This window comes from Bubalus bubalis, chromosome 4 (genome assembly GCF_019923935.1).
Source record: "Bubalus bubalis isolate 160015118507 breed Murrah chromosome 4, NDDB_SH_1, whole genome shotgun sequence".
Lineage (NCBI taxonomy): Eukaryota > Metazoa > Chordata > Mammalia > Artiodactyla > Bovidae > Bubalus > Bubalus bubalis.
In genome coordinates this window covers 18,941,876-19,013,964 of record NC_059160.1, presented here as the reverse complement: position 1 = coordinate 19,013,964, position 72,089 = coordinate 18,941,876, and the positions used below count along the sequence as shown (strand labels likewise).

General features: G+C 39.5%; 1 protein-coding gene across 10 annotated transcripts; it reads right to left on the bottom strand.

Annotated features, from left to right (window-relative positions):
- Positions 1-25,122: 25,122 nt before the first annotated feature.
- Positions 25,123-53,336, bottom strand: KLRG1 (killer cell lectin like receptor G1). Of its 10 annotated transcripts, none has more exons than XM_045165286.1 (7): positions 52,449-53,336; positions 49,685-49,840; positions 49,355-49,459; positions 47,193-47,353; positions 40,098-40,199; positions 36,154-36,254; positions 25,123-25,383 (listed from the first exon to the last, which is right to left on the bottom strand). In XM_045165286.1, exons 3-7 carry the CDS (start codon positions 49,383-49,385, stop codon positions 25,224-25,226), a joined length of 555 nt encoding a protein of 184 aa, XP_045021221.1. In that variant the 5' UTR covers positions 49,386-49,459; positions 49,685-49,840; positions 52,449-53,336; the 3' UTR covers positions 25,123-25,223. The 10 variants fall into 10 exon arrangements, with proteins under 10 accessions (XP_045021221.1, XP_025138967.3, XP_025138963.3 ...); XM_045165285.1 differs by lacking the exons at positions 25,123-25,383; positions 49,685-49,840 and adding exons at positions 34,568-34,674; positions 35,661-35,821 and having other exon boundaries at positions 52,449-52,648; XM_025283182.3 differs by lacking the exon at positions 49,685-49,840 and having other exon boundaries at positions 52,449-52,652.
- Positions 53,337-72,089: the final 18,753 nt, after the last annotated feature.

Here is a 72,089-nt window from a genome sequence, read left to right as displayed (position 1 = left end):
TGCTTTGTAATGGCTGAGTAATCATTTTACAAAAGATATATAAGCCTGCATTTCTGCTAATAAATTACCTTTGTTCCACTAGAGACTTGGGTCCCCGTGTCATTCTTTCTTTCTCTCTCTCCCTCTGGTTACTTCTCTGGAGTGCAGAAGCCTGCTGAGCTCACTTTCCTGCCCGGGCTTTCAAGACTTCGAGAGGACGCCCTGTTCCTCCTAGGTACAAGCCCTGTCCTAGGGCTTTATTGGTTCTCTGCATAAACCAGGGAATACTAGCCTCTTTCTCTCTTTTGCTTTCTTATCGTTGACTCCGGACCACCCGGTTCCGGTCCATTAAAGGACCGCAACAAGTGGCGCCCGAACAGAGATCTGGTATATGTGGCATTTTGGACGGAGTGACTCGGGACCTATTGAGGTCAGGACCTATTGAGGCCGGTAAGTACTAAGACACAGGTCAAACGGCTGGAAAACCCCATTGTTTCTCTAGTTTACTTCACCGTTTGTTTAAAGTTCAGGGACGGCTCGGTTTCACATCAGCAAATAGAGGCTTATCTCCAAATGGTGGAAACTATCTTAACTGTAATAATTGTAGTCTTCTTATTCTTGCTGTTTGCTTTTTATATCTGTAACTATATAATGATTTTTATATCTAAATGGCTTAGGCATTTAAGCTAAAAATGATTATTCATGCTCCTGCAGTTTCCACTGCCTCCTCTAGCTATTACTCAGGACCCCTAGATCAGAGACCCTCTATAAGGAGAATATATTGCCTCAACAATTTAAGGCCTATGCCCCTTCCCAGCAGGAAGAGGTTACAGAATGATTTCTCCACCCCTTTCCCTGACAACCATATTCTCCTAAAAGCAGGAGGAAATCAAAGACTCAAAACTTATGCAGACAGTCCAGGGCCCTATAAAGAGGAAACAAACATTCTCACTTATGCTTTCCTTAAGCCCTGTACAACAATGAATCTTGCTGGAAAACTGACCTTTCTTTTGGTCCAGAACTAATGATTTACACAGCACAATGTCTTACTCATGGAAATGCTTTTCTTAGGCTCTATGTTAATGATTATAATTATAACAAATCTTGCCTAAGAACTTGTATCTCAACACTTGTACCCCTGATTACACAACAACAAAATATCTTGCCCAGAGACATTATCTGGAACCTGTTCTCCCTGGCTAATCTTGTACCAAAGTGACCACTGGATGAATGTCTTGAGAAAAGGCCTAACAGAACTCTTACATCATTGAGGTATTCTTTTTACCTAGTCTCAACAATTAATTGAAAAATATATAAAGTTCCACTTAAACTAATGAGACAAATACTCTTTCTACCCCCTTTTTGATATCTATGACAGAAGCTTTCTCTGTTCTTTGAGGCAATAGAAGCTCAATACTATGCCCTCCTTAATGCACGAATAATTGAAAGAAGTTACCCTTGAAATCTGGGATCAAATTACTCCTCAAGAGAACCTAAAGGTACTTACACTAAGATATTACAAGGACCTAATGAAACATATGCTGATTTTCTAGCTAGACTAGAAACTGCTATTTCCCATACTGTGATTGGAAAAGAAGCCAATATACAACTAGGAAAACTGCTTGCATTTGAGAATGCAAATCAAGAATGTCAAAGGGCTATCACTCCAATATGTGAGACCGGGAATGTTATTGATTATTTGAAGGCTTGCCACAATCTTGGGTCTAGGACATAGAAAATGCAAATGTTAGCTGAAACAATGGCTGCTGCTTTTAAAAAGAGAAATGAAGGCTATTTTACATGTGGGGATAAGACCCATATAAGAGATTGCCCTAAGAAACATACAGAAAAAAATAAAAATAATAAAAGGTTTTCAAAACTTTGCCCTAACTGCCACAAAGAGGTGCATTGGGCTAAAGACTGCCAATCTAAATATGATGTTGAAAGAAAACTTATTTCGGGAAACTTCAAACAGGGGACTCCCCAGGTCCCCTTCAACAAAAATCAGGGACAAACTCCATCTTTTCCCTCAAATCCTCAAGATCCAGCTGTACTGGCATCAATATATCAGCCCTAAATGATTTTCTCCTTTTCCCTCAAACAATTCCTTCTAAAATACCTACTGGACTTTTTGGACCCCTACCTCCACAAACTTTCGGCCTTTTACTTGGCCGATCTAGTTTGACTTCTAAAGGAATTACTGTTCACCCTGGAGTAATTTATTCAGATTTTAAAGGAAAAATTCAAATTATGATGTCATCTCAGATTCTATGGCACTTCAAAAAGGGGGACAAAATTGCTCAATTACTTCTTTGACCTTATACTGCTATTAACTCCTCTCATGATATACAGACAGATGGATCAAGTAATACAGATCAAAAACAATCCTTATGAATATCATTGGTATCTGAATATACCCGACCAAATATAAATATCAAAATTAATGATAAAAGATTTTCTGGTCTCCTCGATACTGGATCTGACCTCCCTATTATTTCAAAACACTTATGGCCCAAGTCTTGGCCTATACAGAAAATTTCTTGCCAAATTACAGGAGTTTCTCAAACCAAAATACAAGAAGTTTATCAAAGTATTCAAATTTATCCTTATGAGGGACCATAAGGCCAGCCTGCTACATTACAACCTTATGTGATAGATACACCCCTTAATCTAATAAAAAAGGATTTACTTATACAATGACTAACTCAGATATACATTCCACATTTTTCCTAGGGGCCACTGCTCATTTAACAAACAAAACAATTATTAAAATAACTTGAAAGAATGAGGAGCCTATTTGGACAGAGCAATGGCCCCTTACAAAAGAAAAATTACAGGCTGCTAAGGAATTTGAATGAGTGAGTGAGTGAAGTCATTCAGTCGTATCTGACTCTTTGTGATCCCATGGACTGTAGCCCACCAGGCTCCTCCGTCCATGGGATTCTCCAGGCAAGAATACTGGAGGGGGTTGCCTTTTCCTTCTCCAGGGGATCTTCCCAACCCAAGGATTGAACCCAGGTCTCCCGCATTGCAGGCAGATGGTTTAACCTCTGAGCCACCAGGGAAGCACAATTAGAATTACAACATATTGAGAAATCTTGCTCTCCTTGGAACTCTCCTATTTTTGTTATAAAAAAGAAATCTAACAAATGGTGTCTCTTAACAGACCTTAGAAAAGTTAATGCATCTGTGAAACCAATGGGTACATTACAACCGGAGATCCCATCGCCTACCACTATTCCTCAAGATCGATGCATTATTATTATTGATTTACAAGATTGCTTTTTTAATATACATCTACACCCTTTAGACTGAGAAAAATTCGCTTTCTCCTTCCCTTTTCCTAATCACATCAGGCCTCATAAATATATATCAATAGACTGTACTGCCTCAAAAAATGATAAATTCTCCCACCATGTGTCAGTACTACGTAACTAAAGCCCTTGAGCCTATGAAAAAACAATTTCCTGACTTTCTTGTTATTCATTATATAGATGATATATTATTTTCGGCTCCATCTGTTTTAAAAACTCAACACATGTTTGATATAGCTCAACAATGCTTAAACAACTTTGGATTAATCATTGCCCCTGAAAAAATCTAAACCTCTATACCTTACCATTATTTAGGGTTTATTATTAATAGACAACACATTATTCCTCAACTAACACAGATTCATACTGATAAATTATCAACCTTGAATGATTTTCAAAAACCTTTAGGTGATATAAATTAGATTAGGCCCTCTTTGGGCATTGCTAATTATCAACTAATTAATCTATTTAATACTTTGAAAGGAGATCCTAATCTAAATAGCCCTCAATCACTTTCTCAAGAGGTACGAGAGAAACTCTATTTAGAGCAAAACAAACTACAAAAACTTCTTCTTACCCGCATTAGACTAGATTTACCTTTAAAATTATTTGTATTCCCCTCTCTTCATTCTCCCATGAGACTTCTTGCCCAATAAGAACACCCAATAAAATGGATCTATACCCATTTTAGAGAAATAAATTCACTTACACCTTACCTTGATTTAATTGCTCTAATCATTATCAATAGACGAAAACTAAAACTCTAATTGGCTCCAATCCAATTTATTTATTTATTTATTACATAAAATTGTAATACCTATTAATAAATCTCAATTTGAGAATACATTACAAACTTCTACCTATTTCCAAATAGCCTTTCTAGAATATTTCGGGAAATTTTCATTTCATTATCCCTCTAACACGCTATGAAATTTCTTCAAAAATACTTCAAAATAAATTTATTATTTCCCACATTATCACCCCACAGCCTATACCTCAAGCTAAAGTTTTCTACATAGATGAGACTGAAAACGCTAAAGCCTTATTCTGGTCTCTCAAAGAATATAAAGTCTTTTACACTAAATTCCATTCTGCTCAACAAAACAAATTATCTGCCCTTATTCAAGTTATTTGTCTACATTCCTACCCCATTAATATAGTCTCTGATTCCTTATATTCAGTTTTTTTATTAAAAAATATAGAAACCTCCACCATAAACTCCAATCAACCTATTATTCAACAACTTTTTTTCGAACTGCAATCCATTATTAAAAGCCACACTTCTCCCATTTATATTACACATATTCGAGCACATTCCTGTCTTCCTGGTCCTATGACTCATGGTAATGAATAGGCTGATAAATTTGTTTCCTTTGCTACTCCAGAAAAACAGCATGCTCTGTTACACAGCAATGCTGGCTCTCTACACCAGCTATAAAAAATTCCATACCACCGCTAAAAAAAAAAAAAATATATATATATATGTATAGTAATAATGGCTCTACTTGTAGACCCCTACATCTTCAACCCATTACCCAAGGTATTAATCCTCAGAGATTACAACCTAATAAACTATGACAAATAGATGTAACTCATTGCCCTAAACTTTCTCCTTCTTCTCTCCTACATGTCCGTATCGACATAAATTCTTCTTTTATTTGAGCCACACCTCTTCGCAGTGAAGCTACACAACACGTTATAACTCACCTATTAGCTTGTTTTGCTATAATAAAAACTTCTAGTTCTATAAAAACAGACAATGACCCTTCCTATACTTCAAGTTATTTCAAACAATTTTTACAATCATTTTCTATTAAACATATTACAGGTATTCCTTTTAATCCACAAGCACAAGATACAATCAAACAAGTGCATCACACAGTGAAACTACAAATTAAAAAATTAATTTAAAAAGGGGGGAATACACAGGAACACTACTATCTTCCTTATCTAAAACAGACTTTACTAGATTAAAAAATAAGCTATTCTCTAAACCTATAACTATTGTTAATACAGCTTTATTTGTTTAAAATTTTTTAGACTTACTGCAGGGAGAAAAACATCTCGAGAAACTGAAGGTCACTTCTCTTCCACTGCCCATTTGGTACCAAGATGGGTTAACTAATCAATGGAAATCTGGGAAACTAATTTTACAGGGAGAGGGGTATGCTTGTATTTCTCCAGATGGATCCAATGAACTCACATGGCTTCCTCTTCGGAAGATTTGACCTAAGGGGGCCCACAGCATTCAAACTAGAGATGAAACAGCAAAATCCCCAGGAGGAAGAAATTCCAATACCAACCATGGCGGCTCTAAAGATCTCCAGAAAGCACCGCTCTTGAAGGCATCAACCTTATGATCTCCCTTCTTGGGGACAGATAAAAACCCTTACTAATCAAGCTGAAAATCTGGTTTCTCAACAGGCAACGCCTCAGAATCCAGAAAATATTTTTGTTGCTATGCTTGCTTTGCTTGCTTTTCTTTCCCCTGCTCAAGCTGAATTAATGAATCATACTTATTGGGCTTATATACCAACCCCCCTTTATTACAGGTTGTAGAATGGACAGAAAAGGGACTGATCATATCAACCAATGATTCCATACATATGCCTTCTCCCTGGAGCATGAAAGGGCCCTCACACTCTGAGGAGAAAGAGAGACTAATTAATATCTCTCTAGGTTATGAAATCCTTCCTTTATGCATGGGCCCAGCAGAATTATGCATAAATGTTAGCTGACAAACTTGGGCTTTTGTCCTGCCTCCAAAAAAGGACTTTCGGACATTGCTTGGATTATTTACTGCTCTTTCTTTTTATGAGAACCATGTCAACACTACTGAAACTCTAGGAAAAGGACAAAAAACATTATGCAAAGGGTTTACTTATAAAAACTTTAAGTATATTCCTGTTCATTGGTACAAGTGTCAAGCCAAATCAGGAAAATTAATGTTTGTGGCCAATTACAACATTGTCAATCGGGGACCCCATGGTATGTGGTTATCTGACTGTTCAGATGATATTAATAGCACTATATGTGATTATGCTGCTCAAGTATCATGGAAGATTACCAATATTATGATGGAATATTACCATGACAAAGGACTTCTTGGCTGGCTTGACGGTGGAATGGCACCCCCTCACCCTTGAATCATCCTCAATAAATGGATTGAACTTAAACAATAAGACATTTGGAAGCTTGCCATGAGCACCAAAAAAACTTGTAACTTAGACTGAGTATTTTACAGAGACTAGTCGCAGTTCTAGTCATTATTCCTTTCATTGGAATCAGTCATATTTCATACAAGCTGTGTTCCCCTTCCTTTTGTTATAGCTATAGGAAACTTACAATTCAATAAGATTTTATGTTCTGTAACTTCTATAAATTGCAAATTATATACCTGTCTTAACTCTTCTATTTCCTTAAGAAATGAATCCCTTTTTGTCAGGAGCCGCATTAGGCATTACTGACAAAGTGGAGGCACAGCCCCAACACCCTCTCCTTGTCCCACAGGCACGGACCCAGGAAGAAGGAGTTAGGCCTTGTGATTCTGACTTTTTTTTCCTCTCCTTGGCTGGGTTGACTGAAAAGAATATTAAGGTGCTTATTGTTCTTGAGAGGAGCATGAGAAGACACAAAGCCTTCTGCAGCTGTGCTCAGAGAATAATTCATAAAGTTAATCATTGACATTCGTTCAAGGACCTTTACAGAAGAGTGTTCCAGGATGAGCATATAGGCCGCAGCTTGAGGCCATGGGAGGGATTGCTATCTGAAACCTATTTGTGAGGGAAATATTTATGGCAAAGGAGTTTGCTGAATTTGGGTGGGGCTTAGGAATAATTTAAATAGTTAGAAGCTAAAGATTTAAGGACTATTGTAATGTTAGCATATTTTACTATAGCTTATAGAGATCAGGAATTTTGGAGATATTAGTAGTTAGAAGCCTTTTTAGAGAAACTGAGCTCAGGATACTAGGGGCAAACAGGATTTAGAAAGATAAGAAATAAATTGAGGAATGTGGTATGCAGCCCAGACATTAGCATGAGTTACAATGTATTCACAAGGACACATGAGAAGAAGTAGATAAGAGAATCACTGAGGCAGGAACTCCTTTTGAGGGGCAACAATGATTTATGGAGACAACAAATCTGGGTCATGGGGAACTGAAACTGTCCAACCTCTGACCTAATGCTTTTGTAAAAGTATAACAGAGAATCTTAACCTTGAAATAAAGATGCAGTCCAAGAAAACTAAATGAGAGGCTGCATCGTGACTCACCGACACCACCCACCCCTTCAGGCTGATTCCCTGGCTGCTGGAGCTGGACTCTGGCACCTTTTGATTTCTTCGATCTCAACGTAATTTATGGTTACCAGTAAATCTCCAACAGCCCTGGAAAGAAGGCCCCATGGCCGGGCTCGCTTCCCAGTTACTTACTAAAATACTCTGATGATCTAAACGATTCATTGGATGGCTGATTCTTGGCATTTGGGAATTAATAACTATTTGCACAACTGCTGCCATCACTGGTGTTGCTTTACAAACTTCAATTCAAACACATAATTTTATACAAAATTGGACTAAAGATGCTCATACTATGTGTGCCACTCAGGCTCAGATAGATGAGGAATTTCAAGATGAAATACAGGAACTAAAAACAGCCATCAAATGGGTTGGAGATCAATTAACAGATTTACAAAAACAAATGATACTAAAATGTGATTGGAGGTCTACTCAATTTTGTGTTACTCCTGTTTAATTCAATCATCGTGCCTACAACAGGGAATGGATCAAATTTCATTTACAAAACATACATGATAATGCCTCTCTGAATGTACAATTACTACAAAAAGAAATCTTTGAAACCTTTTCTAAAAGTCTGCCCTCTTCCACTAATTTGGAAACTAGCTGAACAACTGGCTAATCAATTATCTGGGCTAGACCCTCGAGGATGGTTACAAGGCATTATACACAGTATTGGATCTGAAATTATAACACTAATAATTGTCCTAATGGTTATATGCATATTATACCAATGCCTTTCAACTAAAATTGTTCAAACAAAACAAACTCATTTGGTCAGGACCTTTCTCACCAAAGTATCTACAGTCACCCGCAATTATGAAAAAATAAAAAAGAGGGAATTGTCAGAGGACAATAAAGCCCATATATCCATTAATAGTCTGCCTTGTGAATTGTTTAGGATTAATAGAACACTATATGAATCAAAAATTGGAGAAGGCAATGGCACCCCACTCCAGCACTCTTGCCTGGCAAATCCCATGGACGGAGGAGCCTGGTAGGCTGCAGTCCATGGGGTCGCTAAGAGTCGGACACGACTGAGCGACTTCACTTTCATTTTTCACTTTCATGCATTGGAGAAGGAAATGGCAACCCACTCCAGTGTTCTTGCCTGGAGAATCCCAGGGACGGGGGAGCCTGGTGGGCTGCTGTCTATGGGGTCACACAGAGTTGAACACGACTGAAGCGACTTAGCATCAGCAGCAGCAGCCGCATGAATAAAAAATACTAGAAAGTACCCAGTCTGGATCGTTGGTTTTCTCCAGAGGAAACAGGGACATAAAGAGGTTAAGGGACTTGCTTAAGGAACATAGCTCATTGTAACAGAGCCAAGGCAGGACACACAGCTGATTAGGAATGTGTGTTCGCATGGCTGTGTTCCTTTTAACCTGGTCTGTGGCTTTATAACTAACTTTACAATACTCAGCTTTGCTATGCAAAAGTATACAAGGGACAAAATTTGGAAAAATTTTACTATTCCACTGCTGCACTGAGTATTTTGAACTCTTCTTGGTTATGTAAACAATAATGTAATTAACTTATTAGGTATTATGATTTTTAACACAAAGTGGGGGTTTTATATAATATTTAAATATTTTTGTTTGATTTGGTAATTATTTTCTTTCCAGGACATAGACTAAAGGTATTCACCAACTTGAAGCTCAAACATCCCAAATTCTGTCCTTAACTTATAAGTTTCTATCTTCCAGGCAAAATAAAAACAACCATGGCGGGAGCCACTATTTTTATTGCATTGGACATTATGCTATCATTCAATAAGCAAAAAAATAAACAGTAAGATAAAATATAATTATTCCTATAGCAGGTGGATGAAGTGTACCTCAAAAGAGAATAATTCTGAGAAGTCTGGATGTTTTTTCATATAGGAGATGTATCATATGGAATGAAGAGCATTTTAGCGAGTGTATGAGAGATAGAACAAAAGAAAAAAGACCCTTTAAGCAAATGGAATACTATCAAAGAGAAACAATTTTTAAGTTAAATGATGGTTGGAAGGCATCACTGACTCAATCAGACATGACTTTGAGCAAACTCCGGGAAATGGTGAAGGATAGGGAAGTTTGGCATGCTGCAGTCCAAGGGGCCGTAAAGAGTCGGAGGCAACTTAGCAACTAAACAACACTGTAAATGAAGTATGGTCACTCTATTTCCTCTTTGTTGTTGTTGTTTAATCACTAACTTGTATCCAACTTGTTTGCAACCCAGGGATCTAACCCAAGTCTCCTGCATTGGCAGGCAGATTCTTTACCACTGAGTCACCAGGGAAGCCCTACTCTACCTGCTAGAAAAACATCATGCAGACTGACAGATCCGGGAGTAGAGAACTGAGACGTTAGAAAATTCTGAGGAATGAACGTTAAAAAGAAAGTCAGAGGCCAAGTTAAGAAGTCAGTGGCCATGGCAAACAAAAACCCAGAAAATGAAACTCTGTAAATGCAGGGGGAAAAAATCCATGAAGGAAGGATAAACAATTTTTGTACAGTCTCCTCATTTATCAGTTCTTCAACAGTTATTTCTGAAAATAAGTCCACTTAAGAAAGGAACACTTTGTTACAAGCCTTAACTCTGAATCTGTTTGTATTCCTGTTCTAAGAAAATGCAGACCAAAGAACCTCTGCTACTAGTTGTAAGATTTTTATTTCCTGCCACTTCAACTCCAAGCAAATGCTATGATTCTTGTGTCCTGATTTTCCTTTGCCCCATCAAAAAGTATATATATATGTACATACCGGATAGGGAATGTTCCCTTTCATCCCTTTCTAGTTCAGAAGTTTATACTGTTCCATTTCTTGCCTTTTTTCACAAATTAAAAACAGGTAACTCAAAACATTAAGTTTGCTTTTATGGATCTATAGAAAGAAAAACATTGCAAGAATCTCTCTACTAATAACTTTGGCACTGTTCAGCTCTTGCCATTCATAATTGAAATGACTCTTCTTACAGCTGGAGATATCTTGCCTAAAGGTTCCTGCTTCTGTATAATGTGAAAGTTCTCCTGTTTTTGGAAGCCCTCTCCAACTGCCCTCACTCCCAAAATATACACCATTCTCTGGTGGCTCAACTGGTAAAGAATCCACCTGCGGGAGACCTGAGTTCGATCTGTGGGTTGTTAAGATCCCCTGGAGAAGGGAATGGTACCCACTCCAGTATTCTGGCCCGGAGAATTCCATGGACTGGATAGTCCATGGGGTCACAAGTGACTGAGCAACTTTCACTTTCCTTCCAGTCTCTCTTACACTAGGTTAGGCTTTCTCCAGGATTTTGTCATTTCTACTTTTTAAAAAAGGTTTTGTCTGCATGGGATTGCGGTGGGTGGGGGCTGCTTTTCATTATGGTAGCTTCTCTCATTGCAGGCCACAGGCTGTAGGCACATGGCTTCAGTAGTACAGTACTCGGGCTCAGGAGTTGTGGCCCACAGGCTTAGTTGCCCCTTAGCATGTGGAATCTTCCCAAACCAGGGATCTCAGAACCCATATCCCCTGCACTGGCAGGTGGATTCCGGTCCACTATGCCACCAGAGAAGTCCAGTCATTTCTACTTTTGACAAAGATTCTATCCATTCAGAAAATGAGTGGCTGAACATGGTTTCCAGTGCAACTGTTTTAACATTTTAATTTTAGCAGGAAAACTAGATATTTAGCTGCATTATTCATTTATGTCACATTGTATGGAAATAACTTTCTCAAAGCAGCATCTTCTTCCCACAGTAATAGTCAAAGTGGCCCTTGCCACTGAGGAAGATACTACGGTAATGGGAGAGATCCACTCAAAGCCAATCACTAAGACTGTGTGAAGCTACTTCCCTGAAGCCTGGATCTAGGACTTGATGATAATAAAGTGAGTAACTTCCACTCAACCACATTTGCTTTGGATGTAAAAAACATGACTTCATTATTTCCAACCATTTCTCTAATTATCTGTCATTTCAAAACAGGGCTAGGCTAATTTATAAAACTCTGGTCTACCTATATCGATTCAACAATTGTAGATATGCATGTATTCCTGGCACTTCTAAAAAATAAAGGAGATGACTAATTATGGAATTCTCCAGGCCAGAATACTGGAGTGGGTAGCCTTTCTCTTCTCCAGGGGATCTTCCCAACCCAGGGATTGAAACCACATCTCCCCCATTGCAGGCAGAGTCTTTATCAGCTGAGCCACAAGGGAAGCCCAGGAATACAGGATAGGGTAGCCCATCCCTTCTCCAGTGGATCTTCCTGACCCAGGAATCAAACTCAGGTCTTCTGCATTGCAGGCGGATTCTTGACCAACTGAGCTATCAGGGAAGCCAATTATAATCAAGTTTTCTAATGTTTACCAAGCACGAATGCCATATTGAAGAGCAGACCTGAAGCAATCCTACAAGCAAGTGGAATAAACCACTTTTAGAATTATAAAGTTGTCAGATAGTATTTTAGAGAGGGAAGCTCAATGACAATTTCAAGTCTATAGTCAGATTTTTTTTTTTCAATTTTATTTATTTGGCTGCCCCAGGTCTTAGTTGTAGCATACAAGATCTAGTTCCCTGATCAGGATCGAACCTGGGGCCCCTGCACTGGGAGCTCGGAGTCTTAACACTGAACCAACAGGGGAGTCCCTATAATCAGATTTCTAATGATTGTACAGACTTGTGGGAGGCATGACCATGTTGGGGGAAGTTGAATCACTGAAATGCCTTTTATTTTTCCATCTTGGGCTTTGATTATATTGTTAATTTCTATAATTCTTTTGAAAGTGAAAGTTGTTCAGTCGTGTCTGACTCTTTGAGACCCCATGGAGTATAGAGTCCATGGGATTCTCCAGGCCAGAATACTGGAATGGGTAGCCTTTCCCTTCTCCAAGGGATCTTCCCAACTCAGGGATCAAACCCAGGTCTTCCATATTGCAGGTGGATTCTTTGCCAGCTGAGCCACCTACTGCTGCTGCTGCTGCTGATAAGTCACGACAATTGTGTCTGACTCTGTGCGACCCCATAGACAGCCGCCCACCAGGCTCCGCTGTCCCTGGGATTCTCCAGGCAAGAATACTGGAGTGGGTTGCCATTTCCTTATCCAATGCATGGAAGTGAAAAGAGAAAGTGAAGTCGTTCAGTTGTGTCCAACTCTGCACGACCCCATAGACTGTAGCCTACCAGGCTCCTCCGTCTGGAGTGGGTTGCCATTGCCTTCTCAACCAAGCCACCTGGGAAGCCCCTATCTCTTTTGAGAGGACTCAAAAGTATGATATTGGGTCATACTCATCAGTTACCAGCTTGTGCATGAGTGCTCAGTTGCTCAGTTGGATTCTTTACCACTGAGCCACCTGGGAAGCCCAGTTACCATTTTAGAATAACCAGTTCACTTGCTTGCTTTTTGTTCATCACATGGCTGTCCTCTGCAGCTCCTTGGGTGTAACTGAAGTAGGAGTGAGTAACAGTCTCTGATAACATCACTGACTGGAAGGCAGGGGTCCTGTGTCTGTCCAGTGACACTGGACTTGGTCTCTCTCCTGACTGCCTCTCTCTGAGCCTTCAAGCCCTTATTCTTGGAGGTCACAATGCCCTACCCTGTGATCCACAGAGAAGCCTTCACACTCAAGGCCATGGTGTTAAACTACCTTACCAAGTATATTTGGGTAAGGACATTCCCAAATTAAGCATGAATTTAAAATTGCTTTTTGCCCATAACATCCTCTTCCAGATCACTGAAGTAACCCATGATTCCAATTACATATATTACCATGCCACTAATAATCAGGTCCTAGGTTAAGGGACATAAGTAGCATTTTTTTCCAAAATTAAATTAAAATTTGGCTGTGAAACTATAACTTACACACTCTAGATCTTCTTTCATTTCTCAAGCTTACAAAAAATATTTTATTATAACCTAGGCTGAGTGTACAAAAATGACATGAATCAGTACTGTTCAATCCAATTATTTGGATTTTCTAAGTCTTCCTCTAAATTCCTATGACTTACTTTGTACCTTTCTTCTAACACACATTGCATTTAACCATATATAATGTAATTCTTCTTTCTGGCATCGTTTATGTCCTGCAACCAAAACATATTGAGGACAGGAGGCACTTATATCATAAAAGTGCTTATATGCATAAAGTTTACCATAAATGAAAAAATATTTTTAACTGAATGAGCAGATGAGTGTGTGGATTTAAAAAAAAAAAAAGAAGGAAGGAAAAAAATTGAAAGAGGGAGCTCCAAATGGACTATTGCTACAAATTTAGCTGGGAGAATTCTCATGAGTCTAAGCCAGTACCTAAATTTCCTCAGGACAACATGCTATTTTCACTTTCCTTGTCCCTCCATTACTGGTACAAAAAAAATTAATAAACAAATACATATTTATATTAAACATATTTACAAATACATATGTTCTATATGAAGTTGATACAAATTTTTAAGGTAAATATGCTGTTGTTCAGTTGCTAAGTTGTGTCTGACTCTTTGCAATCCATGGACTGCAGCATACCAGGCTTCCCTATCCTTCACTATCTCCTGGAGAGATAGTGAAGTCATGTCCACTGAGTCAGTGATTGCCTGGGTCCAGCCCCAGCAGGATCCAGGGGAACTCTCCGGATGAACAGCGTCGGCAAGAGAGATGACACGGGTCTAATAATGGACTGGGACCTGGTGGTCTGGGGTCAAAAATAAAAATAAAAACTAAAGAGAAAGAATAAGAGAGAGAGAAAGAGGCTGAAATTCCTTGGTTTACACAGAAAGCCAGTAAAGCCCCTGACACGGGACTTGCTCTGTTCACAGAGGCCTCAGGCACCCTCTCGGTGGGGTGAAGATGCAGAGTGCCTTTCCGATCGGGTCTTAGAAGCCCAGGGAAAAAGTGAACTCAGAGGGCCTCTGTGCTCCAGGGATTCAGCCTGAAAAAAAGGGAGAAAGAAAGAGAAAGAAAGACACGGAGACCAGAGCTCTGGTGAAGTGGAATCCACAGCTTTATTTTCAAAAGGAACTTTTATACTCTGAGTTACACATTTCTCAAAGTGAAAGATACAGTGTCAGTTCAACATTCCATCAATTTTACCTTTATCGAAACCAGGACATTTTCTGTACACCTTTTCATAAACAAAGGTCTTATGTTATGTCTGGCCCTGTGGCCTGTTAATATTTCATGACTCTTTTCTGATAAAGGTTGATCACCCAGAAAATTTGTTTTCCCTTAAAGTGTTTTGTTTTTTCTTTATTTCTCCCAGCCTCAGACAGTACTAAATAAAGTTACATTCTCACGGAGCAAAGGTGCAGTGGGTCACAACAAAGAAAGAACTTATTAGCTCAAAGGTCTGATGTGGTTAATACCAAGGCTACTACTTGTTCTTCTTACATTCCAACTACATTAACTAATGCAGTCCCAGGTGCACAATGGATAAGGGATACAGGAACTTGGCAACAAGCATTGGCCAAATAATGAAGCCCTTTGCCAATACTATTCTAATAATTTTTCATCCCTTAAAAGACTCTATGCTCATTAGGACTTTTAGAATGTTTAGGCTTCCCGTGCCTTTCATGGTTGGGAAGTTGTGAATAATCATGTGCGTTAGTTGTAAGAGTATGGATAAACCTGTCAAGTAAGCTAGAATGCTAATAAGAGGGATTTGAATTGAAATACTCCTTTCATGCCCAGGAGACTTATTAATTAGAGCCCTAAATTGATTTTCTTCAGAGAAAGGTGGTTGGGGATAGCCCCCTGCTAATGTCAGAAGAGTTGGTGAAAAACATAATATAGTAAACAGTAGACAGACAGATTTTGGTTTCAGGGTAGATGCTCGAGCAGGTCCAGGGAGTCCCTCGAGTCCTGACCAGCCTTGCCTGTCAGATCTCTTCCGCATGACCTTGTCATGGGTGGGATCTCCTGTGGTGGCTCCGGCAGGTGACGTCATCCAACCATCTCATCCTCTGTCGCCCCCTTCTCCTCCTGCCTTCAGTCAGCTCTATGTTCACATATATCCCCTCCTCTTGAGCCTCCATCCCATCCCACCCACAATCCCACTTCTCTAGGTCAAAATAGAGCACCAAGCTGTGCTCCCTGTGCTATGCAGCAGCTTCCCACTTTGTCTTTTAGTCGCTCAGTCATGTTTGACTCTTTGTGATCTCACAGACTGCAGCCCACCAGGCTTCCATGTCCTTCAACACCTCCCAGAGTTTGCTCAAAATCATGCCCATTGAGTCACGGATGCCATCCAACCATCTCATCCTCTGTCATCCCCTTCTCCTCCTGCCTTCAATCTTTCCCAGCATCAGGGTCTTTTCAAATGAGTTGGCTCTTCGCATCAGGTGACCAAAGTATTGGAGCTTCAGCTTCAGCATCAGTCCTTCCAGTAAAATATTCAGGATTGATTTCCTTTAGGATTGACTGGTCGGATCTCCTTGCAGTCCAAGGGACTCTCAAGAGTCTTCTCCAGCACTACAGTTCAAAAGCATCAATTCTTCTACACTCAGCCTTCTTTACAGTCCAACTGTCACATCTGTACATGACTACTGGGAAAAACATAGCTTTGACTATACGGACCTTTGTATGCAAAGCTTTATAATTCATTTTATACATGTTAGTCTATTGATGTCAATGCTACTCTCTCAATTCCATCTGTCTCTTTTTAACACCTCAGATTCACTCCAGGTTTTCTCACTTGCCCATCTCATGTGTCATCTTGTTACCTTAACGGCCTCTCTCTGGTGTCACTTTGTCCCCTGGGGGGCTACAGGTAGCTATGCAGCTGGAAGCCTCTCCTGACTTCACAGCTGTCCCCATGGAGAAAGACCAATATTCCTCCTGCCTCTGAGCAGACAAGAGGCAATCAGTGTCCTGCTTGGTTACTGCCAAATCACTAGGTGAGTGAGAGTTCTCTGAACAGACTCCTCCACTCAAAGATGGTAAAAATGAGAAGGTTCCTCAAATTAGGTTTGCCTATTTGGGCCCCACAAGTCAAAGACTTCAGTGGATGCTGTACATGTCCCTGCACTTGCAAGCTCCTTAAAATCAGGGGCCAGCTTTTTCTCCTTGGAAAAGACCCTGATGCTGGGAAAGATAGAAGGCAGGAGGAGAAGGGGATGACAGAGGACTAGATGGTTGGGTGGCATCACTGATTCAATGGACATGAGTTTTAGAAAGCTCTGTGAGATGGTGAAGGACAGGGAATCCTGGCGTGCCACAGTCCACGGGGTCACAAGGAGTTGGACACAACTGAGCAACTGAACAACAACAAAAGCTTTTTAATTGCTCACAAAACCTAGGACACCATGTGGATTCTGGGGATTTCAAGAGCACCAGATTGGACACAATATGCAGAGGTCCTGGGACCTCTAAGCTCAGATAAACACACACTTTCTTTCAGGGAAATGAATTTCTCAGTGAGTACAGAAACAGTGTGCTCCTTGGAGCTCTGTAGTACTCAGGTGGCTACAGTTCCTGAAACTGGGAGGAAAGACACAGGTGTCAAACTTCTTTTAGTTGAGCTGAGTAAGCCTGACTTGCTTGATAGCTCTACAAGGTCCAGAGAATGGTAACAATATTGGCTGCCTGTAGTCTTCAGGTAAAAAAAAAGTATTTTTAAATGAATTTTTATTGCAGTATAATTTCTTTCCCTGGAGAAGGAAATGGCAACCCTCTCCAGTATTCTTGCTTGGAGAATTCCATGGACAGAGGAGTCTGGTGGGCTACAGTCCATGGGGTCACAAAGAGTTGGACACAACTGAATGACAAACATTTACTTGTTTATACTTGCTTTATAATGTTGTGTTAGTTTCTAGTGTGCAGCAAAGTGAATGAGCCACACACACAAATATATATATTCACTCCCTTTTGCGTTTCCTTCCCACTCAGGTCTCCACAGTGCATTAAGTAGACTCCCTGCGCTGTGCAGTATGTTCTCACTAGTTATCTATTTTATACATAATGTCAGTAGTGTATATGTGTCAATCACAATCTCGCAATTCCTCATCCATTTATTCAGTAACACTGGTGATTTCTCTCATTTGCCTCAGCTTGATAACTCACACCACGTGAGCAGGATAGAAGTGAGCAACAACAATGTCCTGATTTAGGTGGAACAGGTAAGAGCCCTGCAGCCTTGCTAGACACAAGCAGGTGAACATTACTCTTAGTTGTGTCTGTTCACCTGGGAAGTACCTAATATGAGAAAAGCGATCAGGGAAGCCTCCTTAAAAAGCACATTCTTCCAGTTCCATTAGATAATATTATAAAATCTCTTTCCTCCCTGCAGTCTTCCCTGGAATTTGGAGTGTCAGAAGCAAGCAGGGTGGGGGATATGAGCATTTCAGAAACTATGGATTTATTTGTATTGAAATGGGAATATGAGTATTTCTGTCTGCTTCAGGTAGACATTCAATCTCCATAACAATTCTAGGAATATAGGTTTTATTATTTCTATTTTATAAGTGAAGAAACTTACCCAAGACACATGTTTACTCAGGTGTCAAATGTGAATTCTATGTGAGTTCTAGACATGCTTTTCCACAAACAAACAGGCTCCATCATCTAGAAGCTTAGTGGAAACTTGCTGATCAAGGGTAGGAAGTGTTCCCAGGAGTTGGTCAATGATTATGCCAACCTCACCTTAACATAAATATATACCAAAAATTAGATGTTGGTAAATAGATAGATAGGTAAGTAAAATGATGTATACATAGAGAGATATGTTGTCAGTCTAGAAGTGTTAATCATAGTTAGTTTCATCATAATGTAATCAGTTTCATTAGCAACACAAGAAACCACTCTGATTCTGTACATGAATTTATACGTGAATGTTTATACTTTGAAAAATGTTTTCTAAATATTCAGAAACACTAGTATGGATAGAGTCAGTCCACCAGTAAAAAGAATTTCTGGGCACTTCCTGGCAGTCCAGTGGTTAGGATTCTGAGCTTCCACTGAGATGATGTGGGTTTGTCCTGATCAGGGAACCAAGATGCCGCATGCTGAATGGCATGGCCAAAAAAAAGTTTTTTAATTAAAAAAAAAAATTCTCTCTCACTCTGAGCAGAACCATATATTGGACATTATGGAGAAACGTGGACCGTTTTTTTTCTAAATATTTATTTATTTGGCTGTGCCAGGTCTTAGTTGCAGCACTCAGGATCTTCCGTCTTCCTTGCAGCATGCGGAATCTTTAGTTGCAGTATGCGAACGAACTCAGTTGCAGCATGTGGGATCTAGTTCCCTGATCAGGAATGGAACCTGGGCCCCCTGCATTGGGAGTGTGGAATCTTAGCTGTCAGACCACCAGGGAAGTCCCTGAATTGTTTTAATTGTTTAAAAGTCTGGTAAAGTTTCATTACTCTAAGGATCTCTTCTCTAACTCCTCGGGTTCCTACTCTAAAATCTTCATCACCATCCTCCTACAAGAGCAGTGAGGGAGCACAGCTGCCTTGAGATTAAACACCACCACCAACAGGACTGTTCCTCAAAGGATGAAGACTGAATGGAGCTAAAGGAAAAGAGGCGAGGACTCCTTGATTCTGGATTATTTTCCCTGTCTTTTTTCAGATAACCAATCAGACACTGAGTTTTTCCTTCTGTGTTCTACAAGACATGCCTGTAAGAAACCTGCAACCTGCTATCATGAAAGTCTATGATTACTATGAGACCAGTGAGTAACAGAGCACTAAGACCCTAAGTTGGAGAAGGAAATGGCAACCTGCTCCAGTATTCTTGTCTGGTATTTTCCATGGACAAAGGAGCCTGCTGGGCTACAGTCCATAGGGTTGCAAAGAGCCAGACATAACTTAGCGACTAAACAACAACAGCAAGGACCCTAAGTTACCTCAACCCATAATAAAGGAATTAGAGTGTGACAGACATGTATAAGTAAGTCCTGTTTTCAACATATTCTATTACCTTATTCGTGCTACCTTAGCCTATAAAGAACTACCTACAACATAAGTCTGCCAATAATATAATGATTTCCAAGGGACTAAGAGTTTTATGAAGAAATGTTTACAGATAAAGAGATCTATAAATCTTCTTTAAAAGATACTTCAACAATTCAAAGTAATAAAAAGTTGGGAGAATTATACAGATATTTATAGGAGAAAATTAGAGATAGGAAGAGAACAACCCTTTGAATGGTCAGTGAAGACCAATCCAAACAAAAAAAAGAGTGGGGGACTTCCCTGGTGGTCCAGTGGTTAAGACTCTACACTTCCACTGAAGGAGGCATGGTCAGGGACCTCAGATCCCGCCTGCCATGCGGTAGTGCAAAAAATTTTTAAACAAAAATTTAAGAATAAAGAAAATAAAAATTTAGTTGGAAGATAGACGGTGAGTACTCTGCTGATTAGTGGAGAGGAACATGCTGAATGTTGCAGACTTGGAAAGAAGGATGAGAAAATATCATGAAGGGAGAAAGAAGCAAATATCAAAGCAGAACTGAAAGGATGCATGCCACGGTTAGCCAGGTCCTGTACTTTGCTTGAACAATGCAGTGTGGGCAGCCCTTCACTTCTCCCCCAGAGAAGGGGATTCCTTCAATGATATCAAGAGAGGAAATCACTCCACATTTTTGTCTATTTCCCCAATGAGCTGGTATTTCTGCAATGATACATTTCGTGCTTCAGTCAAGTGTGCAGTTCTGATCTGTGAAAACCTCCCCATGAAATCCTGTCCCACTGAAGCTCCCGTTTCTCAAGCTTTTCCCCCATTGTGTCTTTCAGATGAAGCAGCTTTTGCTGAGTACAGAGCTCCGTGCAACACAGGTAAACAGTCTGTGTTCCAAGTGTCAAGTCTTTATTTTGTTCTTAAAGCCAGTCCTCCTAAATACAGAATCATCTATATCATTTTTCAATTGATCTCAGATTCCTCATGCCACATAATAACAAAAAAGTATACACTGGGGAGAAGAGTGCTAACTCTCTGAAAGATTTCTTTCTAATTTATTTACCAAAAGAGTCTCTATTTGTTATATGGTGTATATTTGATGAATCCCAATCTCAGCCACAGCCACTTTGGCTTCCTTTAGCAAGACCTGTCATTCATACCCAATTAGAAGTGCATTCAAGCCTGTCAAGCTCTAAATCAGCCTGTTTACTTTTTTCTCTTTATAGACACAGAACTAGGAAATATTTGAGGATAGTAGCATCAGTTCAGTTCAGTTCAGTCGCTCAGTCGTGTCTGACTCTTTGTGACCCCATGAATTGCAGCACACCAGGCCTCCGTGTCCATCACCAACTCCTGGAGTCTAATCAAACTCATGTCCATTAAGTTGGTGATGCCATCCAACCATCTCATGCTCTGTAATCCCCTTCTTCTCCCTACCTTCAATCTTTCCCAGCATCAGGGTCTTTTCAAATGAGTCAGTTCTTCACATCAGGTGACCAAAGTATTGGAGTTTCAGCTTCAGCATCAGTCCTTCCAATTAACATTCAGGACTGATTTCCTTTAGGATGGACTGGTTGGATCTCCTTGCAGTCCAAGGGACTCTCAAGAGTCTTCTCCAACACCACAGTTCAAAAGCATCAATTCTTTGGTGCTCAGTTTTCCTTAGAGTCTAACTTTCACATCCATGTATGACTACTAGAAAAACCACAGCTTGACTAGACTGACCTTTGTTGGCAAAGTCATGTCTCTGCTTTTCAATATGCTGTCTAGGTTGGTCAGAACTTTTCTTCCAAGGAGCAAGCGTCTTTGAATTTCATGGCTGCAGTCTCCACCTGCAGTGATTTTGGAGCCCCAAAAAATAAATCCTGTCACTGTTTCCATTGTTTGCCCATCTATTTCCCATGAAGTGATGGGACCAGATGCCATGATCTTCGTTTTCTGAATGTTGAGCTTTAAGACAACTTTTTCACTCTCCTCTTTCACCTTCATCAAGAGGCTTTTTAGTTCTTCTTCACTTTCTGCCATAAGGGTGGTGTCATCTGCATATCTGAGGTTATTGACATTTCTCCCGGCAATCTTGATTCCAGCTTGTGCTTCCAGCCCAGCATTTCTCATGACGTACTCTGCATTTAAGTTAAATAATCAGGGTGACAATATACAGCCTTGACGTACTCCTTTTCCAATTTGGAACCAGTTTGTTGTTGCATGTCCAGTTCTAACTGTTGCTTCCTGACCTGCATACAGGTTTCTCAAGAGGCAGGTCAGGTGGTCTGGTATTCCCATCTCTTTCAGAATTTTCCACAGTTTATTGTGATCCACACAGTCAAAGGCTTTGGCATAGTCAATAAAGCAGAAATAGATGTTTTTCCGGAACTCTCTTGCTTTTTCCATGATCCAGCAGATATTGGCAATTTGATCTCTGGTTCCTCTGCCTTTTCTAAAACCAGCTTGAATATCTGGAAGTTCACAGTTCACGTATTGCTGAAGCCTGGCTTGGAGAATTTTGAGCATTACTTTACTAGAATGTGAGAGGAGTGCAATTGTGTGGTAGTTTGAGAATTCTTTGGCATTTCCTTTCTTTGGGATTGGAATGAAAACTGACCTTTCCCAGTCCTGTGGCCCTGCTGAGTTTTCCAAATTGGTTGGCATATTGACTGCAGCACTTTCACAGCATCATTTTTCAAGATTTGAACTAGCTCAACTGGAATTCCATCACCTCCACTAGCTTTGTTCATAGTGATGCTTTCTAAGGCCCACTTGACTTCACATTCCACGATGTCTGGTTCTAGATGAGTGATCACCCCATCATGATTATCTTGGTCATGAAGATCTTTTTTGTATAGTTCTTCTGTGTACTCTTGCCACCTCTTCTTAATATCTTTTGCTTCTCTTAGGTCCATACCATTTCTGTCCTTTATCGAGCCCATCTTTCTATGAAGTGTTCCCTTGGTATCTCCAATTTTCTTGAAGAGATCTCTAGTCTTTCCCATTCTATTGTTTTCCTCTATTTCTTTGCACTGATCGCTGAGGAAGGCTTTCTTATCTCTCCTTGCTATTCTTCAGAACTCTGCATTCAGATGCTTATATCTTTCCTTTTCTCCTGTGTTTGTCGCTTCTCTTCTTTTCACAGCTATTTGTAAGGCCTCCTCAGACAGCCATTTTGCTTTTTTGCGTTTCTTTTCCACAGGCATGGTCTTGATTCCTGTCCCTTGTACAATGTCACAAACCTCCATCCATAGTTCATTAGGCACTCTATATATCATATCTAGTCCTTTAAATCCATTTCTCACTTCCACTGTATAGTCATAAGGGATTTGATTTAGGTCATACCTGAATGGTCTAGTGGTTTTCCCTACTTTCTTCAATTTAAGTCTGAATTTGGCAATAAAGAGTTCATGATCTGAGCCACAGTCAGCTCCTGGTCTTGTTTTTGTTGACTGTATAGAGCTTCTCCATCTTTGGCTGCAAAGAATATAATCAATCTGATTTCGGTGTTGACCATCTGATGATGTCCATCTGTAGGGTCTTCTCTTGTGTTGTTGGAAGAGGGTGTTTGCTATGACCAGTGCGTTCTCTTGGCAAAACTCTATTAGTCTTTGCCCTGCTTCATTCCATATTCCAAGGCCAAATCTGCCTGTTACCCCAGGTGTTTCTTGACTTCCTACTTTTGCATTCCAGTCCTCTATAATGAAAAGGACATCTTTTTTGAGTGTTAGTTCTAAAAGGTCTTGTAGGTCTTCATAGAACCGTTCAACTTCAGCTTCTTCAGCATTACTGGTTGGGGCATAGACTTGGATTACTGTGATATTGAATGGTTTGCCTTGGAAATGAACAGAGATCATTCTGTCGTTTTTGAGATTGCATCCAAGTACTGCATTTCAGACTCTTTTGTTGACTATGATGGCTACTTTGTTTCTTCTAAGGGATTCCTGCCCACAGTAGTAGATATAATGGTCATCTGAGTTAAATTCACCCATTCCAGTCCATTTTAGTTCACTGATTCCTAGAATGTTGATGTTCACTCTTGCCATCTCCTGTTTGACCACTTCCAATTTGCCTTGATTCATGGACCTGACATTCCAGGTTCCTATGCAATATTGCTCTTTACAGCATCGGACCTTGCTTCTATCACCAGTCATATCCACAACTGGGTATTGTTTTTGCTTTGGCTCCATCCCTTCATTCTTTCTGGAGTTGTTTTTCCCTGATCTCCAGTAGCATATTGGGCACCTACCGACCTGGGGAGTTCCTCTTTCAGTATCCTGTCATTTTGCTTTTTTATACTGTTTATGGGGTTCTCAAGGCAAGAATACTGAAGTGGTTTTCCATTCCCTTCTCCAGTGGACCACATTCTGTCAGACCTCTCCACCATGACCTGCCTGTCTTGGGTGGCCCCAACAGCATGGCTTAGTTTCATTGAGTTAGACAAGGCTGTGGTCTGTGTGATCAGATTGACTAGTTTTCTGTGATTATGGTTTCAGTGTGTCTGCCCTCTGATGCCCTCTCACAACACCTACCATCTTGGGTTTCTCTTACCTTGGAAATGGGGTATCTCTTCACAGCTGCTCCAGCAAAGCGCAGCCGCTGCTCCTTACCTTGGACCTGGGGTATCTCCTCAAGGCCACCCCTCCTGACGAACATGGAGTAGCTCCTCTGGGCCCTCCTTCTTAATAGCATAATCAGATTTAATTTGAGACAGTAACAAGCAACAGAAAGGGGCGAGAGAGGTAACGCTAGGTGGCAAGGAGATTAATAGTCCTTATTTCTTGTGGAAAATGGGCTGTGAGTATATTCTACTTCTTAAAAGTGATTCTTTAATTTCTGCCACTTAAAGAAAGCCAAAATGCTTTGCACCAGTCTGACAAGTTCTAGACCAACATGAAAGTCTACAAAGACATTTTAATGTATGGGTCTACCATCAATAGGTTCAGCTTTCTATGCAATTCTTTTCCCAAGTCCGATAAAAGCCATAATTGACCACTCATGGCAAGGCAGGATCAACAATTAATGTGATTAATTATGCATCTTAGTTTGAACTCAGATGAGGAATGGGGAACTACTAGGTAAGTTTAGACATAAACTGAAAGGATTTTAAACATAGATACTGATACATTGGAGGCACATATATAGCATATACTAGATTCGTGCCTCCGATCCTGAGCATTATAGTGAGAAGACCGTCCTGGATGTTCTGCCAGTTTTTCTTTTGTTTTTTTAATGTGCTTCCGCTACACTTGTGCCTGATTTGGTACCTTAGCAGAAGCCCTAAGATGCCCTCTTTTCACGCACAGTAATGAAACTGCCACAGGGTGGCAGCAGAGGTTTAGAAAAATATGAGTACTGCTGCTGCATTAATTGTAAAAAATTTGGCCAAAAAAAATAAAAGTTAGGCAAGGGAAGAGACAAGGAGAAGAATAAAATAATCATGGAAATTTATAGTAAGAAGATAACAAAGCAAGGTAACTAGCACACAGATTGTCCTTACTGGTCCACAGAATTGCATTCTGGGAGTAGTGATTGTGTGTGTGTGTGTGTCTGTGTATGTGCGCGTGTGCGCATGCATGTATGGAAGGCACATTTTCACACTTTAACATCTCTGAAATTGGGACACATCCTACAGTGGATATTATCTATTTGATTTATGTATTGTTGCATAACAAATCACTCCAAAATTCAATAAGCTTAAAAAGCAACAATTTTATTGTATTTTACAGTTTCATGGATTGACTGAGCTTCTCCAGGGGGTTCTTCAGATGGTCCTGCCAGGGGTCTCTCATGAAACTGCAGGCTGATAGGAGCTGGGACTGGACTTATCCAAAGGCTCCACCGGGATTCTTGGACAGCTGGGGTCTGCCCCCTCTCCATGTAGCTCAGGGTTACTCCTTGTCTCTTCTCCAACAGGGTTCCTGGACCTGTTACAGGGCAACTCAGTGCTCCCAAGAAACAAAGCAGAAACTGAAACATTACTATAGAACAACCCCAAAAGTCACATAGAATCACTTTTATTACATTGAATTGATCAAGAGCATCACAGGGTCCAGCTTGTATTCAAGAGAAAGTGAAACAGACTCTATCGTGAAATAGAAGTAAGATCACGTTACAGAAGACTATGTAGATGAAGGAATTGTTGTAGCCACCTTTGGAAACACATTTTGCTAGATCTGCCATTTGATTACAAAATCACTTCTTTCCCCCACATACAAAATATTTTTAGCGTCTCCCCAGAAATTCTCACCTTATTATGGATGCGCTAGGATCTCAGCATCAAAATCAGGTGTGAGTGGGGTTTGTGGGTGAAGCTCTTTAAGTACTACTCTTCAAGTATAGATCCTGAAGAAATCTTGTGGGGTTTTTTGTTGTGTTTTTTTTTTGGTTCTTTGTTAGGTTTTTGGGGCCATGCTACATGGTTTGCAGGATTTTAGTTCCCTAACTGCGGATTGAATCCAGGCTCCCGCAGGGAAAGCACAAGTCCAAACCATTGGACCGCCAGGGAATCCCTAGCTGCTAAAGAAATCTGAACTTACAAGACATCTGTACACAAACTCAGGAGACAAAGAAAGGTGAGTACAATAAATATTCAGTCCAGAATGAAGAGTAGGGAAAATGGACTCTAGTTCTTGTTGGGGGAGTGGCAAGGACAAAAGAGCCTGTGGTTCATTATCATATACATTTCAAATAGGTGTAGATCTTGGTTCATCAGCTATACTCAATGAAGGCATTTGCTTCTTTGTTTTTAAAGATCATGTTTGATGGGAGACAGGCAGCCATCTTGGGAAACAAGTCTGACACAGCATTTTACACAATAGCTGTCAGGCAGTCAACATTCCTTCTTCATGTATGAACTTGGCTGCTTTCCCATTGACCTTCCCATTAAACAGCTTTAATCTCTCAGTGTTTGAGTCAGTGAGTCATTTGAAACGGGACCTGGAATTCTGGTTGTTGTTTGAAACCCTCCCTGAACAACTCATAGTCAGGTCAAAAAAGTGTTAGCTTGAAGACCTACCAAATGGTTGTCAGCTTGGCAACCAATCTCAGAGACAATGGTGAGGCACTCTTTTAGGAAATGCTGCATTGGCAGCAGCCACGTGATGTACATAAGGACACAGAGTATAAAAAGCGATTCAGATGAAATGCCCTCTAATGAAAATAAGTTTTAAGAATATTGAATGCCAGATGTAGGCCTGGGAGGGAGGTACAGAACAGAAGAGCTAGCTAACATTCCAAATACATCATTGCTACGCTTCAGGCGAATAGTGAAAAAGCTCTTGATTTCCAGTCTAGTGTTCTCTGTAGAACACTAAGATTTCCTGACTTGGATAACCCAACACAGAAGGCACTTAAACAGAAAAATGGACGGCATGGCTTTTGTCTTTCCAAATGGGGTAGGGGATTAGATGACATTTGTTTATTAAGGACAGAAAAAGCCTGGGGACCTAGCATTACATCAGGGGCTTTGTGATAATTCTGTGCCATCTACTAGATGCACTTTTTTTTTACCTTTTGGCCATCCAAATGACATGTGGGATCTTAGTTCCCCAGCCAGGAATCAAACCTGGGCCCTCTGCATTGGGAGTGCAGAGTCTTAAGCAGTGGACCACCAGGAAAGTCCCTGTGCCATACAGTGAAATGACATAGTGTATGTGACTATGAACCATTCCAAAATGATACCAAGATTAGCACTTGATTCTACCTGCATCTTCTCCTTTCTCTCTTAATTTTTGGAAAGCTTCATTTTCTGTAATCAACTGTGTCCTTTCTATTAAAAATATGATGTGTTTCTGTTTTATCCTCTTTTGTTCTTTTCTTCATTACTGACACGTGCTACTGCTGATACTTTTACTTTCCTTGCCACTTAATGTTATGTTTTTTGTTCTTATTCACTCACTGTCATTCCAGGACTAGAGTTGATAACTGGCAGTGACCTGAATACAGTGTACAAGCAGTCTGACTAATCAAATGATCCTAGATTTCTGTTTGAAAATGTCTGGTGACAAAGGGAATGATTCACCACAAATGAACTATTTGGGGATCTGAGTAAAGTCAAAATGACACAAGAATTTTTCTAGAAACAAGATAAGTGATTGGATAACAGATTCTACCCATGATTGATCATTTAAAAATAAAACAGACAAAAACCTGAAAGAGCAGTCTTTAACTCAATACCCTCTGAACGACCTTGGACAGAGTACTTGAGCAATTCTTAGATCAGGGCAATCATAGTCTTTGACCACAAGAGGGCAGTTAAAATCACAAGAGATCATCATACATGTTTGTTTTATTAAAAATCCGAAATCTGGGTGTGTAAACTGAACTTGTTCAGATAAGCTAGTTCATTATATTTTTAGTTTATTTTTTAATTTAAGGATAATTCCTTTACAGAATTTTGCCATTTTCTGCCACACATCAACAAGAATCATCCATAGGTACACCCATGTCCCCTCCCTTCTGAACCTCCCTCCCACCTCTCTCCCATCCCATCCTTCTAGATTCTCACAGAGCCCCTGCTTGAGTTCCCTGAGTCATACAGCAAATTCTCATTGGCTCTCTATTTCACATGTGGTATTGTAAATTTCCATGTTACTCTCTCCCTACATCTCACCCTCTCCTTCCTCTCCTCTGCCCCACCCCCACCCCTGTGTCCATAGGTCTGACTCTATGTCTGCTTCTCCATTGCTGCCCTGAAAGTAAATTCATCAGCACCATCTTTTTAAAGTGGATGGGAAAGAGAAGGAAGGAAGGAAAGGATTGTGGTTGTTGTTCAATCTCTAAATCATCTCCAACTCTTTGTGACCCCATGTCCTGCAGCATGCCAGGCTTGCCTGTCCTTCATTATTTCCCTGAGTTTGCTCAAAGTCGTGTGATAGAAAAAAATGAAATTTAATTAAAAAAAAAAAAACTAAGTTTATACATGTGCAGAAACCAAATAAATCTTTCTGTCAATCCTCAATATCTGAGTGCAAATTGATACCAAAAGTTTAATTCAATTTAAAACAAAATATCAGTCTTATAAAATTTCTGGCTACATACCTCTGGCTTCTGAGTCTTGTTTTCACAGACCAGCAGTGGGGAAGTGAGGCAGCCCTCTAGCCTCTGGAGTTGGGGATTGGAAGAACAAAGTCTTTTTCATTGGTACTCTGTTATCTAGCTATCACTTTGTGTGACTGATACCTGTGATGGTCCTGTGATATGTCATCTCAGCTATGCAACAGTCCCCAATCATTCAATCAAACACTGTTTTTTTTGTTTGTTTGTTTGTTTGTTTTTGGTGGCGCCCTGCAGTATGTGGGATCTTGGTTCCCCAACCAGGGATTAAATCCTCACCCCCCGCACTGGAAGCGCAGTCTTAACCACTGGACTGCCAGGGAGGTCCATCGCACTTGTCTAGATGTTGCTGTGAAGGTGTGCTTCCCAGGTGGCATTAGTGTTAAAGAACCCCCTGGCAATGCAGGAGATGCTGGAGACACGGGTTTGATCCCTGAGTCAGGAAGATCCCCTGGTGGAGGGCATGGCAATCCATTCCAGTATTTTTGCCTGTAGAATTCCATGGACAGAGGAATCTGCCGGGCTATAGTCCCTAGAGTTGCAAAGAGTTGAACACAACTGAAGTGACTCAGCACACACACACACATGCAAAGTCTATAACCAGTTGACTTTAAGTAAGGGAGATTACCACAATCAGTTGACAGGCCTTAAAGCAGAATTGAAGTTTCCCTGATGAAGAAGAAATTCCTCCTGGGGACAGCAGTGTCCCCAGTCTGCCCTTCCTGATAGCCTGCCCTTTGAGTTTTGGACTTGCCTAGTTGGCCCCACAATTGCCTGAACCAATTCCGTGTGATATACATATTTTTAAATGTATCGCCTACTGGTTCTGCTTCTTTTGTTGAACCCAGACTGATATGATCCCCGGATACTAGTGGGTTTCAGGAGATCCGACACACAGCTAGATACATGCCTGAGGAATTTCCGCCCTGCACCATTTCCTGATACAGGTGATATGCTCTCTGGAAGGCCTCTTCATTCATGGCCAAACATTCCACAGGACCTCTTTCTCCTGGGGTCCCTTTGTAGACAACTCAAACCCCATTAACTTCTTCTGTTTCCTCTGGGCCTGGGGTGCTCCTATACCCACTGAACAAATGGTGAAATTGCAACTGGCATCCACTGCATCTGTCCTTCCTTACCCTGGCATGAGGGGCAATTTCAGGTAGCTTCCCACCACCAGACCTCTCCAGGCACCATTCAGATGGAAGTTTCTATGCCGTCCACAACAGGGCACTTAGGTCGAGTTCTTACAAGCACTCTCTTGCTCTCCAGTCAGCCCTGGGTCTACAAATTTCCAGAGCTGAGCCATACAGACTGGGAAGGACTGTGTCCACCTCCAGCAAGCAGAGGCCCTCCTAGTTCCTCCCCAACTTGGCCTGGGCTGAAGGAGGGGAAACATGCCAGCAATCCCATCATCCACAGATTCCCTCAAAAAATTTGCCTCTGTAATTGGTTTTGAATTTTTCATTATATGGGCTGTGGGTAACTGTCCCCAGACCCATTTAGAAAGTCCTATGGGGTGTGTCCAAAACCTGTCTTTGGAACACAGGACTTTTTATCACCTACTATTCTCAGCTTGCCTATATGCACTTCAGGAAGCAACAGTTAGAACTGGACATGGAACAACACACTGGTTCCAAATAGGAAAAGGAGTACGTCAAGGCTGTATATTGTCACCCTGCTCATTTAACTTCCATGCAGAGTACATCATGAGAAACGCTGGGCTGCGAGAAGCACAAGCTGGAATCAAGATTGCCAGGAGAAATATCAATAACCTCAGATATGCAGATGACACCACCCTTATGGCAGAAAGTGAAAAGGAACTAAATTGATTAAAGTGAAAGAGGAGAGTGAAAAAGTTGGCTTAAAGCTCAACATTCAGAAAACGAAGATCATGGCATCTGGTCCCATCACTTCATGGGAAATAGATGGGAAAACAGTGGAAACAGTGTCAGACTTTATTTTGGGGAGCTCCAAATTCACTGCAGATGGTGATTGCAGCCATGAAATTAAAAGATACTCCTTGGGAGGAAAGTTGTGACCAACCTAGATAGCATATTGAAAAGCAGAGACATTACTTTGCCAACAAAGGTCCATCTAGTCAAGGCTATGGTTTTTCCAGTGGTCATGTATGGATGTGAGAGTTGGACTGTGAAGAAAGCTGAGTGCTGAAAAATTGATGGTTTTGAACTGTGGTGTTGGAAAAGACTCTTGAGAGTCCCTTGGACTGCAAGGAGATCCAACCAGTCCATCCTAAAGGAGTGTTCTTTGGAAGGCCTGGGTGTTCTTTGGAAGGACTGATGCTAAAGCTGAAACTCCAATACTTTGGCCACCTCATGTGAAGAATTGACTCATTGAAAAGGACCCTGATGCTGGGAGGGATTGGGGGCAGAAGAAGGGGATGACAGAGGATGAGATGGCTGGATGGCATCACCGACTTGATGGACATGAGTTTGAGTGAACTCTGGGTGTTGGTGATGGACAAGGAGGCCTGGTGTGCTGTGATTCATGGGGTCGCAAAGAGTCGGACACGACTGAGCAACTGAACTGAACTGATTCTCAGCTTTAGGTTTCAGCCAAAATTTTGAGACCACAGGAAAAAAAGTCTTGCTGATATTCTATTTCTCTCATCAATGGGGAAGTTCTTGCACTCTCAAAAAAAATTAGTTATTCATAGGTGAGCTTCTATCTAGAATTTTGTATCTTCAAAGAATATTCCCAGGTTGCTCTTGGCTCTCAACAGCATTTCCACTACTGACTCTGTTCTGAGTCTAGAGATATTTGATAAGTCACCAAGTCTGTCAGTGAATATCTATAGTGCTGGACCTTACAGATTCTTAAAGCCTCTTGGATGAGCCATCACACATGTAACTACTGTGCTCATTTCCCTGTTTCTCTAGCAAATGCACCGATTTTCCATCCTTCTTGACACAACAATGCCAATTCCAATTAATTCCTGGGGTTTCTATAATTATGCCTTTCACTGGAGGTCAGTTGTTTTATATTTTCCTTTAACTAATTTAATCTTAGAATGGAGAATAAAGGATTTCAAAGGACATAAACAGAAAAATTATAAACTAAGACAAAATACTTTCAGCCTGTATTACACACAAATGGCTAATTTATTTAGTATATAAAGAATTTTTTCTCACACATTATTTAAGAAAAGATCAATCACCCAATCTCTTTTTTTAAAAAGGATATAGGCTATGAACTGTCAGATCATAGAAAAGGAAATATAAATGACTTGTAAGCATGTAAAAAATAATTCTTAATAAGAGAAATACAAATTAAATCCACAGTGAGAAACCGTTTTCACCTCCCTAATTAGTGAAGATCAAAAAATTTATGAAAAACTGCATTGGTAAAGATGTAAAGGAAAATGAAACTTGTCATGCATTGCTGGAGAGAGTACAAATCTGCAAATTTATGTACAATTGGGGAAATCTACAAATACTCAAAAAGCAAGAAATTACATCTGTAGAAATATAGTCATTGCAGCATTGTTTGTAAAGGCAAAAGAAGGGAAATGATCTAAACTTCCATTAATAGATCAGTTACATAAATTGTTAAATCCATAAAATAGAATTCTGTCCCGCCATTAAAAAGAATAAGGCAGTTCTAATGAGTATATAAACATAGATTCAAGATATATTGTTAATTGGGGGTGGGAAGTACAGTTCAGAACAGTGTGTATACTATGCTACAACTTGAGGTGTGTGTGCGTGTGTGTGCGAATGCATGCTCAGTCATGTCCAACTCTTTCTAACCCCATAGACTATAGTTGGCTAGGTTCTTCTGTAATTTTCCAGGCAAGAACACTGGAAAAGGTTGCCATTTACTACTCCAGGGGATCTTCCTGACCCAGGAAATGAACCCGTGTCTTCTGCATCTCTTGCATTAGCAGACAGATTCTTTACTACTGAGCCATCTGGGAAGCCCATGTGTGTGTGTGTGTGTGTGTGTGCACGCGTGCACTCATGTACATAAATGCTTGTTTGTGAACAATTTATATCTGAGAAAGAATGTCAAGGCAACAGTATTTTTCTCCAGGGCAAGGAACTAGTGAGCTGGCAATCAGAGGTGGAGCAGAGACTCTTTTCCTGGCTATGTCTTGTAACTTTTAAATTTCATCCTGTGTGCATGTACATCTTCAAAACACGGTAAATAATAATTCAATAGAAGTAACACATAAAGAAAATATGACTGACAAGAGCTTTGAAGAAACTAAGCAAGCAGATGTCACAGAGAGCTGGGAGATTGGCTGTTTTGAACAGAGCAATCATAATAGAATGGCTCAATATAAGCTCAGAGAAGTTAAGCATTTTTGCCTAAAGTCACACAGCAATTATTTGAAAAAGGATTTGAGGAAAGGTTGCTCTTGGGGACTTCCCTGGCAATCCAGAGGTTAAGATTTCACCTTTCGATGCAGGGGGTGCAGGTTCAGTCTCTGATCGGGAAGCTAAGATTCCCACATGCCTGACAGCCAGAAAACCAAACATAAAATAGAAGCAATATTGTAACAAATTCAATAAAGACTTTTAAAATGGTCTATATCCAAAAAGAAATTTTTAAGTTGGTCTTATTGACTCCAGCATCAGTGCTCTTCCCACTGTCTTCCCACGGCTCTTAAGAGGGGACAAGGCATTTTCTAAGGAAAAATATATAGAAGGAACCCCAGGGGCTCAGTGGTAAAGAATCCACCTGTAATGTGGGAGACACAGGTTCGATCCCTGGGTTGGGAAGATCCCCTGAAGAAGGAAATGGCTACCCACTCCAGTATTCTTGCCTGGAGAAACCTATGGACAGAGGAGCCTAGGGGACTCCAGTCCATGGAGTTACAAAAGAGCTGGACACAACTGAGCAAGTGAGCACACACATACATACAAGGAACCAGTGTAACTAACAGTCTTCAGGAAGGTGGTTGAGCATTCCATACCTGTCACAGCTAGCAGCAGTTAGATGCAAATATTTGCTTACAAGTCATGCAGGGCGTTGGAAGTCATGAAAAACTGTTTAAGCAGAAAATAGGAAGAACTAAGGGGAAAGAAACTTTTAGTTCTTTACTGCGGATCTAGAGAGCACATTCTAGCCCATCTTTGGAGAGACATCACATATAAACAGCTTGGGACATCACTATAGCTAAGACAAGAAAAGCCTAAGAGCAGTCTTGGCATCCATGACAAAATTTGGAATGTGTGCAGTGAGGTCACTGACCCTATGTCCATGTGACCAAAGATGTGGCCCTTTTGAAGATAGGTAGGACTTGTTTTGAGGGGGCAGAGAAAGTGCAACTTTTTTAAAAGTTTTTTTTTTAATTTATTTGGCTGCATCGGGTCTTAGTTGTCGCATGCGGGCTTTAGCTATGGGGCACGTGGGATCTTCGTTCCTCAACCAGGGATCGAACCCACGTTCCCTGCATTGGAAAGAAAGCCTCAGAAAATGCAACTTGTGAAAGCTGATCTAAAAGGGGGAAAAAAGAGAAGAAGGTGCATTAAGCAGGTCACTCAAAGCTCAAGTGGGACTACACAAGTAGTGCTAACTCTCCTTCTCCAGAGCAACAGAACCAAACTCGTCTTTCACCTGGGATGAGCTCAGAAAAGCCCCAGCCAGCGAAGCCCTGAATGCAGCGTCAAGGCCAAGCCACCTCACCAACATTAGAGCTCGACAGTGATGTCAGAGGGTGCGGACTGCTTTCATTGTGTCTTACTTACTATTGTTTTCGAGTTGTACAGGTAAAAGATAAAAACATACTCATTTTAAAAAGTTTGTCCTACAGAAGAAAGAATAAAGGAAGCAAGGTGGTTATGTATTTAATCATTTTAATATTAATAGATATTTAAATAGTTTCTAATTTTTTCCTGAGGATTAGGTCTCTACGCAGTATGTGTTTAGTGCCAGATAAAGGGTGCTATTCCCAAAGATATTAATATATGTACGTAATGTTGACCATATCTAGATTAAACTAGTCCTCTGCTCAAATGGGTAGGTTTAAGGCAGGATTCAGATATTCCATGTTTCTTGCTCAATTCCTCTAGTCACTCATGAGCTAATAGAAACAACTAGAATAAGAAATTTTAAATTCCATTTTTTTTTTATTCAAGCATTGAATATTCACTGATACAAGCAAGCACTATTTTAGGTGTTCGAGATACAAGGGTGGATTAGATACAGTCTTTGTCCTAAAAATAATACAAAAGGGAAATTTAAGTAAACACCACAATCCATAGTCATCAACAGTACAGAATTACAATCTCCTCATCATTCCCTCCTGTATCTTTTCTTTCTCTTTGCTTTATTGACCTACAATAAGCAGTGGTTTTATTTCTAAGATTCTATTGACAATGCTGTGCCTTCTTTCCCTTTAATTTTATTTATCATTATGTCCTACTAATCCCTCCTCTATCACTAAATAACACCTTGCTTTCTCATCTATGCCCAACCCTACTAAGGATAAATAATGTTTTTCTTATTTTTTAGTCATTTGTGCCAAAAATAATTGGGAGATCAATCCACATAAACTGCTTCTGTAAATTTTCCTCTATAATAATGCCTTTACCAGAATGCCCACATTTCACATGGTGAAATTAATGTGCAAATCACAGTCATAACAAGGAAAATACAGTCACACACTGGTTATTCAACCACAACTATGCATTTTCGAAAAAACTAAATTCAGTCAAGGCCAGTTCTTTACAGAAGTGTGAAGAGCTGAGACACAAAGCACCACCCTGCTCTCTCTCATTCACCTTCCACAACTTATTTCAGGTTTTACCTGCAAAGAGGCACTGTTAGGATAAAAGTATATTATTGGGGAGCAGTAGCATGTCAACCCACTAGCACACAGAAAAACCCTGTAATACACTGGCAATAGTACATATTTGCACAGATTTCATCAGCTCAGCTCAGAATATAACATTTTAAAGGCACATTTTTGACAAAGATGATGGGGATGACTAAGCCAACAACCTTAGTCACTAGAGAGAGGGATACTAAAAACAAACCTTATCTATTTCACAAATTTGCCTGCACTCTTTAAAGTGTTAAGATAACATCTAAGTTCTCTCAAAGAGAGTCCAGCAAGAAGCCATCAATCCCAGGGAGGCGGCGTTGACCCCACATCTAACTTATGTGCTAGAAGGGCAGCACTCACTAAAGGTGTACTCACGAGAGCTCCTCTCCCTCTTTTTAGGGCCACAGGACAGACAGAACATTCATCAACGTCTGACCTTCTTACAGACCCATGGAAAATCAACCTCACAGCTAGAGGCCAGGAGACCACCTTTGCTGATGGTACCACAATTCTGTACCAAGCTGTTTGAAGCAATTCTGTAAGGAACCAAAAAAATCAATCACTTAAGGTGACGTGCAGAGTAAAGGAAGTTCTAAGGCATGAAAAGATTAAAAATGAGCAAATTCTTTCTGCCATTCAGACCTCACTTCTCTCAGCTCCCAAAACTGCAGAATAAAAATTACTCATTATCCTCTTTAAAATGTCCTCTCTTTTTTTCTTGCCCTTATCAACTATTGATTTCCTTCCTTGTTTCCTTTTTCTTTCCTCTTCTCTCCATCCATTATCCTTAGTCTATTTCCCCAGACATATAATTTCTTTCCCCCTTTTCTTTTCTCTTCTCTCTCTGCACTCTTTTGAAGCCCCTTACCTTGAGATGTTTAAGGCTGATCCATCTTCCCACCTCCAGCCAGAACTGTTTCTCAGACCAATCCAGTAAAATTCCTGACTGAGGAGATTTTGGAGCTGGATCTAAATGAGAGGTTGCAGAAAATGAAAAAAGGTAGGAAAAAAACGCAGAAAGGTTAAAAAGAGATGTAGGGTCATGGTAACGCTGTTTTTCCTTACACCCTCTCTCATCACTGTTATTTATGAAATGAATGTGTGTGTCCCCTCCCTCCCCAGATTGCTATGTTGAAGCTCTGATATCACAAAGTGATGGCATTTGGAAGTAGCCTTTGGGCAGTAATTAGGTTTAGATGGGGTCTTCAGGGTGGGCCCCACACTAAAAATGGGATTAGTGCTCTTAAGGAAGAGGAAAAGGCTTCCCAGGTGGCTTAGTGGTAAAGAATCCACCTGCCAATGCAGCAGATATAAGAGACATGGGTTTGATCCCTGGATCAGGAAGATCCCCTGGAGGAGGGCACGGCAACCCATTCCAGTATTCTTGTCTGGAGAATCCCATGGACAGAGGAGCTTGGCGGGCTATCGTCCATAGGGTCACAAAAAGTCAGACACGACTAAAGCAACTTAGCATGCAGTCTCTCACCACCACATGAGAGGCAGCTGTCTGCAAGCCAGGAAGAAGTTTCTCACCAGAAACCAAGTCTACCAGCATCTTGATCTTGGACTTGGCCTCCAGAACTCTGAGAAAGAAATGTCTGCGGCCTAAGCTCCCCCACCCTGTCTATGGTTTATAGCAGTCCTAGCAGACTGAAACAACCACCTACTCCAAATAACTACTCTCTCTTTCAAACCTTCATTCTAGAGATGTGTCGGTTGCAGAGTGCAATACTTCCTAGAATTGAACTTCATGCCTATAATTACACTCTTAGATCATGACAGATAAGGTAACTATTACATCTCTACCTTCCACTGCAACTTCTTCCTTGATTAGATGGAGCACCAAATAGGTATTCAGATAAATACCAGATAAATATATATTCAAATAACTTTGAAAGAAAAAAAGCTAAATACTGCTGTGAACACACTCATATTTCACATCATCATTTAACACTTATGTTATTATTAAACTTGCAACAATGTAGTTGCATTGTTGTTTTTTCCCCACTAAACTCCCCTTCTCCAAGTCCTCATCAATCTTGCATATGGCAAGAAAAAATAAACACAGTTTTTAAGGAAAAAGCTGATGGTAAGGTTAAGTTGGTTATACTCTTTACATGTCCCAAGCTACCCACTAGAACAGAAATAAGATTCTTTGCTCTGTTGAGTCTGACCGGCAAATGAAAGAGTTTATATCCTAATGGAATTGTCTCTAGAAATGAAATGAAATAAAATAAAGGTTAAATCCCAGAAGATTAATTTTGTATAGGATTTGGTGCTAGTGTAATAAATATATTTAGCAACAAGTAAACTACCACCTTGGATATAGCCCTATATTCCCAGCAAGTACTTAATTGTGTATGCTGGTGGGGGTACAGGGTCTGAAGTGTAAAGGAAGGGTAGGATAAATGAAATGACATCCTAATTTCCAGATTAGCTGGAAACCTTTTGTGCAGTACTTAAACAATTTGCTTAAAATGATTATTTAAATAAGGAAAAAAGTGAGTTTATCCTCATTCTTCCAATAAGATTATAAGAAAAACTGTCCATTTCTTTCTTCCTCGCATTTCAGTGGGAGGAATGACAGCTAATGAAACACAGAAATGAATAGACTTCATTCATTAAATAAATAAATAGATATAAACACAGACCTCAATTAGAGTCTGAAGAGCTGGGATTCGATAATACTCACAAACTCCAATCCTACACTTGATCACCACTCTCAAGATCCATACAATTCTAAGTCACACGATTCTGCCAGCTTACTACTTCTCCCTGATGAGGCTGGACAGGGCAAATGTTTACTGGGTCACTTTCACTTGAAAATCAACATCCCACTTGAAAGAAGCTTTTAGAACCAGAGTGCGATTATCTACAGGGTTCTATGGACTCATGAATGATATGTGTGCGTTACTGTAGAAGCAGCATAAAAGCATAAACAAGAGTGTTTATTGCAAGGGTGTGACCTCAGAAGGCTTATCTTGCAGAGACGGTGTGAACTAGAGCAATGAGGTGCTATGTCACTTTAGAACTAGTAATGTTTGGTTATACCTTAGAGAGGAAAAAGTATAAAACCTAAAAGCAAGATGAAGACAGAACACAAACAAATGAAATCAGATACATTTTTTTCTTTCCTTTGCATTTTATTTTTAACGTCAATATTTATGTCTTACACACGCACACATATGTTTTTGCAGGCAATATTTTTAAATTGTAATTAAAATACTGCTAAGGTATAGAACATACTCCTTACACTGCCAAAATGAACATGGTTTACAGGATATAGCTAAGATATTTCAGCCCCATATGGACATAAACTACTAAAATACCAAGGCTACTAAATTGGACATATCTTTGATTGGCTAACTTAATTTCAGGGACTATATACTAAATAACTAACCTCAAGGAAATAATTCATATAAATATGCTTGTAGCTGCTTAAAAATTGGAAATCAGATTTTTTTCTAGAAATATGAAAACAGTTAAGCAAAAATAGAATAATACAGAATTTTAAAAGATAAGTATCTGTAATCATTTAATGTGTGGAAAAAGGAATGAAATTATGCTACATTACAAAAGCAAAACATGAACATATTGTATCCAAAAAGCCTAGATATTTACATAGGGTAAATATGTAATTTTAAATAATAGGTATGTTATGTTTTCAAATAAAATAATTTACATTTTTTTCTTCAATCTCCAGACACTTTTTCGGGTGAAGTACTTATTACAATACATGTAGTTATTAATTTGAAAAGAAAAAAAAAAGTACAATACAGAGCACCCATGAAGTCTAAAATTACTTAGATCTATTGTTTTCAATTTAGAGTTATTTCACTTGAAAATGTGTCTGGAAAGCTGAATATACACACATTGAGCATATTACGTGAAAGTTTAACAAATATACTATTTAAAAATAACTTTATCCTCTGTTTTCAGACTTTTCAAATATATCCTATAGAATGTAAGCACTGACTGCTGTTGCTGTTGCTGCTGCTGCTGCTAAGTCGCTTCAGTCGTGTCTGACTCTGTACGACCCCATAACAGCAGCCCACCAGGCTCCCCCGTCCCTGGCATTCTCCAGGCAAGAACACTGGAGTGGGTTGCCATTTCCTTCTCCAATGCATAAAAGTGAAAGTGAAGTCACTCAGTCATGTCCGACTCTTAGCAACCCCATGGACTGCAGCCAACCAGGCTCCTCCGCCCATGGGATTTTCCAGGCAAGAGTACTAGAATAGGGTGCCATCGCCTTCTCCATTGACTGCTGCTGCTGCTGCTAAGTCGCTTCAGTCGTGTCCGACTCTGTGCGACCCCAGAGACGGCAGCTCACTAGGTTCCACCGTCCCTAGGATTCTCCAGGCAAGAACACTGGAGTGGGTTGCCATTTTCTTCTCCAATGCAGGAAAGTGAAAAGTGAAAGGGAAGTCGCTCAGTCGTGTCCAACTCTTCGCGACCTCATGGACTGCAGCCCACCAGGCTCCTCCGTCCATGGAATTTTCCAGGCAAGAATGCTGGAGTGGGGTGCCATTGCCTTCTCCGTCTCCATTGACTACTAGCATATAAAAACATGCGGATACATGAAGAGATTTAAGGGAAACTCGACAGGGTACAAAATTACTAGAATTTAATATTGATAAGAATTTCCTCTATAATTTTGTGTATGTGCACAATACTAAAAGTTAGTAAGCCTTGCTGTGTAAACCGAGCACTCTCTTTAAAAGAGTGAAACGCTGGGGTCCCACCAATTGGGGTGGCAGGAGGACCCGCACTCCCGCTTCACTAAGTCTCCAGGGCACACCTGCCCACAGGCACCTGGCACGTCTTGCTCCCTGCAATGCCCAGGAAGGAGGTCGGCTCCACCCAGGGAGCAACAAAGGAGGAGCCCAAGAGATGTGGTTCTCCACTAACCTGCTCCTGCAAAAAAGAGGAAATCAAAGTGGAAACCAAAAAATGGTGGCAGGAAAGGATAAATCTTCAGACCAAAAAAAAAAAAATACAAAAAACCCACAAACAAAAGGGGAAACAAGAACACGAGGGAAACAGGCTAACCAAGACACAAGATTTACCTGCAGAAAACAGAAACTAAGAGCGAGGAGAACCCAGCCTCTGATGAAGCAGGAGACAAAAGAAGCCAAATCTGATTCAAATCACCGCCCAGCCTTAGTGGTCCCTGTCTCCCTTCTTGTACAATACAGGGCAATATGTTTATCAACTATTTTGTAAATGCAAAATTGTGAGTAGCTCTGGAAACATTTTTAAGAAGGAGGAAATTCAACATTATTCCATTTTTTAAGTGCTAATTGCTTTTCCTTAAGAGGTGAAATCATTTAGTTTTTGTTTTTGTTTTTGTTTTGTTTTGTTTTGGTACAACCAGAAAATAGAGGGATATTGAAAACAGAGGCTTTGATTGTCTTGGGTATCAACTTAACATTGCATAGATGGACTAGATTTTACATCCTCCAATACAAAGCACACTAAATGGCAATTTGGAGTCAGTTGTGTGTTTAACATGTCTTGGACACTTTGAATTACTTGTATTCCTATGTTGGTTTTGGTGAAATTGTTTCTTAAAGAAAAACCACACCTTGATCTCTGCTCTCCCTGTCAGAATTTTGTGTACTTTGTAACATCTTTGTTCAGGTAGTCCAGTTTTCCTAGTAATTTTCTTCATCTGCTGTGAAAGATTAATACCATATACACTACTAATGAATTTTCAAATTGTGAATCTGTGGGACATATGATATAACAGTGTATGAACACTTGAAGGCATTCATACTTAACATACTGTTAAAACAAGTTTGCCTTCACATTTTAAACTGGAGAGTAACTTGGATAATTGTTCAGAAATGAATCACAATTACATGGGGTTTTTTTTAGATTTTTGGTACAAATGTTAAGAATTATACACAAATTTAAACTTCTGTATACCAGTAAATCCTAAAGAAAATCAACACTGAATATTCATTGGAAGGACTGGTGCTGAAGCTGAAGCTCCAATACTTTGGCCACCTGATGCAAAGAGCTGACTCAGTGGAAAAGACCCTGATGCTGGGAAAGACTGAAGGCAGGAGAAGGGGAAGAGAGAGGATGAGATGGTTGGATAGCATCACTGACTCAATGGACATGAGTTTGAGCAAGCTCTGGAAGGTAGTAAAGAACAGGGAAGGTTGGCAGGCTACCGTCCACGGGGTCACAAAGAGTCAGACATGACTGAACAACACAACAAAATACTGATCTTCAAAACCATCAGTACAATTTCAATTATGAAAGAAAAAAAAATAGTAAAACACTGTCCATCAACAGGTGAATGGATAAACAAAATGTGGTCCTATGCATATAATGGAATATTATTCAGCCTTTAAAAGGAATGAAATTCTGATACCTGCTACGGCACAGATGTACCTTGGAAACATGCCAAACAAAAGAAGCCAATGAAATAATATAAGCCAGATACAAAAGGACATAAGAGGAAAATTCAAAGAGAAAAAGATTAGACTAGTAGTCACCAGGGTCTGGGGAGTGGGGTTATGGGGAGTTACTGTTTACTGGGTGTGGAGTTTCTGTTTGGGGTGATATAAAAGGTTCTGGAAATGAACAGTGGTCACAGTTGCACAATGATGTGAATATACGTAATTCCACTTAATTATATACTTGAAAATTGTCAAAATAGTAAGTTGTATGTTATTGATGCTTTACCACATTTTTTAAGTTAAAAAAAAAGGAGTGAGAAGTATCCTAATCTACCTACCAAAGGTATGCTTTGGGGTGAAGTTCATAATGGTTGCTTTATTTGGTCATGAAGAAAGGGTGATAAACACACACACATTACCAGACTACAAAGACCTCAAGTAAAACAATTCTCCTATCATCTACCATCTGCTTCCAGCCATTTAGTTCTATCTTCAAACATATCATTTCAGATTTCCTCAAAAGGGAAAAACTCAATTCAACAAATCATAATTTACTTTGTGATACATATTTTACTGAAATTTCACACTCTGGGAGACAGAAAAGAAAAACAAAAGTTATTTCAAATCTGGGCTTTATTTCAAGTGTCAAGGAGAATTAAAATGGAAAGAAGGAAAACTAAAATGAAGTGATTCCTCCTATGTTAAAAAAAAATTTCACATAGATTTTTCTCACTTAATACTTGTAATGATTCTGGAAAAAAACTTCTCCAGTTGGTATATGAGGAAATTGAGAGTCAACGAGGTTAAGAAACTTGCTGAAGCTCACATAGCTAGTAAGCAATTTAGTAAAAACAAACTCATGTCTCTCTGAAAGAAATGAAGCTGTTTAATTACCTGAATCTACTTTACATTATGGGGAAAACTGACCATGTTATCATAGTGTTTGTAGTCACAGAAGGAAACCTTCGATATAATTAGATGGCTTCTCTGGTGGCTCAGAGGGTAAAGAGTCTGCCCGCAGTGTGGGAGACCTGGGTTCGATCCCTGGGTCAGGAACATCCCCTGAAGAAGGAAATGGCAACCCACTCTGGTACTCTTGCCTGGAAAACCCCATGGACGGAGAAGCCTGGTAGGCTACAGTCCATGGGGTCGCAAAGAGTCAGACACGACTGAGCGACTTCACTTTCACTTTCAAACCCTAAATACAAGAAAAGTCAATACTGAAACTTCAGGGAGAAGATAGGGACAATCCCAAAGTCATAAACTCTAACAGGGATGATGGTTCAAGTTGAACGAGAGATTGTTAAAGCAATAAAGTCTGAAGATATAATCTCAAATTATGATAATGAGGAAGAAAGATGTTATACCGGGAGGAGCATCAGGATAGGTGTAAAGAAACCAAAGTATTTCCACAGGGAACTCTTTAGTCAACATATATTTTAAAATAACACACCAACAACTATAAGAAACAAAAGTTAACAATCAAAATAAACTTATCTATATGGAGAAAAAAAAATCAAGAATTTGAACATATCTAAAGATAAATTCTGCAGATGGTGATTGCAGCCATGAAATTAAAAGACGCTTACTCCTTGGAAGAAAAGTTATGACCAACCTAGATAGCATATTCAAAAGCAGATTCACTTGTTGTACAGCAAAAACTAGCACAACACTGTAAAGCAATTATATTCCAATTTTTAAAAATTGGCCTCTGAATTGAGATGTATGTAAGTGCAAAATATGTACAGAATTTTGAAGATAGAGTAAAAAAGAAGGGATGTAAAATATTGCACTAATTTTTAATATTGATTAATGTCGAGATGATAATGTTTGGATATATTTTGTTTAAATAAAATTTCCTATAACAATTTAAAAAATAAAATTAAAAAAAAAAAAAAAAAAAAAGCAGAGACATTACTTTGCCAACAAAGGTCCGTCTAGTCAAGGCTATGGTTTTTCCAGTGGTCATGTATGGATGTGAGAGTTGGACTGTGAAGAAGGCTGAGTGCCGAAGAATTGATGCTTTTGAACTGTGGTGTTGGAGAAGACTCTTGAGAGTCCCTTGGACTGCAAGGAGATCCAACCAGTCCATTCTGAAGGAGATCAGCCCTGAGATTTCTTTGGAAGGAACGATGCTAAAGATGCAACTCCAGTACTTTGGCCACCTCATGTGAAGAGTTGACTCATTGGAAAAGACCCTGATGCTGGGAGGGATTGGGGGCAGGAGGAGAAGGGGACGACAGAGGATGAGATGGCTGGATGGCATCACTGACTCGATGGACGTGAGTCTGAGTGAACTCTGGGAGTTGGTGATGACAGGGAGGCCTGGCGTGCTGCGATTCGTGGGGTTGCAAAGAGTCAGACACAACTGAGCGACTGAACTGACTGAACTGAAAGATAAATTCAAAGACCAGGAAGAGCAAAAAAGAGTAGTTGCCATAAGGTAAATAGAACACTGAAGAAATAATAGAACAATTCAACTTCAATTTTTTTTATTTTCTCAAAAATAAAATAAATCTTGAAGTCCAAGCACAAAAAAGAGATAGTAAGTGAACACGTTAGCATATAATTTTCATGTAAATAAATTTTTAAGGATGGTGAAAAAGAAAAATAAGTGAACACCTCACTATTTAAAAATATTTAAATCCCAAGGGCCATAAAATATACATCCCAGATTCAAATTCAAATAATATTTTAAACATGTACAGCAAAGAAAAGGAACCAGAAGACAAACAACTGGAAAAGTGATTTCATTTTTCAGCGTGCACAAGTTGGATTCTGAAAGCCGTCAAACACAGTATTTCTGTAAGACTTTAAAAGGTGGGTTGGTATGGAGTTTAAAATCTGGCTATGAAAAGAAAATTTGGCTCTGTCAGATTTGTAGCCTTGGACTTGCTCACTAACTCTTCTGAATTTTATTCACTCTATGAAATAGAGTGGTTGAATTCTACTTCATAGAATATGCTGTGAAGATTAAGAATAATAAAATAGAACTGAATTCCTATCACATAGCAGGTGCTCAACACACAGTAGTTTCTATTTTTATTATTTTCATTATAAGCTTGGCTATCTATAACTGATCTAAGAGGGGGACTATAGTTATATATCTTATTGAAAGATAACTATTTAACAGTGTAAGAGGGACACTTCTGATAGCCTTGGAGCCTCTAGCATAGAGCAAACTAATTCCCTAGCAGTATTCTCCACCACTGAAATGTCAGAAAACTTTGGTTTTCATAGATTTTTATGCTGTTTTGGTAGCTGTTTAGACCTAAGTAGTGCTAGCGGTAAAGAATCTGCCTGCCAATCCAAGAGACCCTGGGTTGGGAAGATCCCTTGGAGGAGGGCCATGGCAACCCACTGCAGTATTCTTGCCCAAAGAATTCCATGGGTAATGGAGCCTGGCGGGCTACAGTCCCTACGGTCACAAAAAGTAGGACACAACTGAAGCAACTTGTCATGTGCAATACTAGGAAAAGCAAGCATTTATCTTAAATTAGTATATAAATATTGCCATGAGAATAAAAGAATAACAACACTGGTACAACAAAATCAACAGACTAGATAAAAGTCAAGTTGGTTTTACAGGATCTTACAAAAGCTGAGGGAAAGAAAAAGAATCAGGCCAGAGAACCAAGCAAAATTCCACAGGAAAATCAGATATAAGACTTATCTCTAGTTGCTATGCAATCTCTCAGGGATATTCTACTAAGAGCATAGAATATCCTTTCCAGGACTGATTTGAATCAAGGGTCCTTAAAAGGAAATAAACCAGTTTTGGAAATGCAGCCAGTCTAACTCTGTTCAGCTTACTCAACGGTAGATCAGGATTTATAATAAGTAGAGAAAGAATGGAAAGATGAAATCCTTTAACACTCATCCATTCCTCCAGGGGACCTCAGAGAAACAGAACCACGCCCACCTCCCAGCTATCCTGGGTTGCAGCCGTCATTATCACACTGCAATTATGGTAGCTGCCTCTGCAATTCTCCTGGGCACTGTCTTGTATTATGATTCACTACTCTGTTTATCAGTGTTTCCTCAACAGTATTTCAAGCTGTCTGCTCACTTCTGCTATTGATTTCACTCAGCCTAAGAACTCAGATGGAGTTGTATCAGAATGAGAATAGGAGTTGCTGCAAAAAGGTCCAGAAAGCAAAGTTATTATTACTAGGTGCCATAAAACCCTGATTCAGTAGGTCTAAAGAATACACCCCAGTGCATTCTGTCACCTAGTTTATGGAAGGATAAAGGAAAAGTAAATCACAGAAGTGCACTGATTTGAAGTTAGAGTTTATGCAGAATTTCAAAAGAATGAGTATTCTTTTGACAGATAACACGAATCCAGATGCTTTAGTCTCCTCTTAAAATAGGAAGTTACAGACTTTATAGACCGTATGTTCTCTCCAACTGCTTCAGAGTAATTCATTGCTTCTCAGAATTACCCCCAAGGGATGTTTAATATAGTTGAATTCTTAATAAACTCTTCTCTGTGAATCTACCCCAAAAGGAAGATGTAAAACAATATCAAAACACAAAACTCAGCATGAAATTAGCACAAAAACCTAAGGAGGATTCCTTATTTTCTTTGCATATGCTATTTAAGTTGACAGGTTAGAATTTGATTGATTTTCATACCAGGTAACCTCAGGATGTCAACTCCTTGTGTTACTTTGAGATGCTCCAGGATTCATAAAGAACTTACTTCCTGACAGTTAGGTGGACAGGAGGGATCTGAGATGCCAGTAGGAAGTGGAGCCCAGCAGTTCAACTCTGCAAGGAGTGTAAAGTCACACACACACACACACACACACACACACTTTCCTTCCTTCTTTCTCAAGTTTCTGAAACTGCTTCTTCCTCATGCCCTCAGCACAACCCCAACTGATTCTTAGTCTAGACCTTATTGAATCCAAATGAATGGAGGCAAAATATTATGAAGAAGGCACTAAATCCCCAGGCTACCTCTCTTTCCCTCCATCCCAAGTTCCCCCAGCTCTTACTGGTGAGAGAGAGCTGGTGAAACTTGTAAAGGGAGTAAAGTGCCTCTTTACTGTTAGACTCATATGTGTCTGGATCTAATGTTTTCTTTTATTAGATTTGGGAAAGTGAAGTGAAAGTGAAAGTCGCTCAGTCGTGTCTGAATCTTTAAGACCCCATGTAATTAGCCTTTCCCTTATCCAGGGGATCTTCCCAACCCAGGGATCGAACCCAGGTCTCTGGCATTGCAGGCGGATTCTTTACCCGCTGAGCCACAACAGAAGCCCTGTATTTATGGTCTAATTCTTCCCCGTTATACTCACCATCCTGCCACCTCCAACGCACACACACACACACATGCATACATACCAATTGGAGCATCTAGGTATATAAATGAGGGTTGTTGGGGGAGGAAAAGGAAAGAACATTCCTTTTGCTCCTCAAAAGAGGATACACGTTACATTTGAACGGCATTCTCCAACAAAACCTCCTACATTTACTAAATGTTTGCACTTACCATTTCCTTGCTGTCTTTAAACATAAGGAGATGCGCGTCTTTGGCTAAGCAGAATTCGAGGCTAGAATTCCAGCTCTTTTTTTCCACTGAAAAGTAATAACAGTGGTCACCATACCCCATCCAGAGGTCTGGGCAGTGAGGACAGCCGGCACACTTGGAACCTAGAAAAGAAGAGGTTTGGGTCACATCTTTATGGATCACTTGATCTTGGCAATGAAATGGGGGATAAACTGTCTTTCCTGCTCTCTACCTTTCAGATTAAGGTTTAGAGAAATGTACAACAACGCACAGTCTCAAATTAAATATCTGACAATGTCCAAGTCTATTACTACTACTGAACATTCTATTAAGCAAGGATGTGAAGGGGCAGGGAAGGAAATGGATACAAGCTGGCTGAGGACTGGGAAGAGAGTCCCTTGTTTGTGCTAGACATTAGTATGCACGTGTGACATATACAAAACAGGTAATATAACAGTGTATCTGCATGAATATATTGCTGTACTATTTATATAGGCTCAGAGCATACATTGTGTAACTGCATAATGCACATTGCTTCACTCACGTAGAATCTTTCAGAATATGCAACCTCAGTCTGACACTCCATAACAGTGCAAAAGAAAAGGACAGAAATGAGAAAGAACAAACTTATCTAGAATGAAAGGCTGTTTGGGTTTTGTTTTTTTTTTAATCACAAATGCATTAAAAATTCACTGGAAATTGGATAAAAGACATACTTCATCAAAAAGAATTAATTCTAGATATTAAAAAAAAAATAGATTTTCTGACAGAGAAGGATATCAGCTGCTAAAGCAAAAAGTCATGCCATTCTCCTCACTGAGCTCTTTTATATACAGACACTCTCATTCCTTTAAAATGGTTGTGCTATAGATCTGTGAAAATGAAAGGAAACTGAAAACGCTTTCGAGGTAATTTCAATGAAAATTCCAAAATTCTATTGATTTTCTATTTCCACAAGACATATTTGTATAAACCCACCATAAACACAGTCTCACAATAGGCAAGTGTGAACCATTATATCAAGTGAGCATACGTGTGGATACATAATTGAAGAGCAGATTTTATATCTATTCCAGATTTGAAGTTAAAAAGTGGAGAAAGTAGTCAACCTTTAGACAAGCTTTCTGTAGGAAGGCCTGGCATGGGAACAGCATAGGGTTCTGGAGATCAAGCTATGAAGTCGACACCTTATAATTTGTGCTTTTTCCATACACCTGTGATGGTGTCCAGCCCGAAGGAAAAATTCCTGACTTGCCTAGGAGTCTCCTTCTGTCAAAAGTTGAACTTGTATCTGACGTAGAGGTCCTAAGACTGAACCCTTAGTACCCCAATTAATAAAGTCTGTCCAACCAGTCACTTGGGGCTTCCCTAGTGGCTCAGTAAAGAATCTACCTGAAATGCAAGAGACCTGGGTTCGATCCCTGGATTTGGAAGATCCCCTGGAGAAGGAATTGATTATCCACTCTAGTATTCTTGCCTGGGAAATCCCATAGACAAAGGAACCTGGCAGGCTACAGCCCACAGGGTCTCAGAAAGAGTCAAACACAACTTAGCCACAAAACAACAATAGCAATAGCCTGTCACTAACAATCATGCTCACATAACAAAAACCTAAGTTAGAACTCTGGATTGTGAAACAAAAACCGAAGGCTCTCTGGATCATCATATGTAAGGATGTAGAACTAAATCTAGAAAAGTTCATTTTAGAAAATGGGAAAGCTCACTAAATGGGAAAAATTAGAATATGCTTAATTAAATTACAGTATATCTCATATGAAAAGTTAAACAATATGAAAATTATAATTTGATTTTCATGCTAAATATGGTAGTAGGTAGGAAAATGTTTATGACACAATATCAAACCAAAAAGCAATACACGAAATTATAAGCATATTGTGATCAGAACTATATCCAGCCTTATTGAAAAAAAAAAAAAAGTGAGGTGAGGGGGATTTTAGAGGACTTAACTGAAATCCTGTTAAAAGAATAAATACTTAACACAAATGCATGTACTCAAAAACTAGAAGACTATGCCTGGGAGATACTCTTGGGTATGTTGGTTTATTTTGCTGGGACTATTTTTCAAGTTTTCTGTTATGTTATATTGCTTCTATACACAAATTTTGGTTTAAGTTAGCACTTACCCCGGTACAGAATCCACTGCAATAGCAGCATACTTGCTAGAATGGTGGACAGAAGCCCCAAAGCTATCGCCACATGGTAAGAGCGAGGGGATCTCGAGGAAGAAGCTGCAAGAATAGAATCCAAAAAAATATCCTGAGTCAGAATAAAAGTTGAAGGAGAAAAGGTCAGGGAAGGATAGCTGGGATCTGGAAGCAATTTGGCCTGGTTGGAACTGCAATCCAGGCCTTAAAGTTTCCTTTCCTGGATCTGTCAGGGCCATGCTCTGAAGTTGAGGGTGGCCACCATTAACTTTATCAAGGAATATATTGTACTTATCCAGTGAAACATACGTTTTGTCTTGAAATTGTGGCTTGCACAGTCTCATGCTTTAGTGGTGAGAATATAAACTTGAACAACTTCTTTGGATGGCAGTTTGACTGTGTCCCAAAATCACAAAGGCATTAATTTACCTTTTGACTCAGCAATTTGTCTTCAAGAAATTTTTCCTGCAGACATTCACACATGTATAAAATGTCATATTTTTAAGGCCACTCAGCAACAATATTTGTAGGAGAAAAAGACTAAATTCAACCTAACTGTCTATCAATAAAAGATGAGTCAAATACATTCTGACGTAGCCATAAAGTCAATATGCAATTTCTAACAAAAAAACAAAGACAAGCTTTTTTTATATATATGGAGTGATTTTTCAAGGAATATAAAGGGAAACAGTTAACAAAACAGTCTGTTTGTGAAACAGTGTATGTTAATAGGCATTTCTGAAAATAGACACATGCATCTGATAAGGTTGCTTGCCTTGGGGAGGGGAAACAGGTCAATGGGGACAGAGATAGGAGGAAGACTTTTTATTTTCTTCTATACTTTTTAAATTTTGAACCATATGATGTATTATTTATTCAAAATTGATATAAATAAAACAAATGAAAATAAAATAACTGACACCTCACAAGTGCTTCGGAACCTGTCATAATTGGAAGAGTGATCAGTTTAGGTTGATAATTTGTTTAAGGATAGGACATTACTTCATATTAACTCTGTTGTATACAATGTATACCTACGAATGGTATTTTTTTCATTTGGAAAATAACAGATTTTTCACACCAATTTTTTATTTTAAAATGGTAGTGATCCCATAGTCTGATTGTGTAGGACTGATAGTGTGAAAGGCAAAAATTTATAAAGTAAGGCATTTAAGTTCTAGTTTTAACTCCTTTATTTGATAACCTTTAATTTGTAAGTTGAGAAAATAATTCTGCTTATTTGGGCCTTACTTTCAAATTTAAATTTTAGGCAAATGATACTGTAGATGTAGGTATCTAGGATGTATTTTGAACTTCTTAAAGAAATTCATAGTGAAAATAGCTTAAAATGAGAGAGTTGTGTATTTTAACTATTTGGACTGATAAATCCAAAAGCATTTGATTTTTTAGTGATACAAAAAATACATTTGCACTATAGAACAATATTTAATGAAATAAATGTTGATTTTAGATATTACACTAAGTGTAAAAAAAGTATCAAAACATAATTGCATAAATTGTATATGTGCAACCACAATTCAGTTAAAAAAAATTAACTGAAATTTAATATTTTTAATGTACTTTATATTAAAAGACTCTTAGTGAAGTACTTGTAGTAAAGTCTGTATAAAAAAGCAAAAATATGTCAAAATAGTAATAGTGATGATCACCATGTTGTAAAATTATTAGTGATTTTATTTTATTATATCTGCTCTCATAGTTTCTCTAATTCCTGTAATGAGCATGTAATGATTTTTTAATTTCTCCTGGAGAAGGAAATGGCAACCCACTCCAGTATTCTTGCCTAGAGAATCCTATGGACAGAGGAGCCTGGCGGGCTACAGTCTGTGGGGTCGCAAGAGTCAGACATGTCTTAGTAACTAAACCACCACCAATACTTTTGTAAAGAGATTTTTAATATTGTTTTAATGCTCCTGACCTATTTTCCCATTACCAAGCAGAACACCCCAGAAAGCTGGTGTAGGAATAAACATACTGGTAATAAATAAGAATGTGCAGTGTCCACTGGATACAAACAAAAAACCACTTGCCTAGAAATTAAAATTATAGTCAAGTTTCAACTTATCACGAATTGTGTGATCATATACACAAACTTTAAAATGCACATTCTTTCTTATTTAACATTTCTATTCCTTAGAAATTAGCACAGATATAACCCCAAACAAGGAAAAATAAGTACAAATAAAACATTAAATGCTCTGTAATTTACAGTAATAGAAATAAATCTAAATGTCTAAGTATAGTGGAATGATTTAGCAAATTATAGCAGTGATTTCAAGGGACAATACTAAAACTTGTAATAGTAAGACTATGAGGCAAAAAAGAGAGAAACCTTATGGAGCTACACTAAAGAATGCACTTCATGGGAGTTTGCTCCCCAAGATATAAAATCAAATATTAATTTTGGCACTTACACAGTTATCTGCCTGTCTCAGGAAGTGTTTTCTCGGGGTTTCATGTAAAAATGGTATGTTTCATCTTCAAATTCCCAGAGTCACAGGGTCTAGTTTCTGTAACGCTCTTAATACCTTCTTTCTACACTATAACTTTCTGGTGCAACACCGGGGGTGTGGGGAAGACCTAGTTATATGAATTAACTTCTTTTCTGACAAAATCTTAATATAACCCTGTGGCAAAATTATTGGTGTCCTTCTCTTAATTTCATAGCCAGAAAAACAGAGATGCCTAGAATTTGCACAGCTGGTCCACAGTTGCCCCAAACATTCACAAAGAGATAAAGTTCTCCCAACAAATTTCTTGCTTTAGTTCAGGAGCAATAAAGACAAACAAAATTGCCCCAGCTTGTGTTTCATAGATAAGATGATAGAAGTGAAGGGTTAGAAAACAATTTACCTGAAACCTAAGATCAGATCCTCAACCACATACAAAATTTTCATATTCCAACTCTGGACTTCAAAATGAACCAAAGGCATTTCTCCAAATGACCCTCTATTTTTCTGCATCCTCTACTCCAAATGTATTCTCCATCTCATTTATTCACCTAGCCTACGGTGACTATGGACAGTTTTCCACACTTGATTGGTTAACTCACCTTCTTGCTGCCATCGGTCGTCCTTCAGAGCTTGGCGTGCAGCAGAAGACTTTATTATGGAATAAGTAACATTGTCAGTCATCTTCATCTAATATCTTTCACATTCAGTTGAGAGAATAAAATTATACAAGCGTGAAGAGACAGGGGTAAGTGAGGAAACAGCCCAATCTCTAAACTGCTAGCAGGAAACTTGAAGGTTTTATAAAAAAAAAAAAAAAAAAATGGGCCAGCATGACAAAAGCAGAAGTAATTTTTCAGGAAATGGTTCAAACTCTGGGGCTGCCTATAGAAATTAGTATTCTAAACTCTGATTTTTTGATGTTTTATTTATTTAACCTCACCATACTCTCTAGATGCTCATTAAGTACAAATAAAATTGACTCCCTATCTCACCTAATTCTATTGACCAAGGAAATGTTGCCCTTAAATTCAGTAATTCAATTATGGAAACTGGAATAAAAATATGAGAGTGGTTCCTAGCTATGAATTTATGTCAGATTTTATATTTGCTTGTTTCCTTTTAAGAAAACAGATGAAAAAATAAATAAATAAACAAATAAAAGGAAAACAGATGCATGCCAAATGGGACTGATCTCATTGTTCCTTGGAGCTTTGGGTAGTGGTATAAGATAGAGAAATGGGAGGTTGGTTTGCATGTGGCTGGAATCATGGGAGAAATGGGCTCTTGCCCAGATATATGTTCTGTGAGTGTGTTATACCTCTGTGTTCCCCAAAACGTTCTCCCAATTATGATTTAATCTTTACCCTTCACAGGCAAGAAATTTCATTTAATTTTCTCTCCTTGTTCTCTTATTTTTATATGCTGAGACAACCACAAAGAGGAATAAATTAAGTAAATACATAGTAAGGTGTCAGTTGCTATTGTTCAGTTGCTCAGTCGTGTTCAACTCTTTGCGACCCCAAGGACTGCAGCACGCCAGCCTTCCCTGTCCTTCACTATCTCACAGAGTTTGCTTAAACTCATGTCCACTGAGTCAGTGATGCCATTCAACAATCTCATCCTCTGTCACCCTCTTCTCCTCCTGCCTTCAATCTTTCCCCAAATCAGGGTCTTTTCCAAAGAGTCAGCTCTTTGCATCAGGTGGCCAAAGTATTGGAGCTTCAGCTTCGGCATCAGTCCTTCCGATGAATATTCAGTGTTGATTTCCTTTAGGATTGACTGGTGTCGATAATTTATTTCAAATAGGTTAAATTGAAATAAAAAGTTAAAGAAAATAAAAGGGAACTTAAATTCCAGGAATAGATAAGGTCACCAAGTCAGAATGTATAAAGACAGAAGAGAGGAAAGAGAAACAGGGAGAGCATAGTAATTAAAAACTAATAAAATTCTATTTCCAGCCGTGACAGAGTGATACTGGACTTGGCCTTCAGCCAAAACACTCTACATGACAAAATACATGAGGCAGCTGTTTTCAGGGACGGATCAGGCAGCACTGTGACCCTTGAGAGAACACAACGCACAAAGGTAAGCGCTAAGGTCACTCTGGTATTCTGCCTAGGACCACTTTCTGGCCCAAAACAGGAAAATGAATCCTAAAATAGAGCAGGAGTCTCATGAAGCTGAGGAGGCAGAGATCCAAGTCTTGAGCTGCTTGTTGTTCAGTCACTCAGTCGTGTTTGATTCTTTGCGACCCCATGGACTGTAGCACGCCAGGCTTCCTGGTCCTTCACCATCTCCTGGAGTTTGCTCAAACTCAGTGTCCATTGAGTCAGTGATGCCATCCAACCATCTCATCCTCTGTCGTCCCTTCTCCTCCTGCCTTCAGTCTTTCACATACCTGGAATTTGCAGATCAGGGTGACTGACATGAGAAAGTGGCACAGAGAAAGGTGTCCAAAAGCCATCATGGGAGCTCACCCTCTAAGTCCCTGGCCGAGAGCCAGATGCACAGACAGAACAAGACTCTGTGGTCCCTGCTGACATGAACCTCTGTGGTCGTGCAAGAGTGGTGGTGCAGTGCTGACCAGAGCAAACAAAGAAACAAAGCACAACCGGACAAAAAGACCCACCAGTAATTGAGCTGCCTTTGAGAATGAATGTTGATGCCCTTAAAAGGAAGACAACATAAACAAAATGTGGTCTATATATATGTTGGGGAGGAGGAAATCCCCCCCACACACCCCTCTAGAGTACTTGTGGCTGGACTAATAATAAAATTGACACGACAGATTAACAGGAGAAAGAAAAACATTTTAATTCATGAACATGGAGGATTCATAGAAATGGGACCTAAGAGGTGACCAAAGCAGGCAGCTTTTATACTTCGCAGACAAAGAAACAATAAATTTGTGAGGAGCTGACAAGGCAAAGAAACTTGGGTTTTGAGTGACCAATCAGTGAAGAATATAGACAGAGTTGGGCACTGGGGTAATAAATAAAAGAAATAACAAGCTTCTTGGCCCCAAATTCTGTCTTTGGTGATAAGGGTGGACTTCTATCAATACCTCCAGAGGTGGGAAGCACTCCTTTCACAGAAGAGGCTTACTTCCTGCTTTCAGGGAGACAGAGAGGAAGGCCACAGAGTCACTCTGAATAGGCCATTTCTTAAGTAACTTTAATTGAGAATAATCAATGTGCCACTGAGGCACATTTGGGGGTAGTCTACCCTGGGCCCCAACAAACACATACAGTGAAATAATATTCAGTCTTTAAAATGAAGAAAATCCTGTCACATCCCATAACATGGATAAACCTTGAAGGCCTTAGTTTAGTTTCTGCTTCACTCTTGTCCAACTCTTTGCAACCTCAGGGACTATAGCCTCCCAGGCTCCTCTGTCCATGGAATTTTCCAGGCAAGAAAAGTGTGTTGCCATTTCCTTCTCGGGAGGATCTTCCTGACCCAGAGATGGAACCCACATCTCCTGCCTCTCCTGCATTGCAGGCAGAAAGGAAATACACTGATTGCAAAAAGACAAACACTTTGTGATTCTTTCCACTTGTATGAAGTATCCAAAACATTCAAATTCATACAAACAGAAAATAGATTGGTGGTGGCCAGGAAATGGGGAGGGGGAGAAATGGGTTGTTGTTTAATGGCTTAAGAGTTTCAGTTTTGCAACATGAAAAACTTCTGGAGATTGGCTACATAACAATGTGAATATACTTGTATTAGTCTGCCTAGGCTGTCATGGCAAAATGCCATAGACTTAAACAATCGAAATTTATTTTCTCACTGTTACGGACACTGGAAATCCACAATTAACAGGCCTGAAGAACTGGAGTCTGGTGAGACCACCCACCTTGGGTTGCAGCAGCTACCTTCTCACTGTGGTCTCACATGGCCTTTGCTCTGTGCAGGTATACAAAAGAGAGAGAGCTAGGGAGCTCTGCACTGTCTCTTCTGATAAGGACACTAAGCTGCTCAGATTAGGACCCCACCGTTATGAAGTCATTAACCTTAATTATTACTTCCTTACAGGCCCTTCTCCAATAGAGCCACACTGGAGGTTAAGCCTTCAGCATATGAACTTGGGGGTGGGAGGCGACACAAATATTCAGTCCATAACAATACTTAACACTACTGAACCAACAAACTTTAAAATGGTTAAGATTTTTTTTTTAAAAAAAAAAAAAGGAAGGCAACATAAGAACCAGGGCTCCTTGGGGAAATGACTAATTCTAGGGCCAGGATGGAAAATACACAAGATGAACCTGGAGCATCTTTCAGTCTTTTAGTGCTGGAAAAGCTCCTGAAATCCAAAATGAAACAATTAAGAGCAACAAAATTAATTGGATTATATTGTAAGTATTGGATGTATTAGATTATAACCCAGGAATTAAAAAAAAACAATTTATGAATCCACAGCAACTTATTTTTATTTATTCTCAACAAATAAAGATTGTATACATTTAAGATATACAATGTGAAAGTGTTGATATAAGTATTCATTGTGAAATAATTACAATAAAATTAATAAAAATATCCATCACCTCCAATAGTTACCGTGTTTGTGTGTGTGTGTGTGTGTGTGTGTGTGTGTTATATGTAGTGGTAGTAACACTTGAAATCTGCTCTCTTAGAAAATTTCAAGTAAACGGTCATCACTATGATATACATTAGGTCTCAAGAACTTACTCATCTTATAACTGAAAGTTTATACCCTTGATCAATATTTCCCATTTTCCTCCACCCACCAATCCCTGGTAACCTTTCTACCCTGTGTTACTATGAGTTCAACCTTTTTTGTTGTTTCAAATAGTGAGATCATGTGAGATTGGTCTTTCTGCAGACAGTTTCACTTAGATAATATCCTCTGGGTTTATCTATGTTGTGGCAGAATGGCAGAATTCCCTTCTTTCTAAAACTTGAATAATTTTCCTTTTTATACATACATCTCACATTTTCTTTATTCATTCAACTATCACCAGACACAAAGGCTGTTTCCATATCATAGTCATTTTGAGTAATGCTGCAAAGAACATAATAGTGCGGGTATCTCTTTGAAATAGTGACTTTTTCTTGGATACATACCCAGAAGTGGGATTGCTGCATCATATGGTGGCTCTATTTTTCATTTTTTGAGGGGCCTCAATGTTCTTTCTCATAGTGATTATACAAATTTACACTTCCATTCATTTTGATTTTTCCTTTGCTCTGCAGAAACAGTTTGATTTGTTGTGTGTGTGTGTGTGTGTTAGTTGCTTAGTTGTGTCCAACTCTGCAACCCCATAGACCACAGCCCCACCAGGCCCCTCTGTCCATGGGATTCTCCAGGCAAGAACACTGGAGTGGGTTACCATTTCCTCCTCCAAAAGGAACTATAGAAAGAAAGAAAGTGAAGTCACTCAGTCATGTCCGACTCTTTGCGACCCCATGGACTGTAGCCTCCCAGGCTCACCCATCCATGGAATTTTCCAGGCAAGAGTACTGGAGTGGGTTGCCATTTCCCTCTCCAGGTAGATTTGCTGTAGTCCTACATATTTATTTTGGCTTAGTTGCCTGTGCTTTTGGTGTATATTCCAAAAAACTCATTGCCAAGACCAAGGTCAAGGAGGTTTCCCCCTATGTTTCCTACTAGGGGTTTCATGGTTTCAGATCTTACTTTTAATTTTTTAATCCATTTTGAATCATTTTTGTGCATGGTGTTAAAAAAAAAGGTGTGGGGAGGGGTGGGCAATTTCATTCCTTTGCATGTAGAAATACCATGGACAGAGAAGCCTGGTAGGTTATAGTCCATGGGGTTGTAAAGAGTCAGACATGACTTAGCAGCTAACAACAAAAACAATCCAGTTTTCCCAATATAATTTATTTAAGAGACTATCCTTTCTCCATTGTACAGACTTGATTCCTTTGTCAGAAATTAGATGATTAATAAACATGAAGTTGACTTTCTTCATATACATGAAGAAGGAATGATGCCCGCAAAATGAAACTGTTCTTCCTACCATTTTTTTTTTCATGGTTATTCTCAAGTTTTTGGCTCTATTGTGTTGCTAATGCTTCTTAAGTGAACTCCTGAGGTCACCCAGAGCAATTTTTGTTAGTAGATACCTGTCTAATTGTTGTTCTTTGTGGGAAGGACAGAGGTTGGACTCTCCTTCTCTGCCATCATGCTGATGTCACTCCTCTAAATCTGTACTGATTTAAATAAATAACTGAATAAATACATAAATGGGGGAGAAGTTAAAATTTTTCCTTACAGAGATTCCAAACAATATATGGAGATATTCCTGCCTCATCATGTGCAATTTATTCCTTCTCCCCTTGAGCATTGGCAAGACTTAGCGACTCACTTCTGAATAATAAAGTATGGATGTGAAATACAGTAATTTTATGTAAGAGAAACCTGGCAATACAACTGAAACCCATGAACAGGGTTAAAAGTGTGAACCATTAGTGATGTCTTGTTAATATCATGCACCTGAATATGATGCAATGAGAAAGACACCTAATCACTAAAGTATATTTCACCAAAACCCTTAACATCAGACAAACATGAAAAATAATCAAATAACTACAGTCTGAGAAGTATTCTCAGTTTAGTTCAGTTCAGTTCAGTCGCTCAGTCATGTCCAACTCTTTGCAACCCCATGAATCGCAGCACACCTGGTCTCCCTGTCCATCACCAACTCCTTGAGTTTACTCAAACTCATGTCCATCGAGTCGGTGATGCCATCCAGCCATCTCATCCTCTGTCGTCCCCTTCTCCTCCTGCCCCCAATCCCTCCCAGCATCAGGGTCTTTTCCAATGAGTCAGCTCTTCGCATAAGGTGGCCCAAGTATTGGAGTTTCAGCTTTAGCATCAGTCCTCCCAAAGAACACCCAGGACTGGTCTCCTTTAGAATGGACTGGTTGGATCTCCTTACAATCCAAGGGACTCTCAAGAGTCTTCTCCAACACCACAGTTCAAAAGCATCAATTCTTCACTGCTCAGCTTTCTTCACAGTCCAACTCTCACATCCATACATGACCACTGGAAAAACCATAGCCTTGACTAGATGGACCTTTGTTGGCAAAGTAATGTCTCTGCTTTTCAATATGCTATCTAGGTTGGTCATAACTTTCCTTCCAAGGAGTAAGCGTCTTTTAATTTCATGGCTGCAGTCACCATCTGCAGTGATTTTGGAGCCCAAAAAAATAAAGTCTGACACTGTTTCCACTGTTTCCCCATCTATTTCCCATGAAGAGAAGTATTCTGAATATCTAATCACTACTCTTCAAATTCATCAAGGTCATAACACATAAAACACCAGAGAAAACTACAAAATAAGGAAAACTAAATGCAAATGTAAAAAACTAAATGTAAATGGGTTACATCCTGGAGTAGGAAAAAAAATAATAATGGAAAACTGGTGAGATTCAAAGAAAACCTGGAGTTAGTTAATAATAATGTAGCAATGTTTATTTCTTGGCTTTGACAAATGTACCATGATTATTTAAGATGTTGACATTGGGGGAATGGGGTGAAGGGTATAAAGGAATGCTTTCTACTATCTTTGAAACTTTGAAGAATTTCAGCAGAGAAGTAGAAACTATAAAATAGAACCAAGTGAATATTCTAAAACAGAAAAAAAAATCCATAAATTTTTACTTTAACATTTTTTTAAAAATGAGATTAACAGCAAATTTGAGAGAACAAAAGAAAAAGTCAGTGAATGTGAAGGTCTATTGCTAGGAATTATCTAATATGAAGAAAGGGGAAGAAATGAACTTCTCTTGAGTTCCCAGAGTTTTAGTGACCTGTAGGATAACGTTAAGTAGTGTAACGTAAGTGCTATATTTATAAGGTTCTAGAAATACAGGAGAAATATAATAGAGAAGCACAAGAATTTGAAGAATTAATGGTCAAATAATCCCCAAATATAGTGCAAAACTTAACAGCTATGAGAAAATGAATCCCAATGAGGATAAAAGGAATATCACACATAAAGAATAATGTGATAAAACTGCTGAAAATCAAGGATAAAGAGAAAAGGTTGCAAGCAGTCAGACTAAAATAACACATTAACAAAGGATAACAATGACATGAATGGTAGCTGAATTTTCATCAGAAACCAAAAAAGAGAAAGACAACAGAATGATATTTTTAGTAAGGTAACAGAATAACACTATTGGTTCAACCACTACAAAAAACAGTATGGAGGTTCCTCAAAAAATTAAAAATAAAAATACCATATGATCCAGAAATTCCATTTCTGGGGACATATCCAAGGGAAATAAAGTCACATTCTCAAAGAGATACTGTGCCTCCATGTTCACTGCAGCATCATTTGTAATAGTTAAGACATGGCAATAACATGTGTCCATCAATTAATGAATGGTTAAAGAAAATGTAAGACATACATATCTGTCTCACATTTATATATACATATATGTATGTATGCATGTATGTTCAGTTCAGTTCAGTTTAGTCCCTCAGTCCTGTCCAACTCTTTGTGACCCCATGAACTGTAGCACGCCAGGCCTCCCTGTCCATCACCAACTCCCAGAGTTTACCCAAACTCATGTCCATTGAGTGTAATGCTATTCAACCATCTCATCCTCTGTCATCCCCTTCTCCTCCTGCCTTCAATCTTTCCCAGCACCAGGGTCTTTTCAACTAAGTCAGCTCTTCGCATCAGGTGGCCAAAGTATTGGAGTTTCAGCTTCGACATCAGTCCTTCCAATGAACACCCAGGACTGAGCTCCTTTAGGATGAACTGGTTGGATCTCCTTGCAGTCCAAGGGACTCCAAAAGTCTTCTCCAACACCACAGTTCAAAAGCATCAATTCTTTGGCACTCAGCTTTCTTTATAGTCCAACTCTCACATTCATACATGACCACTGGAAAAACCATAGCCTTGACTAGATGGATCTTTGTTGGCAAAGTAATGTCTGTTTTTTAATATGCTGTCTAGGTTGGTCACAACTTTCCTTCCAAGGAGTAAGTGTCTTCTAATTTCATGGCTGCAATCACCATCTGCAGTGATTTTGGAGCCTAGAAAAATAAAGTCAGCCACTGTTTCCACTGTTTCCCCATCTATTTGCCATGAAGTGATGGGACTGGATGCCATGATCTTACTTTTCTGAATGTTGAATTTAAGCCAACTTTTTCATGCTCCTCTTTCACGTTCATCAAGATGCTCTTTAGTTCTTCTTCCCTTTCTGCCATAAGGGTGGTGTCATCTGCATATCTGAGGTTATTGATATTTCTCCCGGCAATCTTGATTCCAGTTTGTGCTTCCTCCAGCCCAGCGTTTCTCATGATGTACTCTGCATAGAAGTTAAATAAACAGGGTGACAATATACAGCCTTGACGTACTCCTTTTCCTATTTGGAACCAGTCTGTTCTAACTGTTCTAACTGTTGCTTCCTGATCTGCATACAGGTTTCTTAACAGGCAGGTGAGGTGATCTCGTATTCCCATCTCTTTCAGAATTTTCCACAGTTTATCATGATCCACACAGTCAAAGGCTTTGGCATAGTCAATAAAGCAGAAATAGATGTTTTTCTAGAACTCTCTTGCTTTTTCCATGATCCAGCAGATATTGGCAATTTGATCTCTGGTTCCTCTGCCTTTTCTAAAACCAGCTTGAACATCTGGAAGTTCACGATTCACGTATTGCTGAAGCCTGGCTTGGAGAATTTTGAGCATTACTTCGCTAGCATGTGAGATGAGTGCACTTGTGTGGTAGTTTGAGCATTCTTTGGCATTGCCTTTCCTTGGGATTGGGATGAAAACTGACCTTTTCCAGTCCTGTGGCCACTGCTGAGTTTTCCAAATTTGCTGGCATATTGAGTGCAGCACTTTCACAGCATCATCTTTTAGGATTTGAAATAACTCAACTGGAATTCCATCACCTCCACTAGCTTTGTTCATAGTGATGCTTCCTAAGGCCCACTTGACTTCACATTCCAGGATGTCTGGCTCTAGGTGAGTGATCACACCATCATGGTTATCTGGGTCAAGAAGATCTTTATATCATTCAGCCATAAAACAGAAGAGAAGGAAATTCTGCTACTTGTGACAACATGGATAGACCCCGAACTCATAGAAAAAGAAAGTAGAACAGTGGCTGTCAGGGACCAGGGAAGGAGAAATGGAGAGATGTTGGTCAAAAGGTACAAGCTTCCAGTTACAAGATGAATAAATTCTAGAGATTTAAAGTACAATATAGTGACTATACCTAACAACACTGTATTGTATACTCCAAATTTGCTGAGAGTAAATCTTAAATGTTATTCCTGTCATAAAAAAAATAAAGGTAAGTATGTGAGCTGACTGATTTAGAAATTAACTTTACTGTGGTAATCATTTCACAACATATATATGTATCAAATCATCAGGTTGCACACCTTAAATTTACACAATGATATATGCCAATCATGGGCTTCCTGGATAGTTCAGCTGGTTAAAAAAAAATCCGCCTGTAATGCAAAAGACCCCAGTTCAATTCCTGGGTCAGGAAGGTCCCCTGGAGAAGGAATAGGCACCCCAGTATTCTTGGGCTTCCCTAATGGCTCAGACAACAAAGGATCTGCCTGCAATGTGGGAGACCTGGGTTCAGTCCCTGAGTTGGGAAGATCCCCTGGAGAAGGGAATGGCTATCCACTCCAGTATTCTTGCCTGGAGAATCCCCATGGACAGAGGGCTACAGTCCATGGAGTCAAAAAGAGCCAGACACAACTGAGCAACTATCCACAGCACAGAGTAATTAAGGTGACTTTTTGTACATCTAAAAAAAAAAATGCATACATTTCTAAATAATACATAGGTCAAATTTTGAAAATATTAATTATTATAAAAACACAATAGGAAAATTTGTAGAACACAGCTAAAACAGAGGTTTAGAGGGAATTCTAAAGCTATAAGTTAATACAGAAGCAGAAAGACTTTAAATAAATAATCAAGTTTAAGAAAATAGAAAAAGAAGGGCAAATTAAAACCAAAGTAAGCAGAAGAAAGGTCAGAATTTTAAAATCTGAAATCAAGCAGCAATAGAAACCAAGCAATAGAAATTTTAAAAACCGATCAATAGAAAAATTAACAAAACCAAAATTTGGTTCTTTGATAAGATTATTGACTGATAAACATTTTTTTCTTAATATATATATTTTATTGAAGTATAGTTGACTTATAATGCTTCAGGTGCAGAGCAAGGTGATTCAATTAAACATATACACATATATTATTTTTAAGATTACTTTCCACTACAGCTTATTACAAGAGATTGACTATAGTTCTCTGTACTATACAGTAAACCTTTGTTGCTTCTTGCATATTTTTTTAATTAGACATCTACCATTCTATTCATACTACATCAAGTAAGTGGAATCAAAATATCATAAATTTTTTAGTTAGGCAAAAATTCATAAGTTTTCTAAAATATATCTTATACATACTATTTATATATATGTATACAAAAGCTTTTCTACTATGCTTCATAAGGTCTTGAGAAAGAACATCAAAAAAAAAATAGATGGAGAAACTGGAAAACATAAACTAAAATGGGATTACTGAATATGAAATAGAAAAAGCTAAACAAGCTAGATAAAAATAAAGATCATCATATAGTCCTGTTGTTTTTAAACATGGCTGCTCATTAGAAACATATCTGGAGTTTTGAAGGAAAAAAGCTATAATACCTGGGCATTTGTATTTTTCAAAAAATTCCAAGATAATTCTGATATACATCTGGATTTTTAAAAGTGATTACAGATTTTTCTATTAAATAGTAGTTTGGTGATATAAAATTCTATTATATTTCTGTATCTTGAAATAAAAGGAAGATTTACACTAACTTACTTCAAGACTTATAAAATTAGAATCAAGACAGTGTATTGTTGGCATAATAATAAACAAGGAGATCAATGGAACAGAATTAAGTCTAGCAATAGAACCACATTTATACAGTCAACTGATTTTCAACAAATGTACAAAGCAACTTAAGGAGAAAGAAAAGTCAACAAATGTTACTGGAAGACCTATATATCAACATGGGAAAAAAACTGACCTTGACTCAATTATACAAAAAAAAAAATTAATTTAAAATTGGCTTAAATTGAAGAAAGTAGGGAAAACCACTAGATCATTCAGGTATGACCTAAATCAAATCCCTTATGATTATACAGTGGAAGGGACAGATTCAAAGGAAGACATCTGATAGACAGGGAGGTTCATGATATTGTACAGGAGGCACTGATCAATATCATCCCCAAGAAAAAGAAAGGCAAAAAGGCAAAGTGGTTTTCTGACAAGGCCTTACAAATAGCTGAGAAAAGAAGAGAAACTAAAGCCAAAGGAGAAAAAGAAAGAATTACCCATTTGAATGCAGAGTTCCAAAGAATAGCAAGGAGAGATAAGAAAGCCTCCACCAGTGATCAATGCAAAGAAATAGAGGGAAACAATAGAATGGGAAAGATCAAAGATCTCTTCAAGAAAATTAGAGATACCAAGGGAACATTTCATACAAAGATGGGCTCAATAAAGGACAGAAATGGTAGGGACCTAATAGAAGCAGAAGATATTAAGAAGAGGTGGCAAGAATACACAGAAGAACTGTACAAAAAATATCTTCATGACCCAGATAACCATGATGGTGTGATCACTCACCTAGAGCCAGACATCCTGGAATGTGAAGTCAAGTGGGCCTTAGGAAGCATCACTATGAACAAAACTAGTGCAGGTGATGGAATTCCAGTTATTTCAAATCCTAAAAGATGATGCTGTGCAAGTGCTGCACTCAATATGCCAGCAAATTTGGAAAACTCAGCAGTGGCCACAGGACTGGAAAAGGTCAGTTTTCATTCCAATCCCAAAGAAAGGCAATGCCAAAGAATGCTCAAACTACCACACAAGTGCACTCATCTCACATGCTAGTAAAGTAATGCTCAAAATTCTCCAAGCCAGGCTTCAGCAATAAGTGAACTGTGAACTTCCAGATGTTCAAGCTGGTTTTAGAAAAGGCAGAGAAACCAGAGATCAAATTGCCAATATCTGCTGGATCGAAAAAGCAAGAGAGTTCTAGAAAAACATCTATTTCTGCTTTATTGACTATGCCAAAGCCTTTGACTGTGTGGATCACAATAAACTGGAAAATTCTGAAAGAGATGGGAATACCAGACCACCTGATCTGCCTCTTGATAAACCTATATGCAGGTCAGGAAGCAACAGTTAGAACTGGACATGGAACAACAGACTGGTTCCAAATAGGAAAAGGAGTTCGTCAAGGCTGTATATTGTCACCCTGTTTATTTAACTTCTATGCAGAGTACATCATAAGAAACGCTGGGCTGGAGGAAGCACAAGCTGGAATCAAGATTGCCGGGAGAAACATCAATTACCTCAGATATGCAGATGACACCACCCTTATGGCAAAAAATGAAGAGGAACTAAAAAGCCTCTTGATGAAAGTTAAAGAGGAGCATGAAAAAGTTGGCTTAAAGTTCAACATTCAGAAAACGAAGATCATGGCATCTGGTCCCATCACTGCATGGGAAATAGATGGGGAAATGGTGGAAACAGCGTCAGACTTTATTTTGGGGGGCTCCAAAATCACTGCAGATATTGCAGCCATGAAATTAAAAGACGCTCACTCCCTGGAAGGAAAGTTATGACCTGCTGCTGCTGCTGCTGCTGCTAAGTCGCTTCAGTCGTGTCCGACCCTGTGCGACCCCAGAGACAGCAGCCCACCAGGCTCCCCCATCCCTGGGATGCTCCAGGCAAGAACACTGGAGTGTGTTGCCATTTCCTTCTCCAGTGCATGAAAGTAAAGAGTGAAAGTGAAGTTGCTCAGTCATGTCCGACTCCTAGTGACCCCATGGACTGCAGCCCACCAGTCTCCTCTGTCCATGGGATTTTCCAGGCAAGAGTGCTGGAGTGGGGTACCATTGCTTTCTCGGAGTTATGACCTAGATAGCATATTAAAAAGCAGAGATATTACTTTGCGAACATGGGTCTGTCTAGTCAAGGCTATGGTTTTTCCAGTGGTCATGTATGGATGTGAGAGTTGGAATTGATGCTTTTCAACTGTGGTGCTGGAGAAGACTCTTGCAAGTCTGTTGGACTGCAAGCAGATCCAGCCAGTCCATCCTAAAGGAGACTAGTCCTGGGTGTTCACTGGAAGGACTGATGCTCAGGCTGAAACTCCAATACTTTGGCCACCTCATGTGAAGAGCTGACTCATTGGAAAAGACCCTGATGCTGGGAGAGATTGGGGGCAAGAGGAGAAGAGGACGAGAGGATGAGTTGGCTGGATGGCATCACCAACTCGATGCATATGAGTTTGGGTGAACTCCGGGAGTTGGTGATGGACAGAGAGGCCTGGCATGGTGCAATTCATGGGGTCACAAAGAGTCGGACACGACTGAGCAACTGAACTGAAGTGCTACTAGAGCCATCTTACAGAAAAAAACAAATGAACCTTTTGGCCAACCCAATATATAATTCAATTTTATATGAAATTCTGGATTAGACAAAATTAATCTATGATAAAAATTTCAGAGCCTCTAGGGCTAGGAGAAATGACGGGAAAGGGGCATGAAGAAATTATCTTGGGTGGCGAAATTTTTCTAAATCTGGATTAGAGGGTGTTATAGTTTTTCTAGTAGTCATGTATGGATATGAGAGTTTGACTGTGAAGAAAGCTGAGCGCCGAAGAATTGATGCTTTTGGACTGTGGTGTTGGAGAAGACTCTTGAGAGTCCCTTGGCCTGCAAGGAGATCCAACCAGTCCATTCTAAAGGAGACCAGTCCTGGGTGTTCTTTGGAAGGACTGATGCTAAAGCTGAAACTCCAATACTTTGGCCACCTCATGTGAAGAGTTGACTCATTGGAAAAGACTCTGATGCTGGGAGGGATTGAGGGCAGGAGGAGAAGGGGACGACAGAGGATGAGATGGCTGGATGGCATCACTGACTCGATGGACGTGAGTTTGAGTGAACTCAAGGAGTTGGTGACAGACAGGGAGGCCTGGCGTGCTGCAATTCATGGGGTCTCAAAGAGTCAGACACAACTGAGCAACTGAACTGAACTGATAGTTGTGATGCACTTATCAAGATTCACTGAATTATATACTTAACAGTTGTGAATTTCATGATTTATACATTTTACTGCAACAACAAAAAATAAAGCTTTAAACAAATATTGAACTCTAATTAGTAGACTTTCTTTACCAGCTCTAAAACTACTTCCTGTATTTTTCTCATGTATGAGCAAACATATAAACATACTGAATATAATTGGTGATGATTTCTCACCTTTGGCAAGATATATAGATTTCCTGTCTGCTGAGAAAGGCAAAAGCAATGATCACAAGTAACAATAAACATGCACTGTAATCAGATCTCAGTTTCTCTTTTTTCTTTTTCTTTTTTTTTTTAATTTTATTTTTAAACTTTACATAACTGTATTAGTTTTGCCAAATATCAAAATGAATCCACCACAGGTATACATGTGTTCCCCATCCTGAACCCTCCTCCCTCCTCCCTCCCCATTCCATCCCTCTGGGTCGTCCCAGTGCACCAGCCCCAAGCATCCAGTATCGTGCATCGAACCTGGACTGGCAACTCATTTCATACATGATATTTTACATGTTTCAATGCCATTCTCCCAAATCAGATCTCAGTTTCTCAATACCCTTCTCCACTAAGAGGAACCAGGCCCCCTTTGAGATATGACTGATACTAGGGTAAGAAAAGTTCAAGATCCACATGGAACATCTATATACCCAAAAGTACAAAAACTGCTCAAAAAATTACAGGGACCAGTCAAAAAGACAAAGAAGCCATCATATACAGGCTCCCACTGACAGTTCACCTAGTGACCCAAGCCCTCTGGCAATTTTTCTGTCATATCATCAGTCACCTGCAAGTTCCTGTGGCAGGAACCACACTCTTTCTTCAAAGGTCTGAATCTCTCCCATGTGTTTGGCAAGGTAGCACTTACTTTAGGTTTCTAAGTCGCTTTCTTGTTAACTCAATTTCAGCCCTCAAGGCTGTAGCTGTATTTTGTAGTTCCGACTTCTGCACAACTTATTAGAGTCCTCGCTTACCCCTTTTAGTAATTATATTTTACTAAGAAACAATTCTTTACACTAAATTTTTCCTTAAAAAATCCCTTATGTAGTATCCGTCTTCTGATTGGATCCTGAGTGTGACACAGTATTTCTCTCTTAGTCCTGTCAAGCAATGCATGCCTAAATCATGAGGCAACATCAGACCAAACCAAAATGAGAGACATTCTACAAAATAAGTAACCGGTACTTTTCAAAATGTCAAGGTCAAATATGATAAATAAAAATGACAACTACTGGATGCTTGGGGCTGGTGCACTGGGACGACCCAGAGGGATGGTATGGGGAGGGAGGAGGGAGGAGGGTTCAGGGTGGGGAACACATGTACACCTGTGGCGGATTCATTTTGATATTTGGCAAAACTAATACAATTATGTAAAGTTTAAAAATAAAATAAAATTAAAAAAAATTACAACTAATTGCAATGTGTCACTCTGACTTGGTTTCCATGGTTGGGAAAGGGAAAAAAGTGCTATAGATCCTAATTTTGATAATTATACTGTACTAATATAACAATGTCTTTATTCTTGGGAAATACACACTGATGTACTTAGCAGTAATACTTAGTGGTAAAGGGGAACTTACCCTCATATTGTTCAAAATAAACGTGTATGCCTGTGTGTGTAGGGAGGATGGAAGAGCACGAGAGAGACTAACAAAGCAAATGGGGCAACATGTAAACACTTGGTGAATCTGGTAGTCTATGCACGAGTTCTTTGTACTATTCTTGCATCTCTTCTAAAAATTTTAAGTTATATTAAAATTGAAAATTATATATTTAGTTCTTGAAATATGTTAAATATGATCATTTTTAAAAGGATAGCATCAATAAAAGTTCAAGATCGAAATCTGGCTCAAGATGGCAAATTAAATACATGATGTATAATGGGACTGAGAAGCTACCAAATTTTGAAAGATCGCTGAGCAGATCAGAAAATATAAGATAGAGTATATCTGACAGTGAAACCATAGAAAAATCCATTACACAGAATTCATACAGAACAAACCTGTTGAGAGCTTAAAAAAAGGCATTCCCAATGAAGCTCCCATCTCAATTTACTTTGTTTAGAAAGCAGTTCTATTGACATATACACACGACCTCAAAGCAATGAATTGAAGGAAGGATTCAGAATACCTAGCTCTTTCAAGCATCCTTCCCTTTTCTGCATATAGGAAAGAAGAGGCATCCTTAGCATTTGATTTTAAGAACCTCCTGGAATCACTTTCTTAATACTTTTTACCAGAGTATTGTTGATTTACAATGTTGTGCTGGTTTCTGCTGTATAGCAAAGTGTCAGTTATATATACACATATATCCACTTTTTTTTAGATTCTTTTCCCATATAGGTCATTCAGATCAGTTCACTTCAGTTCAGTTGCTCAGTCGTGTCCGACTCTTTGCGACCCCATGAACCACACGCAGCACGCCAGGCCTCCCTGTTCATCACCAACTCCCGGAGTTTACCCAAACTCATGTTCATTGAGTCAGTGATGCCATCCAACCATCTCATCTTCTGTTGTCCCCTTCTCCTCCTGCCTTCAGTCTTTACCAGCATCAGGGTCTTTTCAAATGAGTCAGCTCTTCGCATCAGGTGGCCAAAGTATTGGAGTTTCAGCTTCGACATCAGTCCTTCCAATGAACACCCAGGACTGATCTCCTTTAGGATGGACTGGTTGGATCTCCTTGCAGTCCAAGGGACTCTCAAGAGTCTTCTCCAACACCACAGTCAAAAAGCATCAATTTTTTAGTGCTCAGTTTTCTTTATAGTCCAACTCTCACATTCATACATGACCACTGGAAAAACCATAGCCTTGACTAGACGGACCTTTGTTGGCAAAGTAATGTCTCTGCTTTTCCATATGCTGTCTAGGTTGGTCATAACTTTCCTTCCAAGGAACAAGCGTCTTTTAATTTCATGGCTGCATTCATCACTTGCAGTGATTTTGGAGCCCAAAAAATAAAGTCAGCCACTGTTTCCACTGTTTCCCCATCTATTTGCCATGAAGTGATGGGACCGGATGCCATGATCTCAGTTTTCTGAATGTTGAGCTTTAAGCCAACTTTTTCACTCTCCTCTTTCAACTTTCAAGAGGCTCTTTAGTCATTCTTCCCTTTCTGCCATAAGGGTGTTGTCATCTGCATATATAGGTAATTACAGAGTGCTGAATAGAGCTTCCTGTGCTATTCAGTAGGTTATTATTAGTAATCTATTCTACGTATAGTCATGTGTATGGTGACTGCAGCCATGAAATTAAAAGACGCTTACTCCTTGGAAGGAAAGTTATGACCAACCTAGATAGCATATTCAAAAGCAGAGCCATTACTTTGCCAACAAAGGTTCGTCTAGTCAGGGCTATGGTTTTTCCTGTGGTCATGTATGGATGTGAGAGTTGGACTGTGAAGAAGGCTGAGCGCCAAAGAATTGATGCTTTTGAACTGTGGTGTTGGAGAAGACTCTTGAGAGTCCCTTGGACTGCAAGGAGATCTAACCAGTCCATTCTGAAGGAGATCAGCCCTGGGATTTCTTTGGAAGGAATGATGCTAAAGCTGAAACTCCAGTACTTTGGCCAACTCATGCGAAGAGTTGACTCATTGGAAAAGACTCTGATGCTGGGAGGGATTGGGAGCAGGAGGAGAAGGGGACGACAGAGGATGAGATGGCTGGATGGCATCACTGACTCGATGGATGTGAGTCTGAGTGAACTCCGGGAGTTGGTGATGGACAGGGAGGCCTGGCGTGCTGCGATTCATGGCGTCGCAAAGAGTCGGACACGACTGAGCGACTGATCTGATCTGATCTGATCTGTGAATAAAACCACTTTCTAAACAAAGTAAACTAGTTTACTAGATCCCATTATTAGACCCCATTACTTTGCATGTGGGAGGAGAGGATGGATGTGGTGCAGTGTGGGGAGCATCCTTGCTAATGAAGAGCTAGAGGCCCAGAGCAGGAAGGCAAAAAATAACCTCTAACTTCAACTTGTACCTCTGACAAGATCCTTGAGATCAGTTCTGACAGATGGCTCCCAGAAAGGCCCCTGTGCCCAAAAAGCAGGGAGTGACCCAGGTCATTTGAAACTGGATGGAAAAGGAAGTTATCCCTTGCCCCCACTCCTGAAGAAGAAATTATTCCACTTTTGTTGTTGTTTAGTTTCTAAGTTCTGTCCAGCTCTTTTGCAATCCCATAGACTGTAGTCTGCCAGGCTCCTCTGTCCATGGGATTTCCCAGGTAAGAATATCGGAGTGGGTTGCCATTTCCTTCTCAGGGGATCTTACCAACCGGGGATTGAACCCATGTCCTCTGCATTGGCAGGCAGATTCTTTACTGGGAAGCCCTGCTGCTGCTGCTGCTGCCGCTGCTGCTGCTGCTACTAAATCCCTTCAGTCATGTCCGACTCTGTGCGACTCCATAGACGGCAGCCCACCAGGCTCCTCCGTTCCTGGGATTCTCCAGGCAAGAACACTGGAGTGGGTTGCCATTTCCTTCTCCAATGCATGAAAGTGAAAAGTGAAAGTGAAGTCGCTCAGTCGTGTCCAACTCTTAGCGACCCCATGGACTGCAGCTCACCAGGCTCCTCCATCCACAGGATTTTCCAGGCGAGAGTACTGGAGTGGGGACTGGGAAGCCCTACTCAGTTGCATTTCAGTACCTTTCTCCACCTCCCACATGTACACTTCTCTCCCTCCAGCCCAACACTACTCTGGGAAATGACCAAGAAGAAGACTTCTGAAATGACCAACAAACGAACATCAATTTTAGAATGAAAGTTCATTGTAAAGGGGATTTTTGCTTTTTTTCCCTGCTGTATCCCCCAAACTTGTAACAGTATCATTGCTCAATAAATATCTTGTTGAATAAATTGATAAGGTCAAATCAACAGAAATGACTTAAATGACTGGCAATCCATGCAGCTAATTATACAACCATTTAAAAATGTATTTGTAAATTTCATGATATGGAGAAATACTTAAGGGTTTTTTTTTTGTTTGTTTGTTTGTTTTAAGAGGAAAGGAATAACCCTTATGAAGGAAATACACAACCTCGTGGTAACTTTATGGATTTTTGATTAATAGTTGTGTTTTCTGATTACAAGTTACTTTTATTACCAGAAAGCAACTCATCTTTT

What these genes read in the sequence shown, in the direction of transcription:
- KLRG1 (XM_025283182.3), bottom strand. Translation starts at nt 52,536, where the DNA reads ATGAAGATGACTGACAATGTTACTTATTCCATAATAAAGTCTTCTGCT. An exon ending in TTAAAGACAGCAAGGAAATG is followed by an intron (nt 40,200 to 47,192) that starts GTAAGTGCAAAC and finishes TCTTTTTTGCAG; the next exon opens with GAGCAGGTTAGTGGAGAACC. An exon ending in CAGGGAGCAAGACGTGCCAG is followed by an intron (nt 36,255 to 40,097) that starts GTGCCTGTGGGC and finishes CCTCTCATTTAG; the next exon opens with ATCCAGCTCCAAAATCTCCT.